At 37.8% G+C, this 71008-nt stretch overlaps 5 protein-coding genes, 1 long non-coding RNA gene and 1 other non-coding gene across 7 annotated transcripts; 2 read left to right on the top strand and 5 right to left on the bottom strand.

Moving 5' to 3' along the window:
- Positions 1-5939: 5939 nt before the first annotated feature.
- LOC145889036 (uncharacterized) lies at positions 5940-6494 on the bottom strand. Its single transcript, XR_014399482.1, has 3 exons — positions 6484-6494; positions 6223-6352; positions 5940-5998 (listed from the first exon to the last, which is right to left on the bottom strand). It is a non-coding gene; the product is annotated as an uncharacterized LOC145889036 (long non-coding RNA).
- Positions 6495-7371: 877 nt separating this feature from the next.
- Positions 7372-33168, top strand: LOC145889867 (stalled ribosome sensor GCN1-like). The gene is made up of 53 exons (XM_082980913.1): positions 7372-7544; positions 7636-7735; positions 8183-8381; positions 8546-8750; positions 9042-9230; positions 9481-9589; positions 9953-10156; positions 10554-10702; positions 11083-11277; positions 11471-11606; positions 11868-12036; positions 12258-12358; positions 12605-12841; positions 13083-13207; positions 13399-13577; positions 13738-13874; positions 14247-14362; positions 14558-14759; positions 14979-15107; positions 15478-15772; positions 16085-16172; positions 16359-16523; positions 16705-16839; positions 17179-17361; positions 17677-17778; positions 17910-18056; positions 18666-18789; positions 18990-19101; positions 19503-19635; positions 20044-20284; positions 20794-20929; positions 21264-21402; positions 21870-22060; positions 22690-22903; positions 23479-23621; positions 23836-23950; positions 24495-24710; positions 25245-25409; positions 25852-26014; positions 26357-26448; positions 26624-26716; positions 27253-27453; positions 27917-28162; positions 28838-28982; positions 29346-29431; positions 29941-30134; positions 30429-30504; positions 31161-31296; positions 31496-31644; positions 31854-31958; positions 32241-32355; positions 32577-32722; positions 32910-33168. The coding sequence occupies exons 1-53, from the start codon at positions 7542-7544 to the stop codon at positions 33036-33038; spliced, it is 8004 nt and encodes a 2667-aa protein (XP_082837039.1). The 5' UTR covers positions 7372-7541; the 3' UTR covers positions 33039-33168.
- Positions 30808-30947, bottom strand: LOC145892770 (U8 small nucleolar RNA). The gene has a single exon (XR_014401176.1). It is a non-coding gene; the product is annotated as a U8 small nucleolar RNA (small nucleolar RNA).
- A 532-nt stretch (positions 33169-33700) lies between the features above and the next one.
- LOC145890475 (uncharacterized) lies at positions 33701-36447 on the bottom strand. The gene is made up of 4 exons (XM_082981553.1): positions 36353-36447; positions 35444-35699; positions 34035-34181; positions 33701-33781 (listed from the first exon to the last, which is right to left on the bottom strand). Exons 1-4 carry the CDS (start codon positions 36424-36426, stop codon positions 33701-33703), a joined length of 558 nt encoding a protein of 185 aa, XP_082837679.1. The 5' UTR covers positions 36427-36447.
- Positions 36448-39935: 3488 nt separating this feature from the next.
- Positions 39936-42978, bottom strand: LOC145889508 (trypsin-like). The gene is made up of 6 exons (XM_082980472.1): positions 42924-42978; positions 42525-42681; positions 41959-42106; positions 41422-41542; positions 40846-40982; positions 39936-40310 (listed from the first exon to the last, which is right to left on the bottom strand). The coding sequence occupies exons 1-6, from the start codon at positions 42967-42969 to the stop codon at positions 40161-40163; spliced, it is 759 nt and encodes a 252-aa protein (XP_082836598.1). The 5' UTR covers positions 42970-42978; the 3' UTR covers positions 39936-40160.
- Positions 42979-43193: 215 nt separating this feature from the next.
- Positions 43194-65314, bottom strand: LOC145889011 (5'-3' DNA helicase ZGRF1-like). The gene is made up of 28 exons (XM_082979886.1): positions 65248-65314; positions 64398-64538; positions 64001-64117; positions 63564-63725; positions 63180-63253; positions 63018-63117; positions 62771-62865; positions 58113-58179; positions 57725-57869; positions 57171-57358; positions 56678-56803; positions 56209-56369; positions 49501-49543; positions 48941-49019; positions 48671-48817; positions 48358-48483; positions 48187-48260; positions 47931-48057; positions 47300-47472; positions 46593-46736; positions 46497-46537; positions 45609-45735; positions 45253-45401; positions 45026-45198; positions 44519-44687; positions 44257-44382; positions 44057-44203; positions 43194-43987 (listed from the first exon to the last, which is right to left on the bottom strand). Exons 1-28 carry the CDS (start codon positions 65263-65265, stop codon positions 43471-43473), a joined length of 3756 nt encoding a protein of 1251 aa, XP_082836012.1. The 5' UTR covers positions 65266-65314; the 3' UTR covers positions 43194-43470.
- Positions 65315-66847: 1533 nt separating this feature from the next.
- Positions 66848-70199, top strand: LOC145889034 (receptor-interacting serine/threonine-protein kinase 1-like). Its single transcript, XM_082979910.1, has 7 exons — positions 66848-66915; positions 67019-67194; positions 67274-68139; positions 68262-68369; positions 68649-68756; positions 69063-69311; positions 70150-70199. Exons 1-7 carry the CDS (start codon positions 66898-66900, stop codon positions 70197-70199), a joined length of 1575 nt encoding a protein of 524 aa, XP_082836036.1. The 5' UTR covers positions 66848-66897.
- The last annotated feature ends 809 nt before the right edge of the window (positions 70200-71008 follow it).

Below are 71008 nucleotides of genomic sequence, written 5' to 3'. Positions count from 1 at the left end.
TTCGCTGGGAATTGTGGAGCCGGTTGGTATTTTAACTTATATCACCTTCACCTGCATGCTCTAGGCAAGCCCGGTGCAAAATTATAGGAAATCCTATGGCCCGGAAAGTGTTTGAATTTTCGCGTTTTGTCAAGATGTCTCTGACGCCATTGTGCTCACAAGCAGCCAGTATGCCGTCACACACAATGACCTTTGTTTGAGTCCATTTCGCTGGGAATTGTGGAGCCGGTTGGTATTTTAACTTATATCACCTTCACCTGCATGCTCTAGGCAAGCCCTGTGCAAAATTATAGGAAATCCTATGTCCCGGAAAGTGTTTGAATTTTCGCTTTTTGTCAAGATGTCTCTGCCGCCATTGCGCTCACAAGCAGCCTGTATGCCGTCACACACAATGACCTTTGTTTGAGTCCATTTCGCTGGGAATTGTGGAGCCGGTTGGTATTTTAACTTATATCACCTTCACCTGTATGCTCTAGGCAAGCCCTGTGCAAAATTATAGGAAATCCTATGGCCCGGAAAGTGTTTGAATTTTCGCTTTTTGTCAAGATGTCTCTGCCGCCATTGCGCTCACAAGCGGCCTGTATGCCGTCACACACAATGACCTTTGTTTGAGTCCATTTCGCTGGGAATTGTGGAGCCGGTTGGTATTTTAACTTATATCACCTTCACCTGTATGCTCTAGGCAAGCCCTGTGCAAAATTATAGGAAATCCTATGGGCCGGAAAGTGTTTGAATTTTCGCTTTTTGTCAAGATGTCTCTGCCGCCATAGCGCTCACAAGAAGCCTCTATGTCGTCACACACAATGACCTCTGTTTGAGTCCATTTCGCTGGGAATTGTGGAGCCGGTTGGTATTTTAACTTATATCACCTTCACCTGCATGCTCTAGGCAAGCCCGGTGCAAAATTATAGGAAATCCTATGGCCCGGAAAGTGTTTGAATTTTCGCGTTTTGTCAAGATGTCTCTGACGCCATTGTGCTCACAAGCAGCCAGTATGCCGTCACACACAATGACCTTTGTTTGAGTCCATTTCGCTGGGAATTGTGGAGCCGGTTGGTATTTTAACTTATATCACCTTCACCTGTATGCTCTAGGCAAGCCCTGTGCAAAATTATAGGAAATCCTATGGCCCGGAAAGTGTTTGAATTTTCGCTTTTTGTCAAGATGTCTCTGCCGCCATTGCGCTCACAAGCAGCCTGTATGCCGTCACACACAATGACCTGCCTTTGAGTCCATTTCGCTGGGAATTGTGGAGCCGGTTGGTATTTTAACTTATATCACCTTCACCTGTATGCTCTAGGCAAGCCCTGTGCAAAATTATAGGAAATCCTATGGCCCGGAAAGTGTTTGAATTTTCGCTTTTTGTCAAGATGTCTCTGCCGCCATAGCGCTCACAAGAAGCCTCTATGTCGTCACACACAATGACCTCTGTTTGAGTCCATTTCGCTGGGAATTGTGGAGCCGGTTGGTATTTTAACTTATATCACCTTCACCTGCATGCTCTAGGCAAGCCCGGTGCAAAATTATAGGAAATCCTATGGCCCGGAAAGTGTTTGAATTTTCGCTTTTTGTCAAGATGTCTCTGCCGCCATTGCGCTCACAAGCAGCCAGTATGCCGTCACACACAATGACCTTTGTTTGAGTCCATTTCGCTGGGAATTGTGGAGCCGGTTGGTATTTTAACTTATATCACCTTCACCTGCATGCTCTAGGCAAGCCCTGTGCAAAATTATAGGAAATCCTATGTCCCGGAAAGTGTTTGAATTTTCGCTTTTTGTCAAGATGTCTCTGCCGCCATTGCGCTCACAAGCAGCCTGTATGCCGTCACACACAATGACCTTTGTTTGAGTCCATTTCGCTGGGAATTGTGGAGCCAGTTGGTATTTTAACTTATATCACCTTCACCTGCATGCTCTAGGCAAGCCCTGTGCAAAATTATAGGAAATCCTATGGCCCGGAAAGTGTTTGAATTTTCGCTTTTTGTCAAGATGTCTCTGACGCCATTGCGCTCACAAGCAGCCTTTATGCCGTCACACACAATGACCTTTGTTTGAGTCCATTTCGCTGGGAATTGTGGAGCCGGTTGGTATTTTAACTTATATCACCTTCACCTGCATGCTCTAGGCAAGCCCTGTGCAAAATTATAGGAAATCCTATGGCCCGGAAAGTGTTTGAATTTTCGTTTTGTGTCAAGATGTCTCTGCCGCCATTGCGCTCACAAGCAGCCTGTATGCCGTCACACACAATGACCTTTGTTTGAGTCCATTTCGCTGGGAATTGTGGAGCCGGTTGGTATTTTAACTTATATCACCTTCACCTGCATGCTCTAGGCAAGCCCTGTGCAAAATTATAGGAAATCCTATGGCCCGGAAAGTGTTTGAATTTTCGCTTTTTGTCAAGATGTCTCTGCCGCCATTGCGCTCACAAGCAGCCTGTATGCCGTCACACACAATGACCTGCCTTTGAGTCCATTTCGCTGGGAATTGTGGAGCCGGTTGGTATTTTAACTTATATCACCTTCACCTGCATGCTCTAGGCAAGCCCTGTGCAAAATTATAGGAATTCCTATGTCCCGGAAAGTGTTTGAATTTTCTCTTGTATGTCAAGATGTCTCTTACGCCATTACGGTTACAAACAGCCTGTATGCCGTCACACACAATGACCTTTGTTTGAGTCCATTTCGCTGGGAATTGTGGAGCCGGTTGGTATTTTAACTTAGATCACCTTCACCTGCATGCTCTAGGCAAGCCCTGTGCAAATTCATAGGAAATTCTATGTCCCGGAAAGTGATTGATTTATGGCTTACATTAACAGTTGCTTTTTGTATGTAAAATTGGTATGGATCTGGTCCATGTTGCTTGCATTTGTAAAATTTTTCAATATTTTATCAATTTTTTGTTTATTTCCTCTGATTGTATTGTTTTTTTTTGCGGATTTTTAGTTGGTTGCATTTCTGAATCACGTATAAAACATGTTTTGAATTCATAGAATATTGAATTGAGCTGTATTCACTCATGCGTAAAATAATTTTCGTAGAATTTTTTTTTTATTTCGCCGAAATGACGACGGTTTTAAAACTGTTTTGCTCCTTTCTCTACCATAAAAAAATACAATTTATTTGATTTCTATTTCTCTTGTCATGTTTTTATAGTAAACTCATTTTATAACTAATTTCACTAAAGCTGCTACTTATGTATACATCAGACCATAAAGCCAGAAATTTTGGGTTCCATTGTAACACCACGCCTACACAAAAATATAAGTTACATGCAAAATAGGGGCATCCCCTGGTTGTGGGAACAAAAAGTACATAAAAAAGTAACAAACGCATTCAACCGTTAAATATTTTTAAATGTTTACGTTGGGATAAATATAGTTCTTTCATTAATCGAAAATTCAAAATATTTTACTTGCAATAGTATTTATAGGTACATTGTATGTACTTGCAAATACTGTGGCGTTATTACAAACGCAGACTTGTCTATAATTTTGACGCAGTTGTTATAAGATTTGTTCACATCCGTAAGGAAACAAATTGGTTCGCAAGGGTACACATTGCCATTGTCGCACACGCGAAATAAACGAAAACACAAGGCAAGCGAATTGTTCCCGCTGACGTAGACCGCTCTGTACTTTTTGACGTCACTTCCATGCTATGGGACGGCTTTGTAGACGATCGGCTCAATGACGTCACAGTATTAAATTTACCAGATGACGTCATATTGAATGACGTGGGATGTAAGGAAGTCGTGGAAGATAGGGACATTTTTTCTGACGTTGCGTTGGATGTGGTTGGGATTTGCTGAGAAGAGTTTCTTGATGGAAAGAAGAATGAGGAAGTAGATGGTGATGATGGTGGTGATGGTGATGGAGAAGGTGGTGATGATGAGGATTGTGAAGATGAGGATGCGTTAGTCTTCGGGGAAGATGGGAAAGAAACAGTGCTTGTTTGGATTTTAAGTGTTTGGTTGGAAGTGTTTCGATGGTTAGATATGGTTTGAAAATTTTTAGGTGAAGCTGACGAACTTGGGACAGATGATAAGACGGATAGGGTCTTGTTGTTGCACAAATCTACATCAAAATAGAGTTAGTGTTACGACTGACTGCAAAATGACTAAGTACGTACAAAACTATTGTAAGAATAAATTTGGAATATTATTCGATGTCTTGCCAAGGAGAACATCTTATATTCCCTGTCGGGTCATTCTGGATAAAATTTTCACCGGATTTTTTTTCTTGGTTCGTGTTAAAGATTTCCTCTTTTAAAACAAAAACTTTAGGCGACATATTCAAAATATTTCATATTCCTGTTACAAATCTTGAAATCACGCTGTGACTTTACGATAATTTGCCACTGTAGTTCCATTTATGTTAATCTAACTTTAAATAATCAAAGTAGCCATATTGTTGTGACAATTTTTTTTAAACAACCGCTATGAACCCAACTCTTACCACTCTGGCATTCAATGGCACACGACTTCGTAAACGGTGTTGGAGAAGTGCAACCGCTTTTAAACACTGAGTTGCCGCAGTCTCGTACAATCGTTGAATTGCCTGAAAACGTAAAAGAGGAATTGCAGGAAGATTAGGAGTCAGTTCCCCCCCAATAAAAATCTGTAGCATAAAATGTAAAAAATCGGCTACTTTTCGATGTTAACCTTCGTCTTTGTACAAAACAACAGGGAACACTGGTGGTACGGACCAACCGGTGCACTTACCTTCTACCAGTATTCCCAGCAAACAAGTGTTTTAAAACCAGTTGAAGTTTAATTCTGGGCAGGCATGATAGTTATCAGCAAAAAAACTCTTTGTCATAAGTTAGGTTTTGCAATATAGCACTTTAAACCTACTTAAAACTGCTTTATTTTCATGATCAAAGTGTGACTTTTTTAATATCAAGAATCACCAGTGACAATGTATGTGCGAACCTGTTGTAAAAGTACTTGTGGTTGTCTGACAGGCGCTCGTTCCGATGGGGCAAGTTTTAGTAGCTGATCTTGATGACGTTGGATCAGCACAATCCTGGGTTGTCATGTCACCAGAGGAATATGCACAGTTGTAACATGTGAGGCAATCACCTAATGATATATTTGCGTATCGTCAATTTAATCTGCACACGAATGACAAAAGTAATATAAAAAACTGTATTTTAACATCTTGTAACTTTAGTTTTGTCTTTGTGAAATGGCCTTCATGTTTTACGAAGCTCCGAACACATTGGTCAAACGACAAGCAAAACTTACTTGAGCAAAAATACCCACCCAGAAAGCTCTTATTATATATGATTAGTTTAAGTTTTACTCACCGCACGCCACAGCCAACGAAAAAACAAAGATTGCCACAAAGTAATCCAACATCATGTTTCTGTTGAGAATAACTAGAACACTATGGTGCGTTGGGGCAACTCTGACTCTGACGGTTTTATGTAAATCTTAACCGGAACTTAGGGGCTTGTATGCAAATCAGTCCAACCGTGGTTGATAGTACAGGGATTGTTGATTGCAAATTTGTGCATGATAGAAGGTAAGTTGTCTGTGGCTCAAATCCCAGACTGAACGACATCGTCACATGCCCAAAACCATCGGTTTGCGATAAATTTATTCAAGTACGTCATATGAGCTCTTCCTAAGGCTCTGGGTATTATGTGGTGTTGGCTGACCTTAACTGCATAACGTTTGTTAGTTTTCTGATTGTTTAGTTTCTGACATTTTCCTACGATTTTGTGTTGAACGAGATTTTGTGCTAAAGTAGACAATTCATTGGATATAAATTACCGACTAAAAATCTGTTGTTGTCAGGCCAAAGTTGGTTCTACCGTTTCTTGTGTTCGAAACCCAGCAGTCTGCATTTGAACTTCCCTCTGATGTGCATTCTTTCGGCGCAGAACACGTTTTATTTGTCATTGATTTTATTATACCAAGGTCATCACAATGTTATGATTAGTTTCCTTCAAACAATTTCTCCAACTGCTTGTCCAACTTTTCTGTATCTTGGTGAGCTAAAAAAATGAAGACTTGTTTGTTTTAAGACCATTTATATCACAGCTATAATTGTACAACAAATTCTGTTTTGTGCACATTGAGGATGGAATCGGTTTTGGTTGCACAATGTTAACATATCATCTGCCTATACATTGACATAACTAAAAATAACGGCTTGGTAAGTTAAGCCTTTTTTTCTGCTTTTTAAAGCAGGAGACAAAAACAATACAAATATTATTACCTTTTTGGTCGTAGTAGTAAACATGATACCTCCGCCTGTAGTAAATTGCGTAAAAGTTAAAATATTGCTTTGCTGACGTTGAGGTGGTTGCAGACATTACGAGGGTTATGATCAGAAGTAGCCGAAACATCTACAAAAATAATAGCTTAGTTCTAAAATTAGTTTTTTTCGAAGAACCTGTGACTTCACAAACTTAAATTCAGCTGAAAAATTTATTAAAATAAGATATTTCTTGCAAACATATACAAACGATTTGCCCACCTTTACGTTAATAGTCGTAAGTCGTTTATTGAATAATGTTCGCATTCGTTCTGAGTTTCATCGTGCGGAAAAACAAAGCAGGATTTCCCAGCTGTATTCAGAGAAATCTCAGAACGTATTTCTCGATAACTTCCTGTTGTTGGTTTATTTACCTTCTGGCGAAATTTGTTAATTTTGAACAAACGCAATGCATTAGCGCCACCAGAAATGAGTTTGATACCTTTTGTGTACAATCGCTTAATTGCCATTGCAAAATATATGAACACATGTGCGTAAATAATTAAAACGTTTGTTTCAATAGTTTAAGCACATATATTTCATCTAGCACACACCTTTTTGCCAGGTATTTGATTTCTTCTAGACCTTGGATCGGGGCAGTAACGTAGAAGTGCTGCTGGTGCGGTGCGCATGTGCCTATATGAGTCTCGTGTGTCACGAATAACAATGGCAATGGGACTACAAGAACGCCATTGTTTGCTTCGAACCTGATGGATTTCTATCGTAAGGTTGGGATTTTGCCAATAGTTTGATCTAATTTCCGAACAAAATTGCCTCTTATCGACAATTTTATTTTCCTCCAAAGGTACCAAACGGATCAACGTGAGGCAAAAGCTCCAAAATCTGGAATCGTCTTCAACTGGCAAGTGGCACTGGTGAGACCTGATAGGCAAAAGTGGGCAGGTCTGCATCAACAGTTTGATACGACACGACAGAAGCAGATTGTTTAACATGAATGCGAAGGATTACCTGACCAACCTTTTTTAAACATTTTTCAGCTGATATTTAGCCAAAATTTTTTATTGGGAATTACCCTTCCGTAAAGTAACATTCCTATCATCGGATATAGCGAACAGCTGATTCGTTAACACGTTGTTTCCCATAGGCGGGTTGAAAAGAAAAGTTTTTGAAGTTCAACAAAATAATAACATAGGAAAAAGATTGTAATTGATCGTAGCGAAACCTTTGGAACTACAAACCCGCTTCCTTTGTACAAGATATCGAGAAGAACGCAACGAATTACATTGTTAACTGTTTGTGCAAAACTTTAATCTACGATAATGGTAAGTTTTTAATTTTAACTGTAGCGGAACACTTGCAATACAATTACTTGTGATTTACTGTTTTTGCAAAATACATTTATTTTAATCACAGGAAAGCTTGAAAACATTTTTCCACAACGCCACAAGATCTGAGGTGAATGTGAGAATTGAAATGTTGAAAGATGTCAACCATCTTTTTGCAACAAAACAAGGTAATTTATTATAAAGCTTCAATGATTTCTGGCATGGAAAATGAGGATCTTAACCATGGACTATAGATATCATCACTTGTCTTTCTGTTATAATACATACACAGAGCACTTGCTTTACCAGGTTCATCCTGTTTTCAATCCTCAACTTTTTGTGTTTTGGTCTGCATGTTATTGCCTTGACAAGAAACTGTCACCAACCATAGTTCCAGATTGGAAAAATTGTGAAAATTTACCAATAATATGTGCACAGAAATTGGTTTGAAACGTTATCATACAAAAAAATGTTCGCCATTGTGTTCATTGTTCGCACAATTAACTGCTGCTGAAAAGAAATTCTCTGTGCAAGTTAAGACCTTCCAAGACATTGTGCCCAATAACTGAAATATTGAGTCTGCGAAAAAAACTTTCTGCATTACTCCATTTGATGATATCTTATGTTTTGGACAGATGTTCCTGAAGCAGCCGTGAAGATGGGTTTAATAGCCTTGTCGAGCACTATTGGTATTTACTACGACACAAAATCCAGGAGAGAAGTTGAGAATTTTCTTAAAACTTTGCTCGTCAAACATAAAAATGTGTCTCTACCGTTTGTTATGAAAGTTTTGGAGGAAATGGGAAAAGGTCTCATTGCACCTGGTTCTTGCTGGTAATGTACAGAATACAAGAGAATATTCTTTTTAACCCTAAATTTTAAAAACCCACAACACTTAAAAAACAGCTATTGTATTAAACATGTTTACAAAACCATGCCAATGACCCAGTTTTTTACAAAAAATTTAAATTATTTAACCACTCTTACATTTTATTCAGTCGCAATAATTCTGGTCAGGCACTTTCTGCACTGTCATGGTGTCAAGTTATTACCGAGTCATGCTTTATGGACGTGGGTGAAGGGACGGTTGAACTGAAGAAATTAATTGACATTGAAACGACCTTGTTCTATGCCGTGTGCAGTGGGATGTACAAACCTATTCAAAATAGTGGAAGAAGAAGGCTGGTTGCGATATGGAAGAAGGTTGGATGGCTTAATTTGCTTCAAAATTTTTGCTGAGATTTTGTTAAATTTAAATATAAGAAAAAGGTTGTTAATTCGGAGAATTATTTTGTTGTTAGTTCCATAAACATACAAATTAACAACTTGTGTTTTCCTTACAAGTAAAGGCAATACAAATAACAGCATCATATTTACGTAATATTTTTGGGTCATATTTTCACTGTCAAAAACTTGAAAATATCAGAAATGTCCAATACCCTCTTTCTTGCTTGTTCTGTAGATTTATGGCAAAATTTTGTGTGCTTTCTTTAGATACCAAAAGCAATGGAAATATACAGCAAAGTACTTCTGAGTGGTGAAGGTTCCATCTATAAATGTGTGCTGTTCTCTGCAATGATTTCCTATGACCGAAAGAAAATGATGGCAAAAAAATCTGAAATCCTTTCAACGTACGTTAAGTCTGTGATTATGGGAAAATCTGCTCCAGCTCTCTCTGCATTGGTGAGTTGTTTCAGCAAATAAGATATACAGGAAAGTATTTGCTGTAAAAAAAGTTTTTTTTGTCTTGGTTTTGTATCTAAATGATTGGGTATAACTTGATATAACAGGACCTTTTGGCAAGTTACATAACACATCTCTATTTTTGATGCTTTATTTATCTTGCTTTCACTTTACGAGTCAAAACAAAAACTATTTATAGACAAGCAAAAATCTATAGTTTATTTAATGAATGCCTTTGTTTCATCTCCAGATTGCCTGCAAACCAATTCTGAAAGAAATCGACCACTCAGATTTCACTGAGGTTGTTTTTCCATCACTGCAGAAATCACTTTTGAGAAGTGCAGAAAACATACTTCCTTGTAAGTGAAACTTTTTATTCAGGATATGTATTAATATATGTAAATAATAAACTTTTATATTATATATGGTTTGTTGCATGTCTGATCATAAAAAGATCATGGCTGATTCTAATTAACAAGACAATAACAATTTGTTCACCTAGAGAAAATTTTGTATGAAATTAGGGATTTTATTTTTAAAATTGTTAACGTAGTATTTAGGGTGGGTTTAAAACAATCAACAAAGATGCAGTTAGTTAGTTTGTTAATAAGATTAGTCAGTGGTTTATCGAACTTCTCCTTTAAAATCAATTCAACAACTTTGCCCCTCAAATATTTTGATAAAATTTTTCTTTGGTTAACGTCTAATTCTTCTTCCACTAGGTGTCGCAAATCTGCTTGGAAATCTCTCTATTGATTTGAGTCGTCATGCTTCCGATCTCATGAAAATCTTAACTCCACAGTTAATTTCAAAAACTGATGCAAATCGTGACGTTGCCGTCCAAGCAGTTGTTGCCATGGCGAAGGAATGCAGCGATTCTGATGCTGTGTTAGAATTGGTCAAATATTTGTTCAACATTTTGAAAGGTAATTTATTTTGGACATTGTTGAAAATGGTCGTAACTCTAATTCAGGAATGCAACAATTTATTCTCTCAACTTAGTTGTGCCAAAACTTTAACATCTTTGTTGTATTTTTCAAGTATGTCGATGTTGTATTGGGTTTAGTTTAATTAAAACTCACTTCTGGCTATAAGTGGCCTAAATTTGTGTCCATTCCTCATCTCTATAGTGAGGCCACTTTTAATATCGTGCAATGTGCCGCTGTTAGTGCATACAGCGTAAGTTGCCCACAAAATATTAATTTCAATCAAGGTGCGTGTTTGAATCCAACTTAAAATTACTGTACTGCACCCCAGTGACCTGAAATTTTATCACTCCCACAAGAAATACCAAATTATCAGTTTAATAAAATGATGTTTTAGGAACTCAAGGCAAACTGACCCTCGCTACACAGAAATGTTCAATATTAGAAGCCATCAAGGGATTTGCTTCCAGTCCAGTCGGAAGTGGGAGGTCGGCAAATGAGCTTGCGGGCAGTGTTTCAAAAATGTTTATTCCATTTTTGCAACTGGTAGGTTTCATGCTTTTACTTTGTGATAATAGTTTTTAAATGACATTGTTTGTGGTGTGTACCTACTTAAAAGAAGTATTAAGCGGTGTTGTGCACAGGATTTTGCTATGCAGATACCTATGTGCAGCCATGACACATGACATTCTCCAACCTCCAGAATTTTCCATTACCACCAAATAAACATAACCCTAGCAGATTTAATAATATTTTGTTGCAGTGGAAATTTGTTAAACCTCGTTCACATATTTTGTAAATTTCTTCATGCATTTTCTAAACTGCTTATGTGACACATATACCTCTGTGTAATTGTGCAACGTAGCTGCAATGGGATTTATTGACAAATCTACTCATTTCATAAATTTCTTTTCTGTCATAATCAGGAATTGCACGAAGGAACATTGGTCACAGCTGCAACGTCGCTCGGTTGTTGGTGTAAAATGTTCAAAACATCTGTAGCAAAAGAACTGGTTGATTGGTTCGTGAAGGTTCCGTCGCTTAAATCATCCAACCCCACCGTACGTACTGCTTACCTTGGATGTCAAATTGAAGCCTTCAAGTCAGACACCTTACCACAGGTTGTTATGCACAAAATTTTCAATTAGTTGCTTGGAATTAAGGTAAAGTTATTATTTATTATAACTTACCGAAACTTTAATTTTCTGCACAAAAATACTTTTGTGTATATGTATATGTACAGGTGTATTTCCTTAAATTCTACTATCTCCTTTTCTCAGTCATATAATGTATAGACATCTTATTATTTTTTAGGTTGAACCTTTGATCCCATATTTACTACAAAGTGTGGAGAAAGCGATTCAACAACAAACACAAATTCCTCTGGTCATCGAAGCTTTACATGCATCAGTGCTTCTTTCCAAACTAGAGAATGTGGAACTTACTAAAAGTAGGTTAATTTTTTCCTGTGTGTGGCCATAAAATTTTGGTTGTTTTTTTAATGTTTCACTCATGGCAAGAACACGACAAACGTCGGTAATCTGTTTATGTTAAGACTTATTAGTAAAATAACATGAGATGACCATTCATGACATATAATTCAACACATTGTTATTAAGAAGTTAACGATATGAGTTTTAATATAGTTTAAGAAAAATTTTTTCATGTCTTTTCTTTAAATTTGAAACATCTAACATTTTGTTGCTATCAGCCTACAAATTTGCCAACTTCTGGAGTGCCATACTCGATCCCAAGAAGTCGTTGTTCACATCCGAGAAATTGCTAAACCACTCACCTGAGGGCGCTGTGTACCACTTGCAAAAGCTCGTCGGATATTTGCTTCTGGAACATTCACAAAAAATTTCTCCCGAAATGATAAAGTAAGTTGCACAAAATCATTAAATTTTGTTTGACAATTTGACAAATTTATTGCGTTTTACTTTTTTTTTTTAAATTTAACTTTGTAATGCAATGTTAAAAAAACCCATGTATATGTAAAATATTATTTCAATTTTGTTTACGAATTCAGAATTAGTTTTGTTGCATTTGGTGTTTTTTAAATCTTTTTATGCAAACTGTTCAAAAACTCTTAAATTTACAGACAAATGTATGGTTGTCTGATATTCGCTTTGCTCCATAAATCCTGGAATTTAAGAAAAGCAACACAACAAACAATCAAGAAATTACTGAACAGTTTGGCAGGTTGGTATCACAATAACAAGTATTGCACATGTTCTTGTTGTTATTTTTAAATTATCACAACATTAAAAACTTATTCCTCAGCAAAGTTGTCATGGTAACTGTTTTCCCCAACAAAAATACTTTATGTGATATCACATTTATTTGAATCAATGTAGTTGGTTTTCTGGTCAAGAGTTTTCTTTAAAACATGTCCAGAGTGTTTAATGACTTACTTTCTGAAATGTGTAAAATATTGTTAAATTTTAGGTTCCCAGTATTGCAAAGATTTGCTGCCAGAAGTTTTCCAGCGCCTTCGACCGTCGCGAGTCATCGATTTTTCAGCTGTGGAGGATATTGCAGAGGCTAAAAAGAGCTATATCGCCCCCAAGTGGTTTGTTGATGCTTTGTTTTGTGTGTCCGCTGCACCGGCTTTGAAAGAAGACAAAAACTTTGCTTGCGAGGTTTCCCTGATGCTTCTGGTAGATTCTCACCATCCCTGTATAAGTAAGCCTGGTTCTGTTTAATATTTAAAAGAAAAATTAAAATCAGTTATTCATGTTCATGATAAACTGCAGGCAGTGGAAGTTAAACTCAAATATTGACAACAAACTTTTCAATTCACACAGAATCAGAATCACTTTAAGTTTGACCCACCAACGTGTTGTGTAATAATAAGCATTTAAAACAATACGAAAACATCTGGATTTGCCTTCAAATAATCGCACACTATTACGTTCTGTTTCAGCTGAATTGGACGATCATTTCTTTCTGGATTTTCTTCACAAATGTGGATTTGATGTTGAATGCTTCATCGAAGAGAATTTGGGTGAAATTTCAAAGTTGGTCGTAAAACCTGAACATCATAGTGAGGTAATATTTCACTCATTTAAACTTTGTATTAAACAAATTGGGAACTACAAAATTGAAAACAGATAGTTTATGATTAAATCAGTGTAACTCTATTTGTGTTGCAAACTTTACTTTTAGAAACATTTTGGTAAATTGTACTCATAATATTAAAATTTAATACTGGTGTTAATTTGCATTTCATTTTTCTACAGGCCAGTCTTGCGGCTTTATCCACTTTGATTTCTATTGCCCCTCATGTAATGTTACCTTATCTCACCGAATACACCCTTAATATTACGTCAGATCACAAATATTTACAAGTTACCGATACAGAAGTTAAAATTATGGAAACTCCAGAAGGTGAACTGTGGAACATCAAAATTATTGACAGGTGAACTTAAAAGTAACTTTACAAAATATTAAATATTGTCGAAAAATCTTGACTGAATTTAAGTTGTGACTTAATGTGAAAGTTGAAATGAACATTTGCAAACAATTGCAAGTTAAAAAAAAATTACATCAATAGTTGGTAACATATAAACTGTTTAAAGTGCCCCAAAGATTGCTGAAAATAAGAACGTGAAACGCGAAAACAAAACATATTCGTACAAAGATCAGAAAGAAGCCGAGGAACTGAGAAAGGAAATTGAACAAAAAAAGAAAGGGGCCGACCCAGGCGGGGTCAAAGGTGAATATGCAATGACCTTATAATTACTAAGCTAAATTATAAAGCAAATCCTGTTTCCCATGTGAATGGTTAAATGCTAACTCATGTGAAACAGTGTAAATTGGGTTCTCTTGACTTGAAAAAAAAACTCCCAAAAAACTGGGTTGTAATAATTTATAGTAAAGTGCAATGTCCACTTGGTTTTGAAAATGTTTGATTATTGATTCAGTGTAGTTGGAAAGCAGAAGCATCTCCTAAAAAAATTTAGTCAAAATCTATTTCATTACAAATATGTAATTGAACTTTAAGACTTGTTTACCTGCATAAGTTAAATTCTTTATAAGAATTTTATATTATTGTCGAATTTAAAAACTCATCACTGTTGACCTCTAGGCACGGGGGGCCGATCCAAGGTCACCCCGATACCAAAGAATTTGAGCAAGAAGCAGAAGGAAATGTTGGAGGAGGAATTAAAGAAGGAAACTGCAATAAGGGAGAGAATGTTAAAGGTAACTGAAGAAAACAGAGCTGATATGTTAGATTGTGTCATAACCTGGTCGATTGAACATAAACATCATTCTATACACCCCTCCAACTATTACCTGAAGCGATTACACGAAGATAATACCTGTATTGGTTTCTTTCTGCACAGTCAAGTACATTTCGTTCCGAGTATTTTACTATTTCTTTTGTATTCTTTACAGCTGAAAGAGAAGTTTGATCGAATGGTCAAAGTTCTCGAAACCACATTCACAGTCGGAACGTCTGTGATCGGTGCAGAAAAATACTTTGTTCAACTCATTAACCCTCTTCTTAACCTTCTTCCCTCACCCCTCGTCTCAAACCAGATACAAGATCTCTATGTTTTGATGAGCGAGTCGATGATGTCCATAAACCAAGACTTGGGTAATAAATGGTTGAATTTTTTACTAAAAAAACCCTGAATTTTGAATCTGGTTTTAAATACTAAAAAATGAATTTTATTTCAGTGAATTTTCATCGTTTGTAGTTTGAAAGTAATAAAATTAAAACTAAGATCATTTTGGTCTAAAATTTGAATGTGTTAAAATTTTTCTGTTACCATGGAAACCTACCAGTTTTGATGGAGATGTTGTTGTGAATTAGGTTTTCAGGTTGGTTACGCTACGTTGAGGTTGAGCAAACCAGCTTGCGGCGTTAACGAAGATTGGTGTCACTCAAAAATAAACGATGTTGTTCTTCAACTGTTGAATCAAATTTTGGCTCCACAAAAAAGTAAGTGTAATTGTTTGTGTTGTTCTGTAACTGTGTGTTTGTGTATGAACTGTGGTGTTACGAAATTAATGGAAATAACTTTACTGTAAACATTTTTTGTATTCATCAAAAAAGATTGGGAGTGTTTTTGATGTTGCCTAAAACTACATCACCTTAGCACAGGTTTTTGAACATTACTTGATTTGATAATTTGCGATTCTATTTGAATAAGTTGTAGAAACTGATGTTGAATAGATTTATCTGAATAAACATCAACTTTTTTGTCTCTTATTGACATGGAAATACTGCTTAATAAAGTTGTATTAATTTAATTTATACTGTAACTGTAATTTTGTGTGATTTTATTGCAATTACAAATATTTGTCTCCAGCCCAATATTCAACATGTGCGTTTTCCTATCTGTTCTCACTTCTGCAACGATCACTCCATGAGAGTGGGAAGATTATCGACAACGACCACAAGCTGATGTGCAACATCCTCAAATACATCCTCGGTCATGTCCAAGTCCGCATCACAGAGAGCGAGATGACTTCCCCTGATCTCCTCCCACGAGAGAACATCCTCCGCACTATGTGTCATTTGATCGGGACTTCCATGGTCCAAGTCCAGCAACTTTCCAGTGAAGTTTTGGTCGAAACTTGTCAGGCTGCCAGCGGTTACCAAGGGTAATGCATGTTGACTTTTCCGTAAATTTTTTAGTGATAAAAATTGGTTTTTAGTGACTGTATATTAAGAGATAAAAATTTATAACTGATTAAATAAATATTGTGTTTAAACGTAACCAAGGGTTGGTTGAATAAATTTGTGAAACTAAATCTTTAGTTTCAGAGGAAGAGCAGCCAAGGCATCTGCAAACACAAAATGTCATAATTATTTATTTAAATTTGTGTTTGAAACAAAAAAAGTAAAAAGAAAAGCAGAAAATTTTAAAACTAAATATTAAGCTTGGATAATTTTCGACAATTTTATTTTTGCAGATGTGCGAGTGCAACACCACAGGAAATAGAAATCTTACTTGATAATTTGCTGTCACCAACTTCACTTCTCCGTGCCAAAGTGCTCAAGGTTTGATGATTTTACATTATTCTACAAAATCAGGGTAGGGTCAGTATGTTTCTACCACACCCCTGGTGAAAAGTATTTTTTTTTTATTTTCCTCTGCTATAAATAGCTTACATTCGATATAAGAGACATACAATAGCTAGTAGTCAAATATCTCTATTTCACCATATATCATTAACTTGTATCCAGGGATTAAACAAGCTGGAGTTGGTCATTGATGAGAGCGACCCGAAAATATGTCGCCGTGCTTGGTTGGCGATGCATGACGTGGATCAGGAGAATAGAAATCTTGCTCGTGAAATGTGGGAATCGATGGGATTCAGTTTGGACGAAACGATCTGCGAACAACTTCTCGTAAGAAAATTTTCTTCATGAATTTTCTTTCATCAAGGCGAACATAGTTGTTATTGTAAGGTCTTTGTATTCTTCTGTTGTGGACACAAGTAGCAAACAATAAACATGGTATTTAAAACAGAATTCAATATTTATTACTCTTTATGGGAATGTAAATCTAAAGTTGCTATTTTTACTACAGGACGACATACAATATCATGAACCTGTGATTCAACAAGCGGCTGCCGATGCACTGGCAGCTGCACTGGGGGAATACCCTAACATGACATCAAAAATTCTCAAAGATTTGATTGAAATTTACAACGGAAAGTTGGAGGTAGGTTTGTGATGTTGTTTCTTTGAATTAAAGTGAGATCCAGTATGGAAGATAAATTGCCATAAAAGATTGAAGGCAGTGTTGCTCTGTTTTGTCTGATCTGGTTTTTAGGTACTGATATCCAGTGGAAAATTTATTACATGGAATTGATATTTCTGTTTCAAATGATGGATTTTCTGACTACAATCTCTGTTACTTTCTATTGAGTTTCATAAACCCATCATAAAAAATAGTTAAATCCAATTAAAATGTTTCAACCAAATGTAAATTTTTGATCAAATCATTTGTATTGAAGCTTAGTCCGACTGCAGCAGTTTCTCATTTAATTTTGTACACCAGAGGGCAGCACCAGTACTTGATCAGTTAGGGAGGATTATCTCCGAATCTCCTCCGGATGACTTCCAACCTCGGATCGGAGTTGCGTTCGCTCTGAAGAAGATGAGTCCTCTTCTCCTGGAGGATCAGATCGAATCCCTTTTCAGTTTTTACGTCCCTGATGCAGTCGGAGATCGACACCCAGAGGTAATATTTTTGTACCGGATTCCAAATATTTATATTAAATCACAACCTAACATTATAGCTGTTCCGGATAGCAAGCAAAAACCTTAAAAAAAAAAATTTTTACATTTGTCATAAAAGATTGGGTCAGGAGTGTTTGCCTAAGACAACATTGCCTTAGCACAAGTTTTTAAACATTATTTGACACAGTGATTATTAATAAGAGTTGCGCTTTGGTACATAACAACAGGAGTGTTGGGCAGAAGTATTTCTTTCATTGCATAATTGAGTAGAATACCAAAACTTTGTTTGTCTTCCACTAAACTCTGGCTTGCTCAGGTTCGAGGAAAGATGCTTGATGCAGCGTTGCAAGGAATCAATGATCACGGGAAGAAATCTTCATCAACCCTTCTTGCTGTTCTCGAAGACTTCCTGAAGAACGTTAGTTTATTGATTCTGTAATTTTAATTTTTTTAGGTGTAGAAATGGGTTAAGTAATGTCATAAACCTGACAAAATTACTTTATTGACACATTGTTGTCGTAAATTCATGTTGTTGTGTTTCATAATTAGGCTCCAACATCGGAAAGTTACGACGTGATCCGACAGAGTGTTGTCATCCTAATCGGAACTCTGGCTCGTCATCTGGACAAAGACGACCCGAAGATTAAACCAATTGTAGCAAAACTAACGGAGATCCTGTCTACCCCCTCACAAGCTGTAAGCGTGAAACATAAAATTTAAGATCAGTGGCTTGTTGCCTTTTTGTTCTGTCAAATCTGTGACTTTAGATAGGACACAGCACTATCTAAAGTGTGTTACACTTTTATTACTCCTTCGACAAAACAAATAAGCTTTTTACTGTCTGTATCTAATACAACAAGATAAATTACAGTATTCACTAAAGTCTAAATTTATTCCTGTCCACACCCTAGCATGCTGTAAGTTAAAGAAACATTTTTTTCTGAATGTATCATGCAATTTTTTTATAACTTGTAGAAAACATCGGATAATAAGTTTTTTGTTGCCCGTAAGACACATTTGTAGATTTATGTTTGGAGATTTTATACTTATTCCAAAAAGTTCTATCAGTATTAAAGACATTTTTAAAATTTATGTTATGTGCCCATTTTTTATGCAGTTTTTCTATGTCTTCTAGTGGTCAATTTATAGCAAACACTTTAAAATACAGATCCAAACATTATTCACACCTTTTCAATTAGAACTGATAACGTCGCACATTATGTGGTAACTATAACTACAAGTTACTTATTGATTTTTCCCCCAAAGTTAATTTTTTTCTTAATCAAACAAGTTGGTGACTTCTAGGTGCAAGAAGCTGTAGCCAACTGTCTCCCTCCACTTGTCCCCTCTATCAAGGATCAAGCTCCCGACATCGTCCAGAAACTTCTTACAATCTTACTCGAATCTGAAAATTATGGAGAACGCAAAGGTCAGGTTATGGTGTTTTACTCATGATAAATATTGGTGTTTTGATGTTGTTGTATTGTATAAAAACAAAAGTTGTCTCACTGATCGGTTTGGTTAAAAACTTTCTAGTTTGATTGGATACAAAATATATAAAAGTTTTCCGTATCTGCTAAATACTTTTTAGTTGGTTCATCTATTTTGCAAATTTAACATATTTCTCAGGTGCCGCTTATGGGTTGGCTGGCATGGTTAAGGGTCTCGGGATTATTTCTTTCAAGCAGCATGACATCATGAATAAACTAACTGAAGCTGTACAGGACAAGAAAAATTATAGGTAACCTGGTTTTCTGGTCTTGATCCTTGCAATTATTGTAATTATCAAACATAAGATGCAGCTTTGAAACTTGTTTGTTGAATTCTTGCTACCTAAGTTTTTAATAGGAATGTTGGTAAAATACATTTTTCGTTTATTTATGACAAAAGTCCATTTCCTAAAATTATGTATGTGGATGCAGACAATGTATTATCCTTATTTGGCTTCACCTACAGACATGACAATATTAACACATGGCTAAACCTTTGTTGATTGTTTGATAACTTAACACTGTGTCTTGGGAGTTTGGACTTGTATGGCTTTACCATCAGACATAACAATATCATTATTGTTTGATTTGATAACTGGGTGTCTTTGGAGGCAGATAATGTGTTTTGCAAATTGTTTGGTTCCATCTGCAGGCACAGGGAAGGAGCTTTGCTTGCGTTCGAGATGTTCTGTGCGATGCTGGGAAGATTATTTGAACCTTATGTCGTCCACGTGCTTCCCCATCTGCTCATTTGCTTTGGTGATGGAAACACTTATGTTAGGGAGGTAAGTTGTCTGTGTGGGGTTAGAAGTGACAACTAAGCCTTTTTCTGTTCATATTATTATACCTAGATGTTGTTTGTCTGTTATGGGAATTTAATGCAATCATTTGCGATTTCAGAATGCGATACTGATACGTTGTCATAAAACATCTTGTTTTTCGAACGTTTGAAACTAACAAAACCAAGACTGTCAAATTTTGGCCTGAAATTAACGTTTCTGCGATTGTTGGTGTAATTTTATATAACAGGGAAATCTTCAGGGCAAGTTGCAACAGAATGTGGAATGATTCCCAGAATCAATTAACAAACATATCTCAAATGCTTTTATGATAAATTGAAATCCAGTTTTTAGGTGTATCTGATTATAAACTAATCAAGTTCGCCATTAAATTCCACCCTCGTTACGTCACAGGCGGCTGACAACACAGCTCGTGCAGTGATGCGGAACCTGAGTGGCCACGGAGTCCGACTGGTTCTCCCATCTTTGTTGAATGCACTCAACGAAGATTTGTGGAGAACCAAGACTGGATCCGCTGAGTTGCTCGGGGCGATGGCTTTCTGCGCCCCCAAGCAACTTTCTTCTTGCCTTCCCAGCATTGTTCCAAAACTTTGCGAGGTTTTGACCGATTCCCACCCGAAAGTACAGAAGGCTGGTATGTTTTGTTCGATCATTCTCCTATACCCGCTGTAGCATAACAAGCTATAGTTTTTATAAATTTGACACACGATCACGCTCAAGGCTGCTACAAACGAAACGTTGATATTTATAAATAATGTAACCTTAAGAGCCTTTTTTCTATTGATACAATCCTGCCTTGTAAATAGGACAGTGTTGTTTTCACTCACGATAAATGTTTCATTTCATGTTTGCGGAGATCAAAATAAACGAATGAATTATTTTGTTTAAATCTCTGAGTAACGAAAAAAGTCGAATGCGAATGAAGAAAGTAAAAATGTAGTTAATCCTGATGATCACTCAGTCGTTAAATTTCCAAGTTTTGCCAATTTTTCACTTATGTTCGTTGTTAGTTAGGTATGTATAATTTCCATGTCAGAAAGGGCGTTCACAAAAGGGTTTCAAAACAACAACACGATCTTCATGAATTTGTTTCTCGTGTTGCATGGTAACTGCTTCAATCAGGAACTAAGATATTCCACCCAGGTCAACAAGCATTGAAGCAGATCGGATCCGTGATTCGGAATCCTGAAATTCAAGCAATCTCCAGCATACTTCTATCTGCGTTGAGCGACCCCTCAAGAAAAACAACTGAATGTTTGCAGACCCTTCTCAACACCAAGTAGGCGATTGTTTCATGAAAATATGTGTTTACATTGTGTTTCATTCATTAAAGCAAAACAAGAAAACCGAATGTTTCGTACGTTTTACTCAACTTTGAAATACATTGTTACGTTTTTTTATCCATTATCTATTATTCCTATAACGCCAAGTATATTCAACCCTATTGAAAATGACAGAGTTCAATTTAAATAAGACAGCAACTGAGGGTGCCAATTGGCGAAATTAATATTTCTTTAATAAAGATCTCATACCGGCGCTGATCGTCTTTTGCTCCTTTTGGAGTTTGAGGAATATAATATATCTATTAAAAATGACGTCATCGTTTTCTCCAGGTTCGTTCATTTTATCGACGCCCCTTCCCTAGCGCTCATCCTACCTGTGGTCCAACGAGCTTTTCTCGATCGTTCGATGGATACGAGGAAGATGGCGGCTCAGATTATCGGAAACATGTATTCCCTCACAGATCAGAAGGTTGGTAGAGGTGGATTCCATGTATCTTCCTTTCCTTGAACGGCTTTCAAGGCTCTCCGTATTCCCAACGCACTTACTTCACCTGTGACATCGCAGTGGTTTTTTATGTAGAGTTAAGAAATAATCATAATTTGTTTGTGGAAATTGGGACTACGACTTCGCATCCTTAATCACTTTATGTTAGCTTTATCATTCCACAACTGTTAAACAAATGAAAAATCCGAAATACCCATATTGTAGTCATTAGGTTTACAGGCTTCGCAGCCCAGGCATTACAGTCTTGTTGGATCAGCCACTTTTTCCCGTGATCTTGATACCTAATGATCTTAATACGATAGCTGTGTTCGCCAAGCAAGGACCTGCGAAGTGGGGCGATCCTGCCAATCATGCCATTACATGAAATACTACTACTTATATTGTATGTTGTTTTTCATGTAATTTATTATCGAGAATGTACATTTTTTCAGGATTTGAACCCGTACCTTCCCGCTGTTATTCCTGGTTTAAAGAACACCCTTCTGGATCCAGTCCCTGAGGTTCGGGGAATTGCTGCCAAAGCGCTTGGAGCGATGGTGAAAGAGACTGGGGAAACTCAGTTCAAGGAACTACTTCCATGGTTGATGGAGAACCTGGTTTCGGAGCAGAGTTCTGTTGACAGGTGGGGTTTCAGCATTTCCTTTTGTTTATCTTCATATCTAAGGCATTTGTTGGATTGTAAGTTTGAGAACATGGTAGTGATGTTATTTCGTTGTGATGGTAAAACACTCACCCAAGAAAACTAACTCAGCCACGTACTTTGCTAAGCTGTCAAACAGCACTTAAACGCTAAAAACACAACTGATCAAATAATGATCCAATATGATGGAACTTATGATAGAACAATGCAGAACGTTTTTTGTGTCTTTGTTTCCTTAAACTTATCTCATAATATTAAACCACTGCCTTTCTGGCAAAAAACAACGTATGGATTTTGTTTAGCAATCATTTCCAATCGCTATTACCCCAACACTGCAATATATTCTTGTACAAATGCAGAAGAGCATAATTATTTATCCCTTATATTAATTATTTCTTTTTGGTCATAGTTTGTTAGTTTTTTCCATTGCTGGTTTTAAACTTAAAAACCAATTTAAAAAAAACATTACGTTTACAGGCTTGGCAGCCCAGCCATTGCATGAAATGTTATTTCAAAAACAATATATTTTCAGCATATTTGAGTTTGTAGTAAGATAATTAAGTTGGAATCTCTATAATTATCGTAAAAACATTAAAATCCATTTCTTGCAGATCGGGAGCTGCCCAGGGGTTGAGTGAAGTCCTCGCAGCCTTGGGTACAGAACAGTTGACCAAACTAATGCCCGAAGTTGTCCGAACTGCATACGAGGATTCCATACTCCCCCATGTTAGGGAAGGTTACATTCTGTTGTTTGTTTATCTCCCCACGACCTTCGGTGACGACTTCGTTCCTTTCATTGGTGACGTCATCCCTCCCATTCTAAAGGTGGGAACTTCCAATAAACTTTTTTATTTGCTGTTTTGCTTCTGTAATGACGTGCGCAGTGGGCGACCCTGTCTGTCGTGCAATTGCTTGAAACACTTCTGTTTTGCCTGTTGCTGTTTATAAAAAGAAAGTCTAACTTACAATGGGTGAACAACATTGGCAATACCTCGCTCTCAACCGGGCAACGTCTTAATTTTGCTATTTAAAAAAAACTAATTTATTCGGATAGGAAATGGGTTGTATGAAACAAAATGCTTTGGATTAAATGTTAACTAGTTACAAATACTAGAAAAACTATTTCGTCTACTTGCAGGCTTATCAAAAGTTTCTTTTTAAAATCGTATGTAAATAATAATAATGGAATATCACATGAAGTCGTCAGATTATGTTTCGTGACGTATGTACAACTTTCATTTGCCTGCCAAAAAATTAATTCTCGGCTAATTTTGTCACAAAATCTGAAAAACTTTTTTTTTAAATATATTTTTTTCAAGAGAGGCGCGGGCAGGTACTGTTTCAACCTGTGAGGTCTTATCATTGCAGCTGTTGACTGTGTCTTTTTTCCTTCCATTTAGGCGTTGGCCGATGAGACGGAGTTCGTCCGTGCGACCGCATTATGTGCTGGTCAGCGTATAATTTCTATGTACTCTGATACAGCAATGCCCGTTCTCCTACCCCAGTTAGAGAGGGGTTTGTTTGACGATAACTGGAGAATCAGGTAAATTATTTTACCAACGGCGGATGTTACAAGTTTGACAGAACCTTCAAAGTTTCATCTCTCTTATAGTTTTTCAAAGGCTGTTTTGTTGTTAAAATTGATGATTTATAAATTGCAAAATTTTGCGTCATTTTTCACCTGAATCTTTTTTTTATTTCCAAAGTAAGCGGATATTCAAACACAACCGGTGACTTATCTGTGCCACTTTATTCAGGTTGAGTTCGATTCAACTTCTTGGTGACCTTCTCTACCAGATCACGGGGGTCACGGGGAAGATGAGTGCTCATGGTGAGGAAGATGACAACTTCGGGACGGCTGAAGGTTTTAAGGTAATATGGCCTTAAATAGAGGAAGGAAAAATGTAGGCAATCTGGCTTTAAATAGAGGTAGGAAAAATGTAGGTAATGATGGGCTTTTGAGGTTGTTCCGACGTTCATGTATTACACGGAACAGAAAAGCCAATATTAATAAACTGATCATTATAAGCAAACGTTTCGAACACTACTGTACCCACCATCAGTGCTGTGAATTAACTGGATTAACAGTGGGTTCAAGAAAAAACCTTAGTTCTTGACCTTGTGCAAAGTCTATGGCGGCAAATATACTTTAATTACTTATTAATCAAAATCGTTCTTCTGGCACTTAAGTTTCTGAAGTTATTTATTCGAAACCGACGTTTCGATTAATTACGTTGCGATTTATTCAGTCTTTTGTGATCCAACTGACCGTCAACTGTCGGTATCTTTGAAGTCTTCATCTTTACTCGAGACCAAAGCGGATAAACATGATTTTCTTGTGATTTATCTTCTAATATTGCCTTGTGTAAAACCTCAGCTACGAAACAGACATTAATTATGTTGTGATTTTATTCAGGCTTTGGTGGAGACTCTTGGTCAGGAAAGAAGAGATCTCGTTCTCTCCGGACTCTACATGGGAAGATCGGATGTTGCGCTCCGTGTGAGACAATCCTCCCTCCACGTATGGAAGATAATCGTCCCGAACACTCCCAGAGTCCTCCGGGAGATTCTTCCGACCCTTTTCAAACTTCTTCTTGGATGTCTCGCGTCTTCCGTGTTCGATAAAAGACAGGTGGGTATTTTTACTCCCAACATTCGCGCTAATTTTTCTCGAGTGTCGCAAACTTCATATTGTTACTGTTTAATACCACGTGGATGTGCTGGCAATGATATTTATAAAACGACTTTTATTATTGCTAGAAGAGCCTTATTATGTTGGTAATATGCGTGGCAGCATCAGTAAATGTTGTAATGATGTTAAAAACATTGTGGCGAAATCCTGTTATTGGTTGTAGGAATCATTCCCCCATCATGTTACTGTGACGATTTTCACCTATTTTACTTTAAGCCACAAACATAGAAACGTTTATCCTCCAGTAAAAATCTGGCAGCTTTGGCATTTCACATTTAAGGCATTTCACTTTGAAGTGCATCGTCAGTGTCTAAAAAAATTCTGACGCCGCATCTTATGTCTGTTGACCTTGTCGGTAGTATTTTATTGGCAGCGACTAAATTATTATTTTTATTTCACTACGCTTTTATCCACGCGAGGGGGCACAACTCCTGTTGGACAGACCAGTTATTAAACTTATGACCTTGACTGAAGGTCGCTGCAAAAACACTTGGCGACATCGTGCGGAAGTTGGGTGAGAGGATGTTGCCAGAGTTGATCCCCATTCTAGAGAAAGGACTCGATTCCTCTGAACCGGCTCAACGGGAGGGAGTCTGCATCGGACTCACAGAAATCATACAATCATGTAGTCGGGATGCGGTAAGGATTCGAATATAAATTACGTGTGGTTGGGATTCGAATGTAACCAGTATGTTGTACTTATTCGAATGTGAGTTACGTGTCGTTGGGATTCGAATACAACTAATGTGCTGTAAGGATTCGAATAAAACTTACATGTTGTAGAGATTCGAATATGATCTGCTTGCGGTTTCGATTCGAACATAAGTTACGTGTGGTTGGAAATCGAATATAACTCATAATTTTTCTATACAAAATATGACTAATGTGCGATTAGGATTCGAAACGCAACTAGAATGCGGTGCGGAATCGAATATATAGACCATGTTTTCAAGTATTCGAATGTATCTATTGTGCGGCAATCGATTCGAATATTCAACATTACCACATTTTTAAGTGTTTTAACTTCTACATAATTATGTGGAAGCAGTGTAGATCAAACATCTCTGATAATTTCGTGCAGATAATTGTTTTCACCGACAACTTGGTTCCAACTGTAAGGAAAGCGCTGTGCGATCCGCTAGATGGCGTCAGAGAAGCGGCAGCGACAACATTCGAACATCTCCATAACACGATCGGAGTTCAAGCACTCGATGAAATTCTGCCTTCTTTGCTTCGAAATCTCAGTCAGTTTAAAATACGTGTTTTTCAAAATTTTTGGGTCAAGGGTTTTCAAACCAGGGGTCGTCAACCTTTGCCTAGCTGCGCGCGAAACATTACTGTATTTTTTTCCTCTGGTAATATTCTGCTCACTCTCTTTATGTTGTTAAAGTTGGCGAGTTAGGGGCATTTTATTCAGAATATTTTGTACCATGATATACTTGCTGGCGGGTGGGCTGAATGATTTCTATGGTCGGGCAGCAGAGACCCGGATTAAAGATTCAACCAACACATTTTGTCAAATGACAACACAAATATTATTATTAGTTGTTATCAATACTTGGTACTGATTAAATCAACTTTTGCAGAAATTGAGGAGACGTCGGAATTCGCCGTGGATGGATTGAGACAAATTATTTCAGTCAAGGGAAAAGTGGTTTTACCGTTCATTGTTCCGAAGGTAAACAATTTCTTGTGTTCGTTATTAATGCACAGGCGTTTAAATGAGACATCTGAAATAAAATCCATTGTGATGAACTTCAGTTGCTATGCAACAGCCCCTTTTTTTCTATTTACATTTCAATGACTCGCCCTGGTAACAAATATTTTCTTGTTTGTTCTTCCATGGTCGTCAGCTCGTCGAACCCCCGATAAACACCGAAGTTCTCGCATTCCTTTCCAGTGTGGCTGGAGAAGCTTTGACCAGACATCTGCCAACTATAATGAAGGTATTATTTCTATTGTAATTTTGCATTTTTGTTTTCGAATTCCTCATGACTTTGTGGCAACTATGGAAGAAGTTTTGTGTAATCACTGAAATAGTTTGTCGGGTAATAAATCGTGTCAGCAAAGTTTTTTTAATATTTCCTTCCATGAACATAAAAATTTAAAGGTTCGTTTTCGGGAAAGCCCCTCCAAATTAAACCTTTATTTTCTCCATTTCAATTCCTTTTTTGACATTTTATCTTTGTTTTTATCAATTTATCTTATTGCATCGAATACTTGGTGTCAAAACCCAAAGCGAATGTAGAATTTGAAGTTATGCTTTCGGGAAATTCCCTCCCAACATACCCTCAATGATTCTAGTTCTTTTTTCAATAATTCCCTGTAGCGTTTTGCATTTGTTGTGTAAAACTTAAAATTGAAAGCAAACGTTCACACATATTTCGCTCTTAAGAGACTTTATGAAAAAAACTACCTTCTGTGTAAAATCTACCCCGTGTTTCATCGAAAAGTCACCGCAGCAAACTTCTCCCACTTTCAGGCTCTCACCACCTCCCTGATCAACTCGATGTCAGACACCGAACAATTCCAAGTTATTCTGAATGATTGTGGAACTGTGATCAGTAGCGTGGAAGGTGAGCACGGAACGAGGATAATTATCGACGATCTGCTCACGGGAATAAAACAAGAAAACGACGATTCTCGATATGCGTCGATGTTGCTGCTCCTTAAACTCTGCAAGGTCAGTTAAGAATGAAACAAAAATCCACGTAAAAAACTGTAATGTGCGTTAGTGGTCGTTAAATAAACAACACGGTTTGATATGCGTAAATTCCGAATATATTTTGTTGCTGCAGGAATGAAACGGTAATAGAAAATGTTCCAAAAGATCACTTTTGAGAATTCACATTTATATTTCCTTTTCTAATAATATAATAGAAACCAGTTGTTTTGCCATAGTGGTCTCCACAGTGGTTCGTCTCTGTTGATAGGTACCTAGTTTGGTACCCAACATATCGACGATTGACCGAAAGGTGCCACAAAGTGGAAAGCTGTGTGCCTGCTAGTCTACCAGCTAGCACAGTGCCACTGTCAACAGCTGCACTGATGAGACCTTACAGGTCGAAACAGTGCGTGTACATCTTGTCTGCAGCTCTCGTTGATATAAATCCCCTTTTTTACATTTTCGCTTATTTTTCTTACAGAGCGACCAGATCGATTATAGCGACTACGTGTCCGTATTCCTGCAATCCTTCATCAGATTGCTCGCAGACAAACAAGAACGCGTTCAACTGACGTCATGGGAAGCTATGCAAGCGGTGACGTCAACACTGGACCCTGCGGACATGCAACGTCACATAAGTTCGGTGCGTCATGCACTGAGGGTGGTTAGAAATGAGGAGCTTGTGGTGAAAACTGGAACTTTGCCGGGATTCTGCATCCCTAAGAAGGTAAATTTCATTGCCGTCGAACTGAACTCGCTTTAAATGTCTTCAAAAAATCGATGAATTAACAATTCAAACCAAAGCCCAAATTGAAATAAGTAGTGCAAGGTTTTGACATGTTAGTGTTGGTCACGACCATGCAAGGTTTTAAAATGCAATTGCCAGTAAAGGTTTTGAAACTCTATATCCGTCAAATGATATTCTTGTTTCTTGCGCCCTTTATTGACTGCATGAAGCTTTTTAAAATTTTGATCTCTCTGTAATCTGCCCCATTACCCGATATTACTGACCTTATTGAAACCAATTAGTGGCAAAACTCTCTTATGACCGAAAACTTGTTGACTCATTTTTGCCTCGGAAACATTTTGCTTTGAAAGCGACTTAACCACAGATTTTGTATAAAATCAGCTTTGTCCAAGTTAATCAGTCACCAAGTGTAATTATAAATAACTTAAAATAACATAGGAATATTTCATGCAATGGCATGATTGGCAGGATCGCCCCACTGCGCAGGTCCTTGCTTGGCGATCACAGCTATCGTATCGCGATCATTAAGTTTGCAGGCTTGGCAGCCCAGGCATTGTAGCCTAGCTGGATCAGCCACTTTTTTCTGACAAGTCTGGACTGCCAAGCCTGGAAACCTCATAATTTAAAATCTTTTTCAATGTGACGTCCACACAGGGCATGACACCGTTGCTTCCACTCTTTCGAGAGGGAATTTTAAACGGATCTCCAGAGTTGAAAGAACAATCAGTCAAAGGTCTCGCAGAATGCATCAACTACTTAACACCTCTTGCCCTTAAACCTTCCGTCACACAGATAGCAGGTAAGTTGATTCAGGCCTTGCTGCTACTTTACTGTCAGCATGCTCGTTGTATTGGCGACACAGAGGGGTTTTAAATTTTTATTTTTGCCACCACGAAAAATCTTCGGCATGACGTCATCGATTTCACTTCTTAATATACTTTTTAAAATAAAATTATCGTAACTGAAAATTGTAGGCCTTCCGAAAATCAACCTCTTTAAAATGTTTTGCTGAAAGAAAAACGGCAGAACTTATAATAATAATTCCTGGATGACAATCCCTTAACCCTGCTGCATTTTGCCAGAGTGACTGAGCAACGTTGTATGTAATCACGTTTAAATGCTCGTATTGTTTTAAGTTTTCAAGTTTCTGTCTGTATTCCAGGTCCGCTAATTCGAATACTCGGCGATCGATTCGGTTCCAGTGTTCGAATCGCATTCCTCGAAACTCTCGCCTTGTTGCTCACCAAGGTAACCTTACATGCAGTGCAAAATGTTTCGGCTCAGCAGTGTAGCTTGTGATTAGGTCTGGTATAGCTTGTTAACTTTGTGTTACTTTGCTTTTGACGCCTGCTTCTGTAATCTAAAAATCTCTATTCAATGTAATATCGTTCAGTAAATGATAATGAATTGTCATCTACAATTACCGAAAAGTATTTGAAAAGCTTCCTGGTTGCCTCAGTGATAAAGCATTGGACATTTTGTGAGATAAAACAAATCCTTACCCACTTTCTAGTGCAGTAATATTTCATTTGCAATCGCACGATTGTCAGGACCGCCCCACTGCACAGGTCCTTGTTTGGCGATCACAGCAAATGTATCGCGATCATTAGGTTTGCAGGCTTGACAGCCCAGGCATTGCAGCTTAGCTGGATCAGCCACTTTTTCCCGATAAGTCGGAGCGAGATTTAAAAACTTTCTAGTGTTTTTACTTTTCGAATATTGGCGTTATGTTAAACCCGTGGTTTGCATGCATTTAGGCTGGAGCGTTTTTAAAGCCTTTTCTGCCCCAACTACAAACAACCTTCAGCAAAGCAATGCAAGATCAGAACAGGGGAGTTCGCATGCAGGCTGGGATCGCTCTCTCCAACCTCTCTGCAATTCATACCAGGATTGATCCGTTATTCACCGACTTGAACAACAATATCTCAAATGCTGATGATGCTTCGACCAGGTGATATTTAGATGCAAACTAGACACCATTCGTTAATATTTGTGAGGCGTTTTCAACGACATTGTATATGGTGTTAAGAGTGTTTAAGATAATCTGGTGTTCGATTGTGAATTGTCTTTTAACTATTTAAGAAGTCAGTGCAGGCAACGTTAAACCTGTTTACAATTTTCAGTCGCAAAGGGGTTTTTAGTACTTGTTATTTACCTCGATTTTCCCTCATAAAACTCGCATTTTCCTCAAAATTTTTGTTTGAATTATTTACTCAACGATCGTGGAACTGTTTTTGTTTTTCAGGGAAACTTTGCTACAAGCGTTGAGAGGTTGCATCAAGAATGGTGGAAAGAAAATGGGACCAAAAGTGAAACAGGATGTGAGTGTGGAAAATATACGTGTGTTCATTGTTTAAAGTTGATACAAAACCATCGCTGTATAAAACCCATTGTCCGAATAGTTGGTTGCTAATGCTTCCAGTATTACTCAATAATTCAAAGCTCGTCTGGCAAAAAAAAACTTGTTGAGACGACGTTTCGGTCGTTGTGCAACAAACCTACACAAGGATAAGTGAAATGCAACACGGCGATAACTAGTACATTTCCCCCCAAAATTTACAAACTTGCCCGTCGAAGGGGGAAAATATTCTCAAAAATAAAATAAATGATGTAAAGAAGAAAGGTTCAGACATGTCCAGGGGCGGTTGTTGCGTCCGCCAAAGGACTGGGTTTTTTATAAGTCATGAAACTCATAAACCCTTGTCATCACGTACTTATCTGATGCCCTGTATGGGCAACAGGTAAGGATCACCCAAACCGATGATAACACGTTGCTGAGAATTTTGGCAACTGAACTCGGGAAAAAAACTAACGTTTGTGGTGCCTGGCCTTACACGTTTGTTTTTAAATCTTGTATCGTTTGTGCGGCTGCGTGTGTAACAATGGCGTTACTATAATTTAGTAAACTTTTTTGCTGTTATATTTAACTAAATGTATTTATTTTTAGAATATTTAATTAACTGCAAGGTTGTTTCAGGTTTTTGCAACCTTGGTGTCACTGCTCTCATCCGATGAAGAGACGAGCAGCAAATGTGCAGCCGGTTGCCTTGGTAACCTTTGCACGTTTCTCAGTGAGTCGGAAGTATCGAATCTGATGACGCAGCAAATTTTCGGTAAGTTTATTGACGTCATGATTTTTACTTGGTCGAAAAACAAACGAATGTGAAACCAACTGTAATTAAGTTTCGAATGACTGTGGTGTTGGTTTCTTATGTAAATAACACCTGCCATGCTTTCACCTTATTATCATTAAATGGTTGAAAGCAACTCTGACAAAATTAACCACATTTGGTTGATTTTGTCAACTCACAGTGAAAGACCCATCAGAATGTTGGACGTTGAGACAAAACAGAGCCGCACTCCTCGCCACTGCTTTGAAGGAGTCGGGTGAGAACGTTTTCGTCGCTCAGTGGCAGAACAAGATCCTGGAACAAGTCCTCGCTTATACTGCTATGGACAGGGTTTGTCTGGGTTTTGATTAAAATCTTAATATTTTGCTTGAAATAGTTTATTTATTCAATAATAAAAGTAAATATTAGTTGAGTATAAATTTATTGCATGCAAATGCACATGTTTAAGTTGCACAGTTATAAAAACCAATCTGACATTAATTTTTTTTTTCATTTTTACGTCGCACACAATTTTAAATAATGTTATTACTTTGTACAAGGTCCAGATTGTGACGCAAGGAATTCACTGTGCCGCGTATTTGTTACGTCATCTTTCGTTCACGTCATCGGAAATTCCCGAAAGTGTCGTAAACAGCATCAAGAACGTAAGTTGAGGGTTTATGTAAAGAATTACGTACGCATGTGTAAACCATTGTGTATTGTAAAGGTCCCGCATGAATTTAAATCGGACCAAACAGCAAATCTATTCCTAATTTGGGGACGAATTCCGATTTTTGCAATAATAAAGTATTTGGGACCTACCGTCGTTTACCCAAAAAACATTTGACCGTTATTTGATTCAACTCCAGATATTTTGTTGGAAAACATTTTGTAAATTATAACCACAATATGAAACAAAATCATCATATATTTTACATGGCCTGCAGGGTCTCGAGGCTTCATCAAACGATGTGAAGATTGAAACCACAAAGTCATTGATTTGGGTGACGCAACAACACGTTTCATCCAATGAGAGCGGAGACCATATTAATGGTGACGCTGGTATGTGCTTTTAAATGGCTCTAGAACATTTACGGAAAAACACGGACATGTTATGACGTACTGAATGACGTAGCTAGTGCTTTGAAACCTCCAAATCCCACTCCATTGAATATCCTGTATATTTTGGTGCTCTTCAGCTCCAGAATTCTGACCCGTTTATTTCACTTCTTACCCTGTGTTTTCGCTGTAGCTCATTTCTAACCCTGTGTTTTCAACTTCAGGCGGTGAAATTCCTGAGAAAACTCAACTGAAGTTTGTTTCAATGCTTTTACCCATCACACGAGAGAAGAACACGGCCGTTAAATCCTCGGCGGAGTTTGCTCTCGCAGCTATCCTGAAGCTCCGGATTGGCGACGAACATTTCCAGGTAAATTTGCGATCAAAAATCCTTTGAATAAACTTCTGTAAATTTCTCTTCCGGCGGCGAGATTTGAACTCACGACCTCGAGTATTCCGAACTTTCCACATAAAACCGTTACGTAGAAAATCGCCGTTTAGTTAACTTAGTGGACGTTAGTTCGAAAATTGAAAGTGTTCTTCACACTTGCTTGAAGAAAATCTGCAATAAACTGACGTCACGAGAGTCTACGTCACTACAAGAGTTGCACAAACAAAAACTCAAGCGGATTTCGTCATCACCGGAAACACCAGAGAACATCGATGACACTCTGCTCAAATCATAAAGCGCCACCATGCGGATGTCTTTTCCCTATTTCGACCGCCACTAGGGTGCGGTAGTATTCACTTGTGATGGTTGCTGCGTTAATTGTTTGTGGCGAAAACTGCCGAGAAATAAATTGGTTGAAAAGTTTGGATTGAAATTCATTTCATTCTCAAATTGACTGGAAGTCCCAACGAATTCCGTCATAATATCCAATGGTTTTATTGGTGATACATGAGGTTGTTTTTATCGGGCTTAAGATGTTTAACGAGTAAGAATGCTGACAAACCGCTCTGTATGTTTTATGAGAAGATTTTCAGAGTTTTTATTTAATATCTGGAAATCAAAGGCAGGGTCAAAAACACGGCGAGAAACCAAAACTATTGCGTAAAAAACTGGCAGGGAATTCAATACGTGCGAAGATACAACAAATGTTAGTAAATTTGAAGGTTTCTGTACAAACAGAGACTACGCGTGACGTAGCAAATTTACGAATATCGTGAAACTGTGTTTTTCTATAATTGTCATCATATGCTGTAACGTAATGTATATTACTGGACCACAATACATTATTTCACTCATGGTTTGAAATAACCGCTCAAAGTCTAAAACTTTTATCTGCGTAAACGGTTTGTTACGTCATGGTTCGTCGCCGATTGGACGCGAGAGAATTCTTGATCCGTATCACACGGGTGTGAAATGGTATGAAGACGAAAAGCTTGGCACAGGCAGCGATGGATGGGAGTTGGAGAGAAAGGCTTGACTCTACAGCACAGGACAAATACATTGTCAATATTTGTGCATAGGAAATGACGAAGGAAAATCGAACTCCTATTTTTCTAACTTTTGTCATAAAATTTTTTATTTTTACTACAATATTTCGATAACATTCATTATTCGTAATATATTTCTAAAAACAAATTAGAAACCAAACTACAGAACTCATCTCTTTAAAGAGGAATTATTGTAGGCAAAAGAACCTTAAGACTCCAATGTAAGCCAACAAGACAAGAATGACCTGAAAATTGTCGTGAATCAGATGATCGGAAAGATATTCATCATGATGTTGCGGGTAGTCGTGCAAACACGTTTCTCTCATCCCGTTTATCGAATACGGATATATGTGGAAATTCGGCGACGAAATTATCTCAGGAGGCGAAAGTTTCTGAAACACAAATCTGAAGTTTCAGATTCCCTTGGTTTCAAAGGAATTCGAACCCGTTTCTGTGCCGCCCTAAACCACATGGCTTTAATGGAAAAAATGAGAAAATGAGACAAGACATATTGCACTACTATTGCCACAAGACGTATTGATCTTCTGGCAACAAATTAAAGTGCTTTATTCTTCCGACGTCACAAACCCTGGTGAAGTGTGGCTGTATGGCAGACGAAACGTTGGAAGAATACAGTATACGTTAACTTATGCCAGAAGATCAGTCTAGTTTAAAACGAGAAAATACGATTGTTAGATCATAATAGACGTGATGACGTTTAACACGCTGAGGCCGCTTGAACCTAAATAAACAGCATTCTCGGCTTAACTGTGAGTAATTGAAGTTAATCCAAAAGTAATGAATTCTTAATAGGCAGGAAATAAGATCTGCAAAAGGTTCCGGTGCGAATTGCTGAATTGGAAATGGGAATAGACTTAAAATCGATTCAAATACATTCCCGAAACCCATTTCTAAACGGAATTGTCGTCTCTCTGCGCCGCTTTAATGGCTGCCGGCGCTTGTTTGAATGAAAACTTACTGAAGTAATCCCGATAAACAACCGCGTTCAAAAATAAATTATCGAACTGGGATCGACTGAATCTAAGACACATGTTCAATACTGGTTTAAAAACATCTGCAAACTAAATAACGACAAGATCCAAGTGTGTCTTAAATCTAGCTCAATGCGAATCGTTTGAACATATTGGAAAGGTTGTTTATACGATGTCATAGTTGGCATGCATAAACCGTTGTTAATGAAATGGATTTCTAGTAAAATAATTCTTATCTCTGGGTTAACAAATATCAACAGAGTTGACACATAGAATGGGAATTGTTTGATTTCGGACGGATATGACGTAACAAGTTGCAAGAATTAAACCAGATGAGGGGAAGGGTTTAATGGGATTGACGAAAACATCAACACGAAATACAATTAGGTGAAGGTTTTTCACAGCAAGTTCTTATTTTCAGAGCCTGCGCAGTAGTGAATACGGGGTCAGATTAGAACAGAATGCGGGGCCCGTGTTTTACAAAGAATATCTTAATTCGATTTGGACTCGACTTTTATTTTATCTTTATGGTCGCGGGGCCCGATTTGACCCAGTCGATCAAATGTGCCCGAAACCGGCCCTGATTATATGATCTCTATTTGTGCTTGCGGGAGACATTGAAAAATCACACCATTAGCACGGATTTTACCACTAACCTCTGCCTCCGCAATTGTGATCTCATAATTTCGGTTCCCGATTGACCCCGGAATGACGTCAACGTCTATGACGTCATCGTCGTTGTGGCTGTTGCTGGTGGATAATTTTCCCTCCTTAATCTGTCGGTATCGGTTGTAATCTTCGTTGGATGAGGATTCCATCTCGGCGAGGACGTAACACTTCACCACGCACCAACACACCGTCACCACCAACATGCTCACCAGGACGAAGAACACGAAAATCATCCCAGGGCCGTTGTTCCTGTGGTGAAGGTTTTTCAAATGTAAAGTTTGGGTTTGTGTTCATTTCAATGAAAGTGTCAACGTTTCGGTTGCTATGCAGCTGCCTTCTTCAAGATATGCAAAAACATAGCGTGGTCAATTGTGGAGGCGCATAAGCGTAGTCGTGCTGAACATGCATTTCGAAATAGTAGTTGATGCATTTGTACAGAGACGTATATGAAATTATCGGTTTGAATAAGAACGCTAAATCTAATATTTTGACCATTGGGATTTTTTGGTTTTCCTATTCAAAATAATCAACCCCATGCACGTTCTTTGAACCAGTTGTAAAAAAGCGAATCAGGCTCATTTGCTTCTAAATCAATTGAAATAGATTGCTGCTTTTTCTAATTCATTATTAGACGCTTATTTCAGATCTCTCTCAGATTTGTCAAGCTAATCTAGTTTAGCTGCCAATAAACCTCAAGCTTTTTTACAACTGGATTTTTAGATTAAGAATACGGATCATATTAAGATTACTGATCAGGAATCTAAAAAAACGAAATGGATTTTTAAACTTACGATAAGTTATCTTAAATATGCCCTAAAGATCTTAAAAACGATTACGTCAAAGCCTATAATAGGTTGAGTGCAAAAAGTATTTATAAAATTGCGTGAACACAATTAACTTACCCTAGGATGTCGTATGGAATGTGGCCGATGTGGTTTTGATAACTTAGACCTCGGCTCGCTTCCACGTTCGCCATCTCGACAAGTTCAGTGGGGGATTTTAATAATTTATGGAATGCAATAAAGCCGTCGGAAAGAAAGAAGTGGAATTCCTCACGTTCCTCCAATTAAGGTTTATCTCACTTGGATAAAACACTTTATTCCTAACCATCAATTAATATATTTCTGCACACATAAAACTAGGTTTTAAGCGGACATTGTCATCTACCAGGTTTGTATTTGGATATTTTAACGACGGAACTCTTTTCACTGAAACCACAAGTGATTAGGAGGAAAATATTTAAATTCGAGTTACAAATTTGTAAAAACATTGCAAAATCATACACAATTTCCACTATTGAAAAACATGACTCCAACATTTGTATAAAACTACGGCAATCTAAAAAGAAAAGAGAAAACATACAGAATTATTGATCAATAAGTTCCACAATACTAACAAACAGGTAAGCACTGCGCGCCCGCATGGGATATTATATACCGCTGGTTAGCTATCTAAGCGCACTCAATACATTCAAGACATCTTCAGCCTTGGATTCTGTGCTACATGACCTTGAACTCCATTTGCTGTTGCTTGTTAACTTCCCTGCAAGAATTCCGCGGCGAACATGACACCGATAAACTGTGTTGCGATATCGACTTCTGCGGCGACGCTCGGCGATAAAACATTCTCTTTAAATTGCTCCGTTCTACGCCGTCCTGCCATGCTTACCATGTTTTATTGATTAACTGAAAGTTTTTCTGGAATGCTGGACTGAACGCCTCGACAAAGAGTTGCAAATCCACAAAATTATGATAAAAAACGTAAAGTTCTGATGAAATGTATGCTATATACGGGTTCACGCACTTGACAATTCATATAAACCTAACAATTAATTTAGCAAAATATATTTGTCCTGAGTAAAGAAACTGGCTGACTGTACCTGCGGAAACGTCACAACTCTGCTTGTGACGTCAACTAACCTGAAAAACGATATTTTTTGCATGCATATAGCAAACTTGTGTGTTCATCTCTGCAATTCCAACCTAGCAGTAAAGTGAAAGGTGCTTTACATTTGATTTAACATAGAAAGTGTATCGGGTCAAGATTATCGATTTTGCGTTTTAATTTAATGTTTACGGGACAATTTTCAGTGAGGGTGTGTTAGTGGAGCAGCATGCGGAATTGACTGGTTTCCAAAACTGTTAAAAATATCCGTAAACCTTTGGGAATGCAGACCTTGGAGAAACGCATACGGATCGATTTCAGCTTTTTGAATAGCGGAATGACGATATCTGCTATTAATCGGTAAGATATCAATTATAAAAATCACTTGTTGCAAGAGGAGTGACATGTGTTGTTTATGTGTAGTTTTTCCTGTTGTTACGTTTCCAACTAAACAATAACGATTGTCCGGCCTTTGTTTAAAACTTGAAAAACACACAAGGGAATGAAGCAGATTCTGGACCCCCGACAAAAACAACTGATTTTGATTGAAAATAAACACGTCCTGACATTCTTTCCGAATTACGTCAACAAAAATTTTGCACTTTCAAATAACTATTTCAATAAACCTGTTCTTCTTTTACAATTAAACGTATATTTTTATTCACCGACGTTTCGCCCGCTATCTAACTGAGGTTTTATTAGGATAACGAAATACAATATACAGCAACAGCAACACAATATTTCAAAATGAATATTTGCTACCAAATGCACCTTTTCAAAAACGAACATTTTGCCTTGACTCAGTTTATTCAAACGAATATTCCTGGAAATATGCTGACAATTCTCCAGTTTGTTTTTTACATAATCCATATCCTGTTTGAGAAATATTGAAAATGATAAAAACGACATAACATACTCCTCTGACACGGATTAATATGTGATTAAGGGAACAAAAGGCATCTTGCGCCTTTTGTGCTTTCAGGGGATTATGCTTTTACAATTATTGTTGTAAGACGTCTATGGCCAAACCATGGAGATATGTTTAAAGGCATTCTGTCCATAAAAGAGTGCAATGCGATGAATGCCCACACTTGTGGCGCAAAGTTCACTGCCTAGATTGAAATAGTGTTTCCACCATTGTAATTAAACGTTTCCGATATGAAAACAGTAACACATACCAATTTTCTGCTGAATAAACCAAGACGTTTTCCACCTAATATTACATCTCCATATGTTCTGCCTCTATTAAAAAGTATTATTGCTGCCTTTGAAATCATTGTTACATCACAGTTGTGAGTTCTATTAATTGTTACCTCACAAAATCCGAACAATGCCTTCGTGCAAGTCAATAAACGCAGTAAGTGAAAGTGTTCGAATGCAGAAGGGCGATAGCAATTACAGCGCGCAGAATCGATCAAGACGTTGTTCTTAGTTAAACGCGCGAGTTGCGTTTATTGATTTTAAGTTGTGGAGCCAAGACAACCCTGAATTCGCCTGGGAACTGAAGAATACGCACTTAAGACAATTGATTGGGAGGTGCATTCCTTGATAGCTGTTGGTGCGACAAGACGCTTTGTAGCTGATTGCAATCCGACAATTAAGGTCAGCTGTAGGCTGCTAGCACAAGCTCACGCTACGTGTTTGCAAAGGTTGGGAAGGATTTTTGTCGTACTTCTTAACACAATAATATTTCCATTTTAACAGATAAATATATATTAATGTTGGTTTTACCAATTACACCATCAGCAACGACCATTATTAATCCAATTTTTTTAAACTGGTGCGTAAACCCCGCCATCTTGTAACAAACATCATTTTTTCGCATGTATTTACTTGCTTTTATTCATTTAGTTAAGGTGGATGGGGGGTAAGTGCGTCACCATCTCTGACGTAAGTAGTTACTCACTCAGTAAAACAACGTAATCCTATTAGGAATGCGACAGTGTGGTGTTTAACTTGATTTATATGGAGCTGTTTGGGTCACTCGTTGTTTACAATCTAGCAAGCCCTACTTTTTTACACTGGAACTTGCATGAATTTTGTGAGCTGCACACAAATGACCACTGTTTCGACCTATCAGATGTCATCAGTGCAGCTTGGCGTGGCTATGGAAGATCTTGCCGGCAAACGGCTAGGTAAAGAATTCCACTTTGGGTATGTTTTAGTTTAGAGTAACTTGTTTTCTGCACCAGACCAGACCAGAGGTCCGCAACCTTTGGAATGCAAAAATCCAGTTATAGCTTGCACTAAACTAAAACAAACTCAAAATTATTCCGAAGTCATGATTAAGTGTGAAAGGGTCACATTTCGAGCCATTGGTTAACGGCCTTTGCACCAGACGTAAGTAAAAAATCAATCAGATACACTGCAGGTGTTGTTGTTGTTGTATTCACACACATAGCACCAATGCGTTGTTGTGGATTGTTAAAAGCAGTGATTCTCAACTTTCCTGCACTTGTGGATCAGCCAAAACTTAAACTCTCAATCAGTTTTACAGCCCGGTGAAATTGCAAAATCCAAACTAATTTCTAACCAACAGAACATGTTCATAAAAAAAATACTTAATAAGACAAAACTATTCAAGCATAAGAAATACGTTTATTGGGAAAAGAATATAGTTTGGAGGAGCGGAGAACAACCCAACCCGAACTGTCAATTGAGCAACATAGGTTTTAAGAATATATTGCCCCGAAATACAAATCACCAACCAAACTTTTTTGATGACAACGGATTTTTACAGGCGTATTTATCACGTTTTTACAATCGATTTGCGAACATATTCAGTCATAAAATTCACGGCTAGTTTAGGTACAAAAACCACCAACTTTAGTTGTAAGCAATAACCCAGTTGATCCAATCCAGGGAGGTTGAGACTCTGGCGTTCACTCCAGGAAAACCGGGGTAAGCGCAACCGTAACCCCAAGAAACGACCCCCGCCAGAACCCCATCGCAAACTACGGGACCCCCGGAATCTCCCTGAACAAGAAAGTGTGTGTTTATCGCGGAAAAAAACAAATCAAAAGATAAAAATATTGTTTTTAAATAACCGACGCCTAGTTCCCTGTATCTCGATACAACGTGTAATTAACAAAATAAAAACCCCTTCTGATCAACATTTCCAGTATACGTATCAACATGTTGCACATAGCTTTGATTGACGCTGATTGGTATGTAATTATTTGAAAAAAACTTCTACTTTTGACCACACCAGGATTCGAACCCAGGATATTCTGGTCACGAATCCCGATCAAGTTTTCTACTTGGTTCATGGCGCCTGAAGTTAAAGCGTTTATCCTTAATGTTCTACTGCCACCTAACGGAACTTTTCTCATACGGAATGACCACAAAGCTATATAAGGTAATTAGAACTTTTCTGGGATATTATAACTTCTACTTTCAATCAAAATTCCATTAAATCAAATACATCAGTAATAACACAAGCTGTTCTAAAAAACAATGATTACCAAAGCCTGGATTTGAACCCACAACCCTAAGTTCCCAAACTACTCACATCACAGGAATCTACTTGACCCTGAGGTTGACCGAGGCAGATCATCTTATCCGATATCCTCCCAGCATACGAGTTGTTGCAATCAGTTCTGTCGATCACAGATAGAGATGCACACTGTAATGCTTCCGGGTAATGATCTGCCACGTAAAGTTAAAGGTATAAGAGATGTTCTACACCAGGGAAATTATAGGGTTGTTGGTAGGAATTTGGTCGGCACCGAAATATACAAAAGTAGTTGGTTAAGAAATAATATCTTCTGTATTCACGGTGCGTCGTACAGTTATTGGCAATTGGTCATGTTATGCGGTCGAAAAAGTTAAAATAGTATAACAGATATATGTCGGTTTTAATTAAAAACATATGAAGCTCAGTTGGATAGCAGAGGCTAAACGTAGGTGCATAAAATTACACGTTTAATTGTGCCAGAACAACAGATTAATTGAAAAAAAAACATATTGTTAATTTCGAAAGTTCAACCACATTATCTAAGCTTAAAGATATTAAGTTACGTTAATTTCGATCCATTGCATTCAAGTGGAAAAACATTCTTGTTAGTGGAGAAACTTCTGAACTCACATCCGGGTGGAGCGGTGTTTCCCCATCCACAAACCGAACACACGGTGGCAGGCGAGGGGTCGTATAGAAGATCGTTTGGAAGTGGAACAACTTCTACGAACTCGTTAAAGACTGCTGGAGACTAAATCACAACAAATGTTAAAACAAAAACGGTTCAAAATTTAACACAGTTTTGGGGTAAAAAACGGATAGAATGCAAAATATATTTCCCGGTATAAAAGTCGAGTGTGTCAGTAAGCATGGACGGGGCAAACTTTCCAAACACTAGACTGTGTTCATCATCGGTGCATGATAACTACACGTTTGCCTTGTTTATGTTCATCAACAGACTTGTAGCTTTGGCTTACGTCGTAAGAAATATGGTGGAATTTGTCGACATAAAATGGGCCATATTGCAATAACATTTATAGTAAGAAAATCAAGTATTGTTTGAAGACATGGTTTTATGTTTAGAAAAGTAAAACAGAAATATTAAAAATACGTTTGTGTGGACGGAGGAACACTGTGTTTTGGGGTGAGTACAAATTTTCAACTCACCGATAATTTGATGAGCATCAAGTCGTAATCTTTGGTAGCTGTGTTGTACTGAGGATGGGTGAAAGCTTTTGAAGGTGAAATCACTTGTTCCGTGCCCTCTAACGTCACAGTGTTGTGATCTCCAAGGACGACGTAAAAGTATCTGGGTCTGTGAAATATAATTGCTTCATTGGGAAGGATATGGAAACTATGCGTGTATTTCTTTGCAAGGATATTCTGTTGTAAAGGCAATTTTACATACTGCTAGTTTTGAACTAAAGTACGCTACGCAAGGCATGAAACATGTAGTGTTGGTGTGTCGGTTTATTTTAGTCTGCTTAGCCTAAATTTAAAAATTATGTTTGATGTTTTAGCTCGTTTTGACTTTAACCATACAAGGCTCCAGGTTTCCATTTTTGACCCCGGATACATTTAGAACCTAATAAACTTTCTCGTGGTTAGCATAGACATTAAGTATTTTTTATATTTATTTTACAACTTTTATTAATATGTATTTTTAGGGCCTAATCGCATGGATTGAAAAGAGATAATTTCGAAGTAAATAGTCGAAAAACGACATTGCTTACTCGTAGTAGCAGTGAGCGGCGGAAACGATCCACTTATCCGATATAAGAGATCCTCCGCAATAAAACGAACCAGTCGCCGTGGAATCAAGATGGACGACATGAGGGGATAAGTTCGGTTTAGGTTCTTCCCCTCCAACTATTCTGTCCGTTGAGGTCACTGCAACGAAGATGAGATTATTAGAAAACTGAAGTGAAACCATTGCGATTTATATACAAAACATCGTGTTCAAGTTAATTGAAAGTGTAGTTTACAGATTTACGTTCAGTCGTCATTTCGAACTGGCATGCTTTAGAATGTTTAGATAGAGCTTCTACATCTACGTACAGTTACTCACCCAAAAAAACCTGGTTAACAAAACGCTTAAAAATAAATTAAATAAACAAAGTTTTAAAACCTACCGCATGCAACAGAAATGAACACAACGACCAACCGCAAAACATCCATGGCTCGATGTTAAACTTTCTGAATTGTTTTCTGTCTTCGTCAACAACGGAGTCATTTAATTCGGGGGGGATGGGAAACAGACATCTGTTTGTGACGTAACAATACTGTAGCGAACTAACCTTGTATTAAGCTAATATTGGTTTGTTACGTATCAATCGAATACCGCAGCGAGAATTATGTTGAAAACTTCTGTCCCGAATGAAACATGAGGGATTGAGAAGTTTGAGATAAACTTTAATTCCACAATCAACAAAACAACGAACAAAGAACTAAAAAAACAACAAGGATTTACCCCCATTGGAACAAACAGAAACGATGTTCGGGTTAATTAACGCCTGAGTACTTTCGACGCATTGTAATATTAAGAAAAGGTCTTTATCCAAAAATAACAACATGAATTCGTTGGATATTAAGTTTATCTTAATCATTTATGGTGAGTCCAGTATTTCTAACATCTGTAGTGATCTCGCTCTGTTTGACACGTCATCAACATCAGTGACATCACATGGGCAAAGACATTACGTCATCGATGCTTTCACCGATTACATTCTCACCGTCCAATGTTAAATCGCAGTCGCGTATTGTAAACAGCCGACCAGCCGTATTGGATAACGTCACACTGTTCGCGTCGCTTACAATGATTTTATCATTACTAATGACGTTGTCATTTGTTACGTCATCACAGTATTTCCCGGTGACGGTTACAGTTTGTTCTTCGCTTGTCATGTCTGTCACACAACCACCCTTTTCTTCAGGTGTTGACGAAGTTTCGACGTTTTCCACTTTGGCCTCAATTTCCATAACTTTGGGACGTTTATGACGTAACACCGGGATTTCGTCATCACTGTTGTCACAGGGTGGCGCGGTTGAGCTTCGTTTCAACTGTTTAAAAAATTCTTCTTCGGCATCTTCGTCACTGGATTTTTGTGACGATAAATTTGAATCTTCTGTGACGTCACAATGCTCAGCAATTAAAGGATCTTCGTGGGAAATAACTAAACCTCCTTGGAAAAGTTTTCTGTCGAATAAACGCAAAAGGGTTGGAAAATCAACCAATCATCTTCACGGGATACGTCACGTGACCAACCTGAAATTAAACGCTGACGTCACTTGCTTGTTTTTCTCTTTGCAGAAATCCACAACTCGACTCCACAGTGGATTGCTCGCTAGGTGGCGCACGTTAGCTGCAACAATCACGTGACTTCGCGCCCGGGTAAGCATCCGTATGACGTCACTGCAAGGTTTAAATTTCGTTTCACGTTTTTCACAGAAAATTAAGGAACTCACCTCAACGTTTGTTCGTTGACGTTGGAAGTTCTTACACAGGAAATGATGACGACATCAAACTCGCAAGCTGCCAGAGACGGGACAGTCCCCACTTTGATACAATTGACGTCACTCAGGTCATAGAATCTGTCCGTCAGAATTATTAACTTTCAGTTCTCACAAGGGTAACAACAATGGTTAATTCATATTCAATCTTTCTTGTGAAAACGATTTTACATCAAATCTAAAATAGTTTTAAAATTGGCAAAATATTCTGACGTACTCTATTTCCTGCAGTGATGACGTAATGGCCGATACTTGTGCGTCATAGGTCGCCATGACACCCACGCTAGTGCCCGGCACACCGTGACTCAGCAGTACTTTAACGACCTCTGCGCAGAAACGTGCTTCGTCATCGTTTTTCCAACTTTCGTTGCAACTTTCTTCCCGTCCTGAAAACCTGGTTCGTCAGTAAACCCGAAAACCTCAAGTTGAACTATGCCCGGTTCATAGCTGCCATCAGGAGCCGCGCTGCTTTTAAATTAAGTTATTTCAAAACCTGTCCCAGGAGCGTGGTGTGATGTAAATTAGAGACCTGTTTGGCAACCCTGGTTCATAGCCATTTCAGTAATGGCGCGTGGATGAAAAAATACGTTTTGTGACAATACGTTACGCAGTATGATGTAACAATTTGGCCCCTTTCCAAGATTCCATAACATGGTAGTACAATATTACCATATAATACGATACACTAACTACAGCTGGATAAATTCTGCTTTAAAAAACTTACCCATGACGTCACAGATGCATATTCCTGGCAGTTTCTTAATTAAACGTTTGTCCTTATTTGACATCTGTTCCATTTTGTCCTCATAAACAACATTGTTCAAAAGCTGAACCACGTGAGGGTGGCACCGGATGTTAGCAGTAAGATGTAACACGTCACTTCCGCTATCCAACAACCTAAATACGGAAGTTTTATTTGAAGATTGGAATAATATTTCTATGTTAAGCTACCTTTGAAACAACGGCTGCTCGATGGCGTACGTGCGCATTGACAACTGGCGGGAATCCCCAGCTATGAGAAGCTTTTCACAAGAAAACCGGGTCAAAGGTGAAAGACTCAGGGGTTCGGATAAAGTTGTTATGTCATCCATGATTATAATCTAACAAACAATTTGTATGCAGTTTGTTAATTGTGAATGACAATAGTCCGGTTACCACTCAACACCCAGTTTGCCGAGTTCTTTTCGTGTTGATATTCAATCCTAAGCATTAGGGTTGCATAAAGCTGGGAAACACGGCAACCCCAGACCTACAGTGTTTACCACGTGGTCAATCCCATCACATAGAAATAATTGGTTTGAACTTACTGGAAATTTGCAGTATCCGATGGAGGGAGCCAGAGAGTCGCAGCAAGTCGTACCAACGACAAACGCATTGTGAAGCAACCGCTTGGTGCCGCCAGAGAGGGCGATTTCGAGGCTTTTCTCGATGTGACTGCGAACCGAAAGTTTTTCAGGTTAGTGTGCAAATGACAATTCATCTACATCACAAACTTTGCATGAAAATAGTTTTGTTACGCCAACCGTGGTCCGGATTAACTCATAGTTATGCAAGTAAGCCATAATGATCAGTGAGATGCAGACACTGTTTTGACCTCTAAAGTCTTATCAGTGCAGCTAGTCTGACGACGGTCATGCAGGCTAACTAACCAGACAGAACGTCACCACAAATGGAATAGTATCTGTCTGGCTCATAGGTCGTCGTCAGTGACCAGCTATGAAGATGAGACCTGACAGGTTGGAACATTCTGCACGAATATCTGCATCTTATTGATGGATGTTTGGTGTAAAAAAAACAAACATGAAAAGGTTTATTTTACGTTTGTGGTTTTTATGCACAGGTTAACTTGTTGCCACATAACCCCGAAGAAGTCGGATGGTTGACGAAACGTCGGTTACAATAAAAAAATCTTGTAAGGTCATGCTAGAAGAACAGTTCTATAAAATTGCAATACCTGGCAGCAAGAACAGCACTGTATGGAAAGGTATATTTGCAGCAGTTTTACGAACATTATAACAGAATGCGGAATGATTTCGAAAGTCGATTAACAGGAACTTTAAGGGGAAACACTCTTATATAAACAGCGATCTTTACCCGTAAAACGCCTGTAGGTATAACGGCACACTTGGCCCGTTCAAAATTTGCAACCACAATATTCTAAACACTTCTGCACAAACAAACAAACAATCACTTACTGTCTCCCCGGGTCAGACTGTTCAGTGTGACGTAATATCATCTAAATCACAACATGACGTCAATATCATCTTCAGTGTAACATTTATACGATTTACCTTCAGTTGTTTCACGTGTTCTTCCGACCCTCTCTTGCAATGCAGAGAAAACGGTAGAAGGTTTTTGTCGATTTTCACCAAATCTCCATACCTGGCGATTCGGGGAAACCCCAATTCCGAGAGTTTAAGCAGCAGGTTGTCAACCTAGAGTTATCATAGAGATCATAGTGAGATTGAAATGCGTCGAACATTAAAACAACTGTGTTCATAAAACCAGATTCTATTTAAATAAGCGATACTGGTGACACCAGGCATGGGCGAAACATATTTATAAATTGAAAACCTTGTGTATCAAATGACTTGGCATTTATTACAGAAGTTGTTCAAACCAGAAACCAAACAATTTTTAGCAGGAAACCCGTGTATTGCTACCTGACAGTCAGTCTATTGTGTTTCGGACCAGCTTGGAAGTTTAGTCTAAATTTTCAGGGTTGCTGCGAAAATTTCACCAAACTTTTATGGCCCGGTGAATTATGACATCTAAATTAAAATGAACAGAACATCTTGATAAAAAATAATATTTAATACGGCGAAAGTATTCACTTCAGACAACACGAAATCCATTTAGCGGGAGAGGAATATCAATGCGGGCCAGTGGTTAAGCAACACTCTGGTTTAAACCATTCCCTGTTCTTGCATGACGTAAAAATATAGGGACATGTCTTGTATTAAAAACGGCCTCAAACTTGTTACGTTTTATCACTTACCACAGAATCAAGTTTGGCTGTTACCAGGACTTTCCACTTATTTCCCGCTCTCCGTTTTTGACCAATCACAGCCTCGCACTCTTTTTCTGCTGTATTCTGATTGGCTGAGAGCATTTCAAATATCAGCAAGACGGTGAGAGCCAGCAGGAATGTTTTTCCAGACCCGACAACACCTACACGTGGATCGGTTACGAGGTTGTATCAGAAAAAAATATATAGTAGCAGTTTGACCTGATACAAACGACGTTATCAGTTTGAGCCCCATTCAAATGAATTTGTATCTGTCTATTTTTTAAGCGGGAACTGAAAATGCGCTTTTAGGTAAAAATTCAAGGATTCGTTGTTTTAAATAAAATAAAAGTCGCCGAGTTTGTGATAATAAAATTAGTTTCATGTTCAAAATTCAAGGATATTTTTGGCTAAAACCAAACAGTCATATATAATATTTTTATAATATAGTTGCACTGATAAGACATATTAGTTCGAAACAGTGCCACTATCTGCAGCTCACTATAAAAAAGACACTATTGGCTATGTTGCTTATACAGTCATGTATACAACGTAGTACGTGATATATTCGGGTAAACCCCAGATATAAAACTACATTGAACTTGATCCAACACTGACATACCATCCACCATCACCACAGGAGAAACCGAGTTCTTTTTATCGATCAACGATTCAACGATTGTGGAAATTATCGTCGTCTGTTCGTCTGTCAACTTGAACTTCTCAGTGAACCGATCGACTATTTTCATCTGAAACATCCAGCGTTAAGTTGCAGAGTTTCAATTATAAAATATTTTTCAAACGACTCAGCTACGTAAGCTCGTGGCGAGACGAATTTGTATTAACACGGAAGAAAACTACTTTATTACGTCACTAACCGCGTCATCAAGAGTGACGTCAAACGTGGCAACCGGTTTCGGTGTCTTGTTGTGGAGTTTGGTGTTGGCGAAACCTTTTTTGGAAGTAGTTGGATAAAAATAAAAAGGTTTACAAAGTTGTAAATATGGGAATTCGCCAGGAGGTGGTTTCCCAAATGGCAGGGGACTTACCTTTTCTTGATGCAGAACGTGACTGCAGGAGATCCGGGAAGATTGGGATGTTGTGGAGTCGATGAAGGTTGTGGAGATAGGAAAACTCGAGGTGGGCTTTCATCAACAACATGGCGTGGATCTCAACTGTTGGAATGTTTGAAAGTTAGTTTTTGAACTTATGTTGAAATAACTCAGCAATTAAACTGTTTAAAATTTTGACTTCAAAAATCCTAAGTGCCTGTAACTGAGGCCGTTTGTGTGCCTACATACGAGCAGCTTCATGAATATCCTTGTCATATTTTGACACTAAGAAAAATTTTTTTTGTCCTACCTCCGTTTTGCCATTCAATAGGAACGGTGTCTCTGATTGGTTGAACGATGAGCTCGCCGGATGCTGATTGGTTGTTTGAAAGCACACGAACCAATAGGGAATCGTCTGTATTAAATTCCAAGGATTGGGACAGAACCCAAATATCACCTAAGTTGGAGAATGAATATATGAGATTAAATTTGGAAATAATAATGTTGTCTTTGTCATCATGTGTTATTATTTACTGACAAAACAATGGCATGTTATTATGACGTGACAATCACATCTAACCTTTGGTGGTTGATTGTTCTTGGCGGGAAAGTTTTAGAACAGTATGTCGTTTCCCGTTCAATAATTCTTCATCTATTTTCTGCAAGAGTTTTTACAGAGTGAGAACAAGTCGGTAATCCTTCACATTCTAGTGTGGTTTTAAAGTTGCCAAGTATTTGACGTCGGGTTTCTCCGCATTTTTTTGTTTTTTATTGCTTACTTTTCATTGACTAAATTTGTTCACACAGAAATCAGTCTGCATGTTTATATATTGGACAGAATGTAAAATTATAATTTTCTTTTGTTTTTTTCGCGTGTCATCAACAACGCAAGATTGGATAATAAAGAGTTTGCGAAGCGGAAACAACAGACCCCATTACTACAAGACGATTGTTGTAGTAATTGAAATGCCTGGCAGCATCGGCAATAAATTATTTAACAGACTCCCGTATTTAAAATCAACAAATATAAACTCGCTACTTGTGTAAGCGCAGTTCTGTTGACGTAGTTGGTGACAAAAAAAGAACTTCACACGTTTGGTGAAAATGTTTTTATAATGAGGGAAAATAAGGCAAGTTTACCTCAGTTTTCTTCTCAGAGTCCAGATCGATTCCAACCGACTTTCTGTTAAAATATCCTTATTTTACTTCAGTATATAATCAATAAACATGGCATTTGGTGACGAAAGGTAGGACTTTATCAAATGTTGAAATTTTTACAGAAATCTGAATAGGATTTTAAAAACTGTTTTTCACGCAAAAGTTGTGAACTTGTCTGAATATGGGACGAGGAAAGGGATGACTTTTTTGAATAAACAGAAAAAGATGTCGAAAATATTGTAGGTTTTTGGAAAAATTCCAAGGGTTTGTCAGATCCCAAATAATATGTGCGTTTTAACAGTGAACTTGGGACGTGGCGCGCGATTACTTTTTAAACAAAGAAACGTCGAAATAACTTTTTGGGAAAAAACAAGTTTGTTTGTGTTTACAAAAGTTCTAAGCGTTTGCCAGACATCAGGGTGCACACAATATGTGCGTCGTGATTAAGGTAAGAAAGTCAACGGTAGAAGTTTGTCCATGAGACGAAAGAACATCGCAACACACAAATTTACCTTTCAGACCCTGGGGTCAACAAGCTCTCAACGACCGAAGTATCGCCGTCTCGTAACATAAGCAATTATAATTTAGAGACACTCGACACATCACACCGGGACACTAAGAGCAACGGTTGTGAGAGAAACCCCGACACTCAACTAAACCGAAGTATGTTGTACGTAGGTATGAAAAGGTGACGCAGGATCGGATATGATTAAGTGTTTCCCGTAGTTACAAATACATCAAGGGAAGAAACTGGAGGTTTAAGACCAGGAAGGAATCGTAAACTTTTCAGGAAATTTACAGGAAACGGACGAAAACTTTTAAACAAATTTAATTCCTAATTTTATTGTTTGTTGAGGAATCAACTCGAGGGAAAGATAGACTTTGTTTTAGCAACAATTTGAGATAGGGAGAACGCATGGCTTGCTTGACAATTTCGGCACGGCATTGGTTGAGAATAAAACAAGTAAAATATTGACACTAGATCGCTGAAGGGATATTGTTGTTGAAATTCGACAGTTTTTTCGCGTTTGTTAGAGAATATGGATGTATCACCACAGTATGGATTGCTTTTCAGTAAAAACAGTGAAATTAGGAATTGTGAAAACAATCATATCATGTGAAAAAAAACGGTTTAAACAAAAGTAAATTATTTTACCTTTTTACAACAACAGTTTTTATTTGACAGATTGATTTAAGTTTGAGTTTATCATCGCAATACAATCAGCAAATGTTTCTACACAATGACGGCGTATTCATTCAAGTAAAATAACCAAGAACCTATGAGCAGGGATAGAAACGGAGATGAAAACTTGATTCCGCCCATGATAACAACAGATTTCTACAGAAGTGAAGAAGAAATCATCAACAAAAGTTCACATACCAGCGGTTTGGTATCTGAAGAAAATACAGGGAAACACTGTCAAACTGTAAGGGAAACACTGCAAAGTCCATCCTGGGTCGAGGATTTCCTCGAGTTTAAATACGAACCCGTACAACCTCGTTTAAACGTCAGTTTGAGCTGGAAATCTAACAAACAAATACAAGGCAGCATAACTGAGAAGACGCAAGAATCCGTGCAACGTGAAGCGGTTTGTGCGCCTTCAGGAGGAGATACAAGGGTGGCGGATGTACCAAAGTATTGCAAGATGATCAAACATAAACTGAACGAACTCCACAAAACCGAACAGGGGGCGTTTACCTGTGACTGGAATGATGACCTGGTGGCATCGGACAGTTATCTGTCCAAACATTTGAAGAGAAAAGAAACAAAGGAAAAAACGACCAAAGTTAAGGAAACGAAGGTGAAGAAATCTGTGATAAAAGTGATGACAAATGTACATAAAAAGGAGTTTATTGAGGTTGAAAAACCGCCTACTTTAGTGGTTGCAAAACCGAACAAAACAAACATTAAAAAATTGAACAAGTCTGTTTCGGAGGAAAACCGTGATAGCAAAGTAGAAGATGGTCAGTTTTCATTGCACTCGAGTGGCAGTGTTGCAAAAACAGAAACTACATCACTCAACACTGGATGTAAAAGTCCTAAAATCGGTCAGAGAAAAAAACTAAATGAAACACTGACAGAAAAAACGGGTGAAACACTGCAGAAGGAAAGTGGGGAAGTGAAACATGTCAAGGTCGCGTGGTCTGACAAACAACCTACGCACGTGGCGGCCACGTGGAGATCAAGGTCAAAGAGTTTCTCGCGTAAAATGTCGCTACCAGTCAGCAGTTTCCAGCAAACTATCAAGAAAGGTTTTGATCAATTCTCGCGAACTTACAGCCTCGGTTCGGAGGTCACTGGGGAGTTGAGCCAAGAAGAAAAGGAAATTATCACCAAATTGGTCAACAAACAAGAGGAAAAAACGACTACTGACTTTTCACCTGGGAGAAAGGATGGAGAAGAAAGTGAACTTTCAGCAAAGGACGATATGGAAATTTCACCACAAGATATTTTGCTTCAAGGGCAAATCAGGGACGGCGACAAGAAAACAAACAAAAAATCGGTGGAAACAAACTGTTTGACAATTACACAAAAAACTGAGAATGCAGCATCTATGGACAGTAATAAAGACAAGCTAACTACACACAAACTTCACGAACTAAACACAGAAACTCCAAGTACAATCACAACGCCTACAGTCGACACAACAGAAAATTTACGGACAGGAAAAATAACAAACACACTACAAAAAGATAAAACACTCGAAACCCCAACAAACAAACAACAACAAAAACAAGTATTGGGGAAGGAGCACAAGCAGAAAACAAACTTAACCGGAACAAAAACACAACAAGAAAACTGCAACAAACAAGAAGAATCAACACGTTCTAACAACAATAATATCGACCACAGAACAACAAACCCGAAGCTCACGGAAAAAACGGAAGAAGCAAAACAAGGGTTGAAGTCCACGTCACAAATCCTGCCCAAAAACATTTCGTCGAGGGAGGAAGAAGTTCCAGTTGTTCACACTGACGATTGTGATGCAACAAACAACAGAAACACAGAAGCTTTAACCAATAGACCCCCCGGTGAAACCGTAACCACGCCAGATGTTGCAAAAAGCAAACAAAAGTTTCTAAACTCGCTGAAGAAATCGCCACCAAACCCTCCAACGCCACCCAGCGGCCGAATTCAATCGACGTCAATGCGCGAACCGGAAGTGACGCAAAATCGAGATTTTCACAAGCCCGATGTGACAACGCCACCTAGTGGGAATGTGGACACAAACACTGTCGGAGAATGCAACGGGAAGTTGTGTGACGATTCCAGAGGCAGTGAAAAGTGCTTAAAAGCAACGGACAAACCTTCGGTTGAAAGCAATAAACACAAACCTTTGGACAACCCACGAACTCCAAGTACCTCGGAAAGCATCGGGCAGCAGTTGGAAGATGAAGATGACACAGATGGCTGTGATGGCAAGAAGAAGAATAAACTGCCAGAGTCGAGCAATGAAAATGATGACAAGGACCCTGAAGATTTCTGCTTATTACCTCAACAACCTCTTGAAACAACAAAGCAAAACTCGTCCAATATTGTTGATGACGTCAGCACTGATTATGACAAGAGCACTCAAGGAGATGTAGAAGCGAAGGAAACAAACGATAACAATGGAAATGTGGCGTTATGCAACACGAAGCCTGCGCAAAACCTTTGGCGTCCATTAGTTGAGGCAGATGAACGTGCACCGACAAGCCTTAGTTGCGTGCAAGACGAGGTTGGGAAAAATAGACCAGGTTTAAATAAAGAAAACTCAGATGTTCGGAAATCTGATGAGAAATGCTCGAAAAAATTGAATAAAACTGAGCATTCACATTGTTTCGAACAGATCACGAATAAGTGTGAACAATCAGTTGATGTTTTAGAGCAAGATTGTCCGGAAATTTTGGTCGTTGATGCGAATTCGGTGACGGTAGCAAAACAAGCTACAAGCGAAGTAAAGAACAATACAAAAAACAACAATACTGACAATAGCAACGACAATAACAGTAACTATTGCGCTAATAGCAACCGCACTTGCAACAAAAACAGCAGTGACAATAGGAGTAAAAAGAACAGAAACAAATACTTAAGCTCTGGAAGAAACCACTTTACAGAAACCAGCTCGAAGCTAATTGTCGGGGGAAAAGAAGAAGAGGAAAGGACGGAAGAGGGAGGGAGCGGATCGATGGCAGGGAATCAATCACTGAGGACAAAAACTGCAACAATTCGAAACACGGCGTCCAATCCCCTGAGGACTGTTTATGAAAATTCGTTGGAAACTCTGCATTGTAACTCCACCGCAGGGCTTAAAGCAGGAAGTGACGTAACCGTGGGACTTCAAGCAGGAAGTGACGTCGGAAGCGCGAGGCGCAGGAAGACAAAGGTCGTCCCCGCGTTGCCTGGCAACAGCGAGGCGGAGAAGACGAATCCATTCAGTAAACTCCGCTTCAGCTTCGAGGACGATTACAGTTGCACGGTTTTGCGGAAGGAGTTGAACGTGGGACAAAAAATCCACCGAGAACGCAAAGAGCGGGAGACAACGTTCGGGAAACCGAGGGTTCTGGTCCTGAGTTCACCGACGGAAGGAGAGAAATCAAACCAGGGGAGACCGGACTCACAGGACTCGGTTATGTCGAGTTCGAACCGACCGAGACGCAACTCGATTATCGAGTTTTTACAACGTCGGATGAGCTTGGAGCGTCCGCCGTCGAAACAGAAGAGAAGCAGCGCCCGGAAGAGATTCCTGCCTCCGATCAATTTGAACAAAGTCGCAGCTTTAAGTATTGACACGAAGCAGGAGGAGACGGCGATGGAAGAAGCAAAGAAGTTGGAAGCAGCGAGCAGCAGGAAACTGTTGCACAACAAATATGAGATCAAACCACAGCAAACAGAGACCCCAGATCTACCTCAAATTCCTATCGTGCGTTACGATAACGAGAAACCTCCGGCTTCGGCGCAATTTCGCCACAGACTGAAGCTGAATGCTCACAAACGAAAATCGCCCATCGCCACACAACAGACGTACAACATACTCGAAAAAACTCACCTCCAGCAAAGAATAGACGAACTCCGTGCCTTGAGGAGCATCAAGAGGAAGCCGAACGCGATGGTCACGGTGCTGAACATGGCGGGGGACATGATTGACGACTTTGAACAGAGCCAAGATTTAAACATTTCTGAGGAGAAAACATACAAGAAGTCGGTTCCAGGGATCATTAGACTCAAGCAGCGAGCGTTTCACAACGATTCACCCCGTGTTGTCAGGGCAACGTGCACCCGGGAGCCCGAAGAGTGGAATAGGAAGGAACGTAGTGAACAGAATGCATCGGTGCAGACCAATGTGAGGGACGCCCAAGAAGCGGTATTTGATCCTCAGATTACCCGACCTCCCACTGCTTTACAACAAATGCGGAGTCAGACCCCGCTTTTCCCGAGCATTCTCAAAGAGCTTTCAGGTAAAAGTCAAGTGATCCAATGGACGGACAAGTCAGGGAATATGTTCACTGTGAGGTCAGACGACGGAAGGTACGGAAACATATCATGTCGGAAGGACACGCGAACTGTTATCACGCAATCCCGACCCAGTCCAAAGCCGGGTAGAGTTAAAAAGGAAGATGTTAGTGTCTCTACCAACGATAGGGAACAACTCATAATGCAAAAACGCCGAACTGTTGTTGAAAAGGCCTGGCAGGATTTGGGCGCCACGAACACTCACGTTGGATTGGAAAAACCTAAAGCAGTAAAACGACGGAAGTCGAAACGGAAGCGAGGGGTTGTTGGTTCAAAACCCGATCAAAGCATGGTGGTTGTGGTCTATACAAATGGTGATGGAAAACATGTGAGATTCAACTGTTGAGAAGGTGGGTTTGATGTATTCTGTCATTTATAATATGACCAGTTTATGATATAAAAACATACTGGAAGGCCCCTATAATTTACACATATAATAAAACAAAGGAGTGTTTCTTAACCACAAATTACAAATTATGTTGAACAGACCATTTGGAGTTGGTAGCGCAAAAGTTAATCAAAATTTTTTTGACAGATTAGCTAATTGCTATTTTGTTTATAAAACAGGTTTTCAACAACTGTCAGGTTCATGGTTTGTAATTCGACAGAGAAATCTCCACAATGGACACATACATGTTAAGTAAGTTGGTTAAAATAATTTTTTCGGTGTCAGATATTACATTGACTGAAAAATTGGCATTAATAAACTTCAATGTTTACAGATTTATGCAAAGTTTATGCAAATTTCAAAGCAGTGTGAATGACAAGGAATGAATACAAGGTGAGACAAATAGATAGTTTATGCTTAAATTAAGTTTTAATCACAATAACTTATCCTTTTTGTTTTGAACGCTCTTTTTCCAATGAATTCTTTGCATCGTCACAAAACTTATTATATTTTAGGGTTAACTGTTGGAGAGAACGAGAGGATTTCATCCACAAAAGTTACAACTTAAATCTATTATAATTCCAAATTCACATTCTTTGTATGAGTAAAGATCAAATAAAACAGCTTCCTTCAACAGTTTGTCACAAGTTTTAAAAACAATGAAAAGAAGTGTATTGCATTCTGGAGTCGGTGACAATACCCATTTTTAGTAACAACTCAAAATAACACAAATAATCTGTTACAAGGAGAAGGTTTTGTAATTTACAGTGAGACAGAAAACAAGCATAATTATGGAGCAATAGTTTACCTTTGTATTTGGCAGTCAAGAAACAAATTCAACTTGTTTCTGTTCAGATAGCTCATTAGCGCCCTCATGTTGTTGATTTTCACAATCTGGTCATCCTCTTGAGGGCAGTAGTGGTCTGTTTGTATAGTATATCTCCTGATTTCATCGACCCACTGGAAAAACTGAAACAAAATGTGTCAATGCCAATAATTAAGAGTAAGGGGAAAAAGATTTAATGACAGTAGAACAAATTGACAGTAGACAGTACATGATATATGATACAAGAAAACATTAAACAGAGCAAGAACATTAGTATGGAAAAAAAGCTTGTTCAATAATAACACTAGGAAAGTCCAAAATATTAGAAAAATCGATGATACTATTGGTATCGGCAACATTGGATTCAAGCCATGTTTAAAGACCCTCATACTCAGCTACAACTTTATAAACTGTCATATATTTTAGAACATTTAGTGTGGAGTAACCGCACCTTACACTTCCTTCTTCTATGGTTACAAGTGTAGAAAAACCTTCCAGTGTTTGGTCCAGATTTCCTGACCATCGAAACTTTGCAGGTAATTTCATGTTCACAGCAAGGTGGGTCCATATCAGCTACCTGCATGAAATCAATGAATCAGTTATTTTATAACCAACACAAAAAAGTGTGTGATTAATCTTGGTTTGACGATTGAGTATAATTTTCAAAACATGAAGTCAGGTTAAAAACACATGCTTATCGGCAAGAATTTTCAGAAAGACTGACCAACAAATGTTTAAATGCAAAACAGAATCAATTCGCACCCTTGCAAGGCCAGTACACTCTACTGAAAGCATTTGTTAGCTATGATATGACAAATATAAGATGATCCAAGGTTTGTAAGTTTGCACCTCACCAGGAACTCATGATTAATTATCACCGAATTAAACAAAAACTTCAGAAACAAACCAAGCAACGGTGATTTTTATTAGTTGAGGCAACTTACTTCTTCTGCCGTAAGCTTTGGCTGAATAGAATTCGGAATTTCAAGTTTATTTTCCTTCTCGGAATTCATCCTTGAACTTTGAAAGTATTTTAAATCTGGACGCCTTTCTGATAATTTGCTGATGTCAGCATTTTTCATTAACTTGTGGTAAAGTTTGCTTCGCGTCCAGAGGTGCAGGTTGATTGATTCTGTGTTGAAACATTTCACTTACTTAACAGATACATGGTGTTGCTGTCAATCAATAAACGGTGGTATTGTATGGAAAAGTGGACAACATCTACCTCGATCGTAAGTTGACAGAGAAAACCATCAACATAATTACACAACCATTGCTATCAAAAATAACAACAGGATTGCAACATTTTAAAGTCGCTCACATGAGGATTGCTGCTATCGTATTTTGATCATAAGGCTCATTGGAATCACAACCAAACTGGATCAAAGCCACTCTTTCAGGCAAGTCAGACCAAAATGGTGAAACAATTCATATTATTTTTGTACTTCACAATTAATAGCCTAAAAGAAATGCCTCTGGCATTAACACTTGAACTCACCATGTATAACACCTGTCCAGGTTTCAACATAATCTTCAACAGTTGCGAATGAGTTTGAAATTGTTGTTGTGGGCATCGGGATATAATCATAATACCTATCATGGTCCTGGCCTGATGGGAAAAATATCTGTCCCTTTAGATTTGTCTAAAAATGCAAGAAAATTGAAATGATCTTTTTAACTCATTACCAATTCATTTAAGTTTTTAAAGTAACAAAATGACTCATCAGTCATTTAAACCATAATTAAAAAAAATATAATCTACATTTTAAGACCGAACTGTTTTTTTTTCAATAATTAGTCAAACAACCATCTTAATTTCAAAGTGATGATTTTTATGCATTTTTGTTTTGCTGAAGGATATGTTTCAACAAATCCAAATCAATCACCTGCATATATTGAGTTGCTTGCTTTTCATCCTTCCTTCCATCATCCTTTCCATGTGAAGCTGAATGCCTAATAAATTAAAATAACTAAACTTGTAATAATTTACAACTGAATATCTATCAAAAAATATTGTGAGTAAGATTCCCTATGTAACATTAGCAAGATTTGTCCCTCAAATATTTTGCAAGCATCATTGACATTAAATTAAGTGATACATATATATTGATTGTTGAAATAAAGAAAAAAGCTTTTGAAACCAACACCAGAATTTTTGATGTAAAATATGGTTTCAAATCACCTTTCGTATTAAAGTTGTTACATGAACAGGTAATTACCCTAAAATTTCATATATTAAATCAACAGAAAATAAAGTTGGCTGCAAAAAAACATAAATATTTTTGTAAATATGAAAGCAAATCTTGTAAAAGAAAAGGTAATTTGTGAGAAATATCAGTCAACACAAAAAAAAACAATTTAAAAAACAATCATTGAACAAAAACCTTGCAAAACATGTAAAATTTAATTACAACCAATAACAAAATGTTAACACTGTACAGTTTCTCCAAAACATAAACCACATTTTCTGTTGTTTTGGTTCTGGTATGGCTTTAACGACCACATGAGGTAAATTTACATCGATTCTTCATTGTTTCTGATTTTACTGCACATACTCGTCAGAGACACGATCAAACTTAGACCAAAAGTTTTCCAAATCCACCATTTCATCAATCCACTTCTTACGCAGACTTGGAACAAATCGTTCTTCTTTCACATATTTCCTCCATTTTGAGTGAGAATCTCCCTCATCACAAAACATTGGTGAGTGGTGATTGACAGCGTTTGATGGAGTTTCTGATCTGGTCGTTACAAGAGGTTTATCAACAAACATGGGGAAATTATCTGCATCAGAATATTTGTTCCTGGAAAAATCAAAATGATCTTTTCCAGGAGAGATTCTTGGATGCAATTTGTTGCTGGCACCCGAACCCAATGGATTGCTCTCAAATAAATTAAATTCTGGTGAGGATTGAACAAAGTTAAGTGAGGGATATTCTTCTTCTGGAATTACGTTAAATAAAGGTGGAGATGTACCATCTGGTATGTCAGATTGCATAAAGATATCATTGCCACATTCTGGGTTTAAGAAACTTTGATTGAAGTCTTCTTTCCAATCATATTTTGTGAAAGTTCTTCCATCAGAATAATTTTGAGAAAAGTTTTGCTGCTGTTTGAGTGAATTTATCTTCTCTTCCATAAAATTGGATTTTAAAGTATTTTTTTCCCAAACATTATCCGTGCCCGAATAGAAAATCCTTTCATTATCACATTGTTGCGATCTGACAGAGGAACCTAAAAACTGACTACAGCCATCTCTATAATATGTTTCATCAATCCTTCGGTCATTCACTGTTTGTAGAAAATCGTTGGTAGTCATGAACACATTTGAGTGGGGAATTCCCATCTGAGTGGAAGCCTCGTTTAAAGTAACAAGTTTGCTTGTCGCACCCATCGATTTCATAACTCTCTCTTCTATTTCCCTGACTTTGTCGTGTGGGAAATGGATTCTGTTAAAATCGGACACCCTGTTTTCAACCACATAAGGTTTTTGGTTTCTTTGCTGGAAATCTATTTTTCTAAATTTTTGTTGAGAATATCCACGTTTGACATTTCCCTGTTTACTGAAACACTTGGAAAACTCAAAATCTTGTGAAGTATTTTTATACCTTTTGATTCCATGACTTGCTCTTTCTGGTTGTACGTCAAAGTTCGCTTTATTACCTGATAACATTCCAAACTTTGAACAACCTAAATCAAAGGGAGAAGCAGCTTCCTTGACATTTTTTCTGTGTAAATGTTTATCCAAATGTGTTCTGTGTACAACAGTGTTGTTGACTTTACAGTTTTGATCATAACTAACACTGTTTGGTGTTAAAATATCATAGTTACCACAAAAAGACAGACAACCTTGTGTAGCTCCCTGTTTCTTTGCATAATATTCAGCTCTGTTGTTGTTAACCTCATCTTTGCTGGCTTTTATCTGCTTGCTCGTTTCTTTGATCAACTTCTCACAAGCTTCGAATAACAACCTTTCCTGTTCATAGCCACAATCTTCCATAAATAATCCTGAAGGTTTTCCCTCTTCTAACTTTCCACTTAAATCAACACCTGCTGGAAAGTCTTGTTGATTTTCCTCTGCTAATTTAAAATTACTCGAGAAAACCTCAGCGGAATTTTCATCATATGATTTCTCACAAATTGTGTTTGGTGTTTCCGTCAATCTGTTTTCCGGGGAAGTAACTTCTGTGCTTCTATTATTTTCTAAATTACACACAACTTCTTTTTTAATATTACCGACTGATGCCTCAATTGACAAACTTTCTTTATCTGTCTTTGAGTTTAAACCGTCTGTTGCAGAGACATCACTACCATACATGTGAGAACCACCGACCTTGGAAGTCGTTTGTTCCAGTTCATGTGGAGTCGAATCTTCGTTACACCACTTCTCAGATCTACGAAGTAACTCCTGGCATTCCTCGAATAGAGAAAAATTCTCATTGCCAGTGATGATTTCTATGTCACATGGTACTGTTTGGTCAACACTGGTTATGGGATTTTGTGATTCAAGTGAATCTGATGAGATATTAAGAAGCTGAGAACTTCGTAATGGAGAGAAACTGAACTCATATGATTTTGATGTATCAAAGCAAGTTTCGTTATTTGATGTATCGGGTTTGCATTTTACAACTCCATTGCTAAAATTTAGTTCATCACCAACAGGTTGTATAAGTTCGTTACTTCTGGCAATAGAGGCTGAATTATTTTTGGCCAAATCATCAGCTTCTGTATATGGAAGAATATCAAGTTCACCAATATCAAAGTTTGGCACACAAAATATATCCTCATTACCTGTATTGTTGTCAGAATATTTTTTACATCCATTTAGGTTGCCAACAAGTTTATGTTTGTGTGGTGGGTCGCTGCTATCTTTAGACCCCCCAAAAACACTTGCACAGTTTGGTGAACACCAAACAATCTGATTTTTGTTTGCTTCGGAAACATTAATTTCATCCGAGAGAAAATCTTTCTCTTCACCAGATCTGCATTCTTCCGAGATGTTGTTTATATTTTCTGATACAGTCATTTTCATCCCAACTTCATCCACAAGGACATTCCCCCATTGATCGACACCCAGTCCTTTCTCCTGCAACCTGCTGTCGCTCTGTTCGGTTGCCATGACAAAATCACAAGCTTTGGGATTGACAGTTGCATGGAAACTCTTAACTTCCATGTCTGGTTCAGATTTGCGGATATCACCGTTACTACTGTGTGTACTAGAGGCTTCAATATTGAAACTTGATTGGTCAAAATCAATTTCCGAACTCAATTTTCCCTGGAAACTTTGTATAGAAACTACTGCATTGTCGCTAGCAACAGTAGAATTTGGATTGCTAAGTGCTTTAACTTCAGAAGAACCAGTTTCTATGGTTGTAAATGGTTCACTGGTTTCATGTTTATCACTAATCATTTTGGAACCAACAACATTTGCACTACTACCACATTTATATGTTACGTCCTGATATATTTCATCGTCGTCGTCATCCTCAGATTCTTCTCTCTCTGGCAAACTAATTTTGGATTCATATTCTAACTCAAGGTTTCCCGTTGTCATCTCATCTTTCAGTTTAAACTCACATACTTTTATTTTCAAATCATTAAAATGCATTGAATGTGATTTTGCCTTACCCTGTATATTTGAAGATACACAGACTTGTTCAAGCAAATTATTTAAGCACTCCCCAACTTCATGTACAGTTTCTCTGTCTTGTCGCAGCTGAGAGTTTGAAAATTCGGCCGCCTTACAGTTGCTGTGACCTCGTGTTTCTAGACCTGTTTCTTTACAAACTTTACTGTTACTTCCCGTTCCCGACTCTGTGTTTTCAATCTCCCACAACATGCAACTGGTCTGCTCACGTCGGTCACTTCTCTGCTGACCGTCTGCGTCTTGCTCAACTCTGAGAAGTTTACAACACAAGTAACAGAAAAGTGCTTTACGTAAAAAAAGATTCAACATAGCTAGCAAGCAAATGTTTTTGAAAAACCTGTGGCCAACAGAAATGCACAAATAAATACAACATTCATTGAAAATATTATGTGAGGATTTTTGACGAGAGAAAGAAATATTATTGCCAGAAAATCTTTTTGTGTTATTACAGAAATATGTCTGTTGCCTGGTATGAAATATCTGCACTCCAGAATATAAAATGGCATAAAAAAATATATTTTTCACAGAAAACAAATTCGTTGCGGACATTGGAGATAAATATGAAGAGTATAATTTAAATCAGGGGCGGGCAACATACGGTCCACAGGCCGGATCCGGCCCGTGACAGGATTTTGAGCGGCCCGCAGACAGTTTCCGGTCTTACATGATAATGTCCTTGTATAGGTGGATAAATACGCGATTAATGTATCGATACAGGAATCCGGCCCGCTAAGTACTTCATTTACCCATATCAGGCCATCCGACTGGAGAAGCCCGCCCCTGATTTAAATCATCATGCCAGAAAATCAGACGATAATAACATAACAAAACTAAAACATCAGTGTTCAAATATAATTAAAAAGTATATCAATTTAAGGCAAAAGGTAAAGTACTTACTGTGCTAATGTTTGAGGTCTGTAACCCTGTTGCATCGATCTCGTGGCAGAACTACTATGTTCAGTATTGGGTGACATCAGTTGCACATCTTTTTCCTACAATAGTATACATAAAATTAATCACATGAACAGTACCAAGTCAAATTAGATGGCAAATCCCTTAACCCTTAGTATGCTACATATTCTGTATTATTAGATGTCAACATTAGATGATGAAGGGGTGTCTTTAAATTCAAAATTTTTCCTACCTCTGTCATGGATCCACTCAATAATTTTAATAAATCTTCAGTTCCTCTACTAAGTTGTTTGATATTCTCTGTGGAATGTAGTGACTGGCCATTGTTGCCACTAAGATGACAAAGTACATGTTACGATATATACAGATATATCAAGTATTTGAACTCCCAAACCTTGTCATATTGTTTGATATACAGCTTCCAATTTCGTTCCATATACTGTTGCCATTATGAGTTTCAACAGGGTTCTACAACACAAAGAAATTTAATGCACAACAAAATGAAATCGCACTTTTTTCCCAAATGTCTGTTGTTTGTAACATTTTATTGTAAAATACAGAATACTCTGCAATATAACCGTACACAAGCCCTTAATGCTAGTATCCACTGATCCACTATTTATATTCATTCCTCGAAATTAGTATATTGTTTGCCTTTAAGGCAGCCTTTGTAAGGTGCAGGCCTCCATTATAAGTCAAAGTAATTAATTTTCACCAAAAAAACATTGGGTTTTGATAAACTTCAAGTAAGAAAGACTGTTTTCAAATTTCAACATACCACCAGCGGTTGGGTGACTGGCATTTGTTCCTTGGCTTCTTGTGGGTCAACTTGTTTTTGGGGAACGCTTCGTCTCGGCACACTAAACTTTTTCTTCAGTGGCTGACTGCTTCTGTACGGTGACCCAATATCAACATCTGGTGGCAGCGATTTGTCCGCATTCTATTTTAAAATATTGACAACACCTCATTTTACAGAATAAGTGTAATCATAAGGGAACACATTGTGAGAACAAACTTCCTTGACACTGATTAAGCATAGAAAGCAACACATATCAGTCTCTACTCTCCAGTACATAACAGGACATGAAACAATGAAAGGGTATATAAGCAAATTATAGTAACATACTACTATCTTAAGCATGACCATGAAGGATCCGATGTACAAACAAAAGTATATATATAGTATTTATTTATAATATTAGCTTAACAAATAACCTGAAAGCATCTTTGTGATACAGGCTTAGTGCAGTTTGTACTTGAAGTCAATTCAGATACTTCATCTTCCACTTGTATTAAATACCTGTCACATTCCAAATCACAACCACTTTCAACCTGTTCATTAACACAAATAGAAATGTTAAAGGTTTAATCAAACTACCTAACTTTATTATTATTATTATTACCCATAGAAACACTCAAAAATACCAACCAGTTAATTTTGTAATATTGGACACATCTTAATGCCAAATATATTGTAACAAAACTCCACCAAATGTGGGCTCTATCTACGGGAATTGGTGACTATAGTTATATTGCTATTGTTACTGCAACATACCAAGGACAGTGGAAACTTCATTTCGATCTTTTATATCAACAAGAACAAACTAGAAACCTGTTTCTTCTTCAAGTACACAGTAGATATTTCCTTTTCGTCGTCATTCTTTAGATATCCACGATTTTCATCGATCGATAGCGTTATGAACCCATCCTGCCATACCTTCTGCTTCTTTGTCTTTTGATGTGTGTACAACACCTAGCAAGTAAATAAATTTAATGCTTAAAAGCTAAAGACAAAATGAACAGAATTTCGAACGCAACGTTTTTCGTATGTTAATGCACCAGCTAATCTTATTGCTCAATTTATCAGTAAATTATCGCTGAAGTGCAAGACATTCTTTCACAAGGCAGGCACAATAACATTACTCAAAATTGCCACTACCTTTAAACAATAATTGCTGAGACAGATGTGTATTTTTAATAACATGTTAGTTGCTCAGTGTTGCCCACTTTGGAAAAAACGTCAGATAATCCTTGGCGCACTTTTGCGAATATTTGCCAATAATGCACGCAATATAAATTAGCTAATGCATTAACAAACAAAAAAACGTTGCGATTATCCACACAAATAACAACCTCTAAAGTTGCCGCAAGCTTATCCAAGTGGTCCACAAAAAATAGCCTAGCCATTAAAAGTTGGCCAACAATTCAAAAAATGTTATGAAACACTGCTTTAAAAGACTTCTAAAAATAGGAGCAATGAGTCTGTAGGCTAAACAGAATCACACTTACAGGTAATAAGCAAAAAACTTTACCTAACTTAAACTATGTCACTGCACAAAACAAACCAAACACCAACAACATTTTGAGGTATTACCTACGTTACAACCTACAATGCTTGAAGGCTTTCTACATAGGCTATTTTTAAACACAGTAACTTGTCAAACTAACAACAACAAACGTACCTTAAATTTCCTTTTCATAACTTTTGCTGTACTTTTTTCTTTTTATGATTCCTTTCACAAAACTTGCCCAGTTTTGTTTTCACCAAAGTTTGTTTTTGCCGCTTCTCATAGAAATCTTACTTTTTCCTGTCTACCCACTGATATCTATTAAACACCATAGAGATGAGTTTGTCCACTGTCCGTTCGATTTTGTTGAGCAAGTAGCATGGCAATATTCTGGAAAACGACAGGTTACTGTTAACAACAATAGCCACTTAGTTATGGGGTAAAGATGTTGTCGCACAACAAGCAACGTCATGTGGCAGGTCCGCTAAAGCTATACCGGTACGATGTAACAGCAGCAACTCGCAGCACAGCATCTACTATTAGTTTTACAAGGCAGCTAGAAACACCACACAGCAAAAACAAGTATTTTTCATGACCGATGTATTGCTGAAACGTTCAGCATTACAAAACAAACATTATCATGTTGGATCTGATGCTGCGGAATGTAAAATTATGGGCCATATTGGGTCGTAATTTTTCGGTAGCAGAATAAAGTTGCATCAAACAGAAAAGAATCCCCACAACTAACGATAAGGGTTTACGCAATTATCATGGAAAACATCTGATGTAATGCATCACTGATGTATGATGTATTTGTTCACAATTACCCTGGTCTGCTGGAAGGGATGAGACGATGAAGAGTAACAATTGTCATTTTGTCGAATTATATTTGTGACTAAATAATTATCATGCACGAGTGAAGACAACGTAAGACCAATTTAATTCAAGGAAACACGTTTACATTCTCATTTTAAAAACTTTGGTTTCTTAAAATCGGCACAAAACTTGTTTTGATCCAAAAACAAACCAAAAATGTTTGTTTGAGAAATGTGTACACAGGATTTTTAAAATGTAAGTTACCTTTTTTCTTAAAACTCTTGACTGAAAATTTATTTAGTCATGCATGAAATTAATTTTTATCTTTATTGTCCCAACATTGGTTAATTATTAACTCAGATACTTCTCTGGGTGGGACGCAGCACAAAAGAAATTATTATCGGCAGGATTCTAGTTCACAGAGATCAGCAACCAACAGTCTTGTTTGTAATAGAACTACAATTGGTAATACGGTAGTCCAGACGTAATGCATGTATGGACTATGGTAATATACATGGTCACGGGTCGCATAGTTGTCCTGTTGATATCTGTTTTAGCTATTGCTATCCGCATAATGGCCATTCTTCACCCGATTTTGTGTCAACAATGGGTTTGACGTCACAATGCGGCAGATAGAGATTGGCTGAAAATGCATTGGTTTAGAGGAGTTTTTTGATGAAAAGCGTTTAACGCAGCGGTAATTTCTTTTTTGGAAAAGGTTTTAGCTGAAATTATCGAGAAATGTAAGTACCAAACATCAGAAACGATATATTCCTAATGGTCCTAGAAAAACGCCAGAAATTAATAACAACCTGCGCGCCAGACAGCTATTTGGGCTTTGTGTGCGCTTTTACTGCGGCCATTCAGTTTTAAACGTACTCTACTACTGCGGTATTAAATATCTGCAGGTTCGGTGAAGCCCGATTTTTTTAAATGGCATTTATAATAATAGTTCTCCTTTTTTATATTAGAAATTTTGTAAACTGATACAAAGAGTTAAGTAAAATCATGGCATCCACAAGTAATGTAAGTATTTGTGCTATACTTGTGTTTAAACATAATGATCTTGTTTTGTATTAGTGCCATTTCCATTTGAACTTGTATAAATTTACTGTTTATTTATTTGTAGCAGTTTCCCCAAGTAAACCCTGAGGACATTCGTTGTCATCCCGAGTTGTATGAGGCAGGTTGTGGTGGTTTTGGTGACGTTGTGGTTGGATTTTACACAATCCTTGGTATATTTGTTGCTGTCAAAATCTTCTCTGTTACCGGCGGTCCACGAGATAGAACTTTGATGAAAAAAAAGTAAATTTCAAATCATATCATGCAATATGTTCCTACTAGTTGTCTGTGCTTAACCTGTCAAATAAATTTATATCATTAGAGCCAAAGAAGAACTTGAACATCTGCAGAAAGCTGACCACGAAAACATCGTTCGTGTTTTGGGTTTGACTGAGTGGCCATACTCAATAGGAATAGTGATGGAATATTGCGATGGAGGAAATCTCCGGCAACTACTTTTAGACCAAACAATATTACTTCCATTGTCATTACGTATTAAAATGTTGAGTGAAATATCGACAGGAATCAAATTTTGTCATAATTTCCCGGAAAAGCGTTTAATTCATTGTGATATTAAGCCGGAAAATGTGCTCATCTCAAAAGAGTTCATTTGCAAACTTTGTGACTTTGGAAGTGCTGAGTTAGCAACACTTAGTAATTCGTTAACTGTGGATCTGTCAACGATCAATAAACGGAGTAAAAAAGACAAGATTCAGCTTACCCCCCTCTATACGGCCCCAGAAAAGCTAGACGACCCAGGCATGAAACCAACAAAGGAACTTGATGTTTATGCTTTTGCTCTACTTATTCATATGATTCTTGCTCGTGAAATGCCATATCCACGCGGTAATCCAGAAGAACTACAAGAAAAAATTAAACAAGGACTCAGACCAAACTGCAAAGCTATTGAAGAATTTAAGAAAACTCTCAATTACAGCGACAGAGTAATCGTTGAAAACCTGGAGCAACTGATGAAGCAGTGTTGGGATCAAGATCCATCTAAACGACCAACGATGATCGAAATCTGTGAGAGATTGCAGCAACTTCTCGACCAACAAAGCCCAGAAGTGATCGAGCAACAAGTGGAAGATGTTGTCAGACAGATGGACATCAAAGATCCCTTTTTTGTCAACCTTGACCAACTTGTTCCTCTTCAAACATTTTCAACACGAAGCAGAAGTTTCCAAGGTTTGTTATCTAAAATGTTGAAGTTTAGGGTAAGTTTGGTGCAGAATTTAATGCGTGTTTAATGTTGGATATCATGATGGAATTTTATGATGCAACTTTTGTGATGAAACATTTCTCTGCAGGTTATGAGCGCAGACCAGATGATGATGTTGGCGTTGATCACGCTCCATCAACTCCTGCCTTGCAACTAGAACACAGTAATGATGGCCAGGAACCTCGGCAACGAGAAGGTAAAAAATTATCTGACCTTCTTGTATGAAAACCAAACGTTTCCAAGGTTTGTTTTTGTACTCTTAGTACCCATAAGTGAACTCTTGTCCTCGCGTAACGATCTGAGAAACGATCAGTCATATTTCTAAGGCCTGGTTTTTATATTGGCGTCAGAGATTGGCGCCACGTCAATGCCTGACTACGGGAAATAACCGGACGGGAAAGTTTGTTTTTATAAACCATTTTGTCTCTGAAAATGTGCGTTAACTTACAACGATTAAAAGTGACTTCATGTATAGATGTTGGTTCTCGTGTGGACAACCGATCTGATGCACTTGGTGACGTCACCCGCAATTTCTCATCAATTGATGACGTTCCGGAAGATTCAACTGATGATCAGCTTGCAGGTAACATATTAAGGTTTTTTTAACGGAAAATCTCTGTGAGCATTCCGAAGAATGAAACAGATTGATTTCTTAATTGAGGAACCTAAAGTCAAACGTTTTTAACATACAATACACTATCACGAAAATGGACGAAAAATGGAAATTAACAATACAAGAAACTGCTGTAAAACTACAAGACGTACCGCTATGTGTCTAGCTATGCTGAACTTTATAATACAAAAACCCCATTGTAAGATACATAGCATGGACAAATTTCTTGGGAAATAAGAGAAAAGTCACTTGTGTTTTCTGGCTTTATTTTTGCAGATGAAAACTTTATAGAGAATTACGTCAAAGATATGAAAATCGGAAAAAAAAAAGCTGACGAGACGAGACAAGGGTTTTCAAGGTTACTTGAAGGTCGTGGGGCAACTGCAAAAGAATTGAAAACAACTGCAGATGAAAAGAAAGAAGAGGGAAAATATTTGGAATCAATTTTGTTTTATGAACTTGGAGCTGAATTTTTCGAACGTGATGAGAGGGTAGAAGCAAAGGATATTAGAGATTGTGTGGAGGGTCTGATGTGGGCTAGTGATAATTTGATGAAAACAAAACAAAATTTGGATCAAAACCATGAAAACAAACGAATAATTCATGGTCATGTGATCCCACAAATGGAAACGATGAGACTCAAAATACAAAATATTAAAAACGTGGAAGAAGAATTCAGATGTTTAAGTCAGGTGTGGTGTTTGCACGGGATTGAATGGTGCCAACATTTAATTGGAGATTATTTATCGAGGGAATCAACACTTAAACTTGGACTTGAAATGATGAGGAAACAGTTTGGTGAAAATTCAGCAAAGCATCGAGTGTTCGGAATTTTGTTTCACAACCTTGGTGTTGTTTGCCAGAAAACAAATCGACTGAATGAAAGCGTGGATTTGTGTAAAAAAGCAATCCAAGCTTACAGAATGGCAACATACATAACTGAAGAGGAAAGAAAGAAGTTGATTGAAACAAGTGAAAACGATTTGCTACGACCGCGGATGGTAGTGATACATAGGCAGTATACAGAGTAAACATGATTGAAAACTTTGTACTTTGCTCAGTTTTACTTGAAGTAAAAACAAATATCGGCGGTTTGTGTAAATATTGTATGTAGCGTCACCTGATTACGTCATGACAAAATGTAGACACGTGTTGAGAAATTGGCTGCAGTAACTTTCGACGCCGTGCGAATGAAAAGTTCCTGTCCTTTGTGTTTACCACAGCCGCTGTTGTGTAAATAATGTTTCGTCGTTGCTCGCACATTTTTGGTTAATAATTGTTAAGTACGTATGAATCAATCATCCCCAAAAGCCTAAATAACTATAAAACCTACAAGCAAACAGTGTTTAATTCAATTCTACAGAATACATTCCATCTGTATCTGTTGTTAATCAGCTATTCTACGCCAATTGAAACTGCTTCGTAATTGAGATGCTACAATTATCTGATGTATTCCAAACTTTGACAGTAGTGACGTTTTGTTAGTGTAAATACATCGTGAAATATGTCAAGACATAAACCGATTGGGCGACAATTGAGTGAAAAGTATTTTGCCATGTGAGATTAGTAGCATGTCTGCTGGCTCAGTGGAGACTTATCGGAATACGTTTGACAGTTGGAAGACGAACCGATAGTTAAAAGAAACGTGGCACTAATGAAACGTAGAAGATTGAAAAGGGAAAAGGTCAAAATAAATACAACATTGTTTGGAAATAGTGGTCGCATGTATTTTTGTTACAAAAGCAGCTTTTTGCAGGTGTTGCGGGCACAACTTACATTAATACAAAAACATGGACTGTTAAGTTTGCGAGATATCTTTTTTGATGGCTTTACGGGTAAACACTTTAGTACAAGGCCTGTTTATTATCAAACAGCTTGGTGAAAAACTGAAAACTCTGTGAATGCCACTATTTACTATCCCTGCTGAAATTGTTTGGCTTTTATTGCGATAATGTTTATCGCGACATGCCTACAGCCTTTAAAGGTTACATTTGAATCAAAATGTATTTTATAGTGAAAAAATGTCGTGAACATCAGTAAAAGTCTTGCCTTGACACTTTTGTGACATGTTTGTACATGAAATATATCCGCATGAATTTTATTACATCTTGTAAAATAAACACCACTGTACAGATAAACTAAAGTTGAACTCTTACAACGAAGAAAGGAGTAGTCCCCATTACATGTTTACTATCTGGGTTGCTTGGTTGTTTATTGCTTGG

The sequence above is a fragment of the Ascidia mentula genome, chromosome 2 (assembly GCF_947561715.1).
Source record: "Ascidia mentula chromosome 2, kaAscMent1.1, whole genome shotgun sequence".
NCBI lineage: Eukaryota > Metazoa > Chordata > Ascidiacea > Phlebobranchia > Ascidiidae > Ascidia > Ascidia mentula.
Note: the sequence above shows the minus strand (reverse complement) of the source record. Positions and strands in the feature narration are given on the sequence as shown.

What these genes read in the sequence shown, in the direction of transcription:
- LOC145889867 (XM_082980913.1), top strand. An exon ending in GGACGGCTGAAGGTTTTAAG is followed by an intron (nt 23,951 to 24,494) that starts GTAATATGGCCT and finishes GATTTTATTCAG; the next exon opens with GCTTTGGTGGAGACTCTTGG. An exon ending in GATTCTGCATCCCTAAGAAG is followed by an intron (nt 28,163 to 28,837) that starts GTAAATTTCATT and finishes ACGTCCACACAG; the next exon opens with GGCATGACACCGTTGCTTCC.
- LOC145890475 (XM_082981553.1), bottom strand. Translation starts at nt 36,426, where the DNA reads ATGGCGAACGTGGAAGCGAGCCGAGGTCTAAGTTATCAAAACCACATC. An exon ending in ATTCCATACGACATCCTAGG is followed by an intron (nt 35,700 to 36,352) that starts GTAAGTTAATTG and finishes CCTTCACCACAG; the next exon opens with GAACAACGGCCCTGGGATGA. An exon ending in TGATTCACGACAATTTTCAG is followed by an intron (nt 33,782 to 34,034) that starts GTCATTCTTGTC and finishes CCTGTGCTGTAG; the next exon opens with AGTCAAGCCTTTCTCTCCAA.
- LOC145889508 (XM_082980472.1), bottom strand. Translation starts at nt 42,969, where the DNA reads ATGGATGTTTTGCGGTTGGTCGTTGTGTTCATTTCTGTTGCATGCG. An exon ending in TGATGCTCATCAAATTATCG is followed by an intron (nt 41,543 to 41,958) that starts GTGAGTTGAAAA and finishes GTTGTGATTTAG; the next exon opens with TCTCCAGCAGTCTTTAACGA. An exon ending in AAACACCGCTCCACCCGGAT is followed by an intron (nt 40,983 to 41,421) that starts GTGAGTTCAGAA and finishes TTTACGTGGCAG; the next exon opens with ATCATTACCCGGAAGCATTA.
- LOC145889011 (XM_082979886.1), bottom strand. An exon ending in CAGTCACCCAACCGCTGGTG is followed by an intron (nt 63,254 to 63,563) that starts GTATGTTGAAAT and finishes TTTGTGTTGTAG; the next exon opens with AACCCTGTTGAAACTCATAA. An exon ending in GAGCAGCCGTTGTTTCAAAG is followed by an intron (nt 45,199 to 45,252) that starts GTAGCTTAACAT and finishes TTCCGTATTTAG; the next exon opens with GTTGTTGGATAGCGGAAGTG.
- LOC145889034 (XM_082979910.1), top strand. An exon ending in ACGAAGCAGAAGTTTCCAAG is followed by an intron (nt 68,140 to 68,261) that starts GTTTGTTATCTA and finishes ATTTCTCTGCAG; the next exon opens with GTTATGAGCGCAGACCAGAT. An exon ending in AACTGATGATCAGCTTGCAG is followed by an intron (nt 68,757 to 69,062) that starts GTAACATATTAA and finishes TTATTTTTGCAG; the next exon opens with ATGAAAACTTTATAGAGAAT.